The sequence below is a fragment of the Molossus molossus genome, unplaced genomic scaffold, assembly GCF_014108415.1.
Source record: "Molossus molossus isolate mMolMol1 unplaced genomic scaffold, mMolMol1.p scaffold_m16_p_9, whole genome shotgun sequence".
NCBI lineage: Eukaryota > Metazoa > Chordata > Mammalia > Chiroptera > Molossidae > Molossus > Molossus molossus.
Window position 1 is genome coordinate 83,784,309 of NW_023425403.1, and position 72,089 is coordinate 83,856,397.

The following is a 72,089-nucleotide window of genomic DNA, read 5'->3' on the forward strand; positions in this document are numbered from 1 at the left end:
TAAAAATATTCTTAGATGAACAGTGTAAACAATGACCACAACTAAAATATAACAATATCCATCTGTTATCCATCCATAAAGGGCAAGGGAAACATCAAATGCTACATGTTTATGAATCATTTAAAAAAGGCTAATTTTTCGATATCTACGTTCCAAGGTAGGGGATTTTCAAACACATTTTAGAAAGTTGTAGTTTATAGATACAGGGTGAAGCAAAAGTAGATTTACCACTGTTTATATGGAAAATAATACAATAATTAATAAATAATACAGGAATAAACTGTGTTTTGTGTGCTCACAACTGTAAATTCACTTTTACTACATCCTGTATGTATTTTTGTACCTGTGGTACCTTTTCTCAATGTGGTTAATAAAATATGACAAACATAAGCTAAATAAACATGCATGTGAAGAAATTCAGGATAAGAAATATGTATATTAGTTGTATCATATTTCTGTGTGGACATACCCTCAGTAAAATCTTATGGTCAGTGTTAGGTGCTGGGTCTCATTGGAAATACGTGACCAATGGTGAAGTTTAGAGGAGCAGATGGAACAACTTGCTGTAGAATATTTTTAACCAAAATAAAAAGAGAAGACTGAAAATACGCAGATACACATAAATCATCTATTTAATGGCAACGGAAAACTGAGAAAACCACAAAGACTCTATAGAGTTGAAATGTCTATTACAGACGAATATTGGAGAGGTGACAAGATGATCTATAATCGATTTTATGGAATATGTGTGTGGATTGCATGCCTGGCAAAAAGCTAAGAGTCAGACAACATGCTTAGAGATAAAAACAGCAAAGTTGGAGTAACAAGCTTAAAGACTTGAAGAGCCTCACCTGAAGTATTGGCTGATTCTGCCATGAGACTATTATTTTGCCTGCCTCTAGGCAACATACCTTCTTTTTGTCCAAGGTATTTGTCAAAATGCCTAAGGAAAGTTTAAGAAAACAGGTGGCTGCTTATGTATATTCTTACAGTTTTTTTTACCTTTGCCAGAATTCAGTCTATGATTGACTTTCATTATAACATATCATCTGGTATTAGTATATGGGTTGTAGACATAGCACGTAATGACAGTTGCTATCATTTGGTATACCTTCAAATTTCAGTGGGTAAACACGAGAAAACTTTATTTGTAACCAAGGGCAATGGATTTTCTATTATCTTCACTGTTTGGCTTCAAAGGTTGCCATGGATACTAATATCAAAGAAGAAGACCTAGAGTTGGAAGTAGAATAGATCAGTTTGGTCTATATTCCATTGATCAAACATAGCCACATGGCCCCATACTGAATAAAGGGAACTAGAAAATACTGTCCCATTCCAGACAGCACTGTATAGCATGCCAAAATCCTTGGAGGAAAAATGTATCTTTTGCTTTGTTTCTCTCCTCTGATAAATACCCTTGTAGTTCCTTCTTCCAGCATCCACTCATATGCCCTCTTTCTCAAGAGGAAAAATATGCTCAGCCAATCTAGTCTTTGCATTATTGCAAGTACAGAAGGTCAAAATTTGTTTTAACGACCACTAAAGTCTATAAAGCAGTCTTATGGTTTATATTGTAATATAATTTCCTAAAACATTAAGTAGAATGGTTTTCAGTTTAAATCCATGATAGAATTAAAGTATGATACTGAAAGTTCTTTCTAATAAATAATTCTCAATTTATATGTATTCCATAGCATTCTCAACCTTAATATCTCAATATCTCTCTTATGAGAGAATTGTTGGTATGTTGTTAGTAGCTAAAACAATAGGTGAGAAAAGGTGAGGAAATATATATATATATATATATATATACACATTTTTATTATCTGCAAAAGTCTTTATTTCTTCTTTATTTTTAAGCATTAAATTCAAAGGGTATAGAATTGTAGGGTAGTGTTTTTTTTTCCTTCAACACCTACTTATTTTTGTAAATAACTTTATATTTCTCAATTATAATTAACATACAATGTTATATTAATTTCTTGTGTACATCCCAGTAATTAGACTTTATATAACTTACTAAGTAATTATCTCATACTCATCTGACACTATGCATAGTTATTATATTATTGACCAAATTCCCTATGTTCTATGTTATACCCCTGTGACTATTCTGTAACAACCAATCTGTACTTCTTAATCCCTTTACCTTTTTCACCCATCCCCTCGAACCCCTCTTCCATCTGGTAACCTGAAAAATGTTCTCTGTGTCTATGGGTCTATTTCTGTTCTGCTTGTTTATATTTTGTTTTTTTAGATTCAAATGTTGATAGATACATATTTATTGCCATTTTATTGTTCTTTTTTTTTTTATCTATTTTTTTTTCTTTTTCTAAAAGAAGACCCTTTGACATTTCATGTCACACTTGCTTGGTGGTAATGAACTACTTCAGCTTTTTCTTTTCTGAGGAGTTCTTCATATCTCCCTTTAATTCTAAATGATAGCTTTGCTGGGTAAAGTAATCTTGGTTAAAGGTTTTTGCATTTAATTACATTGAATATTGTGTGCCTATCTCTTCTGGCCTGCAAAGTTTCTGTTGAGAAATCAACTGACAGTCTTATGGGAGCTCCCTTGTAGGTAACTAACTGATTTTCTCTTGCTGTTTTTAAGGTTCTCTCTTTGGTTTGACTGATGTGTCTCAGTGGATTTATCCCAAGGACTGAGAGGTCCTGGTTCAATTCCAGGTTATGGGCTTGAACCACAGTAGAGGGCATGCTGGAGGGAGCTAATCAATGTTTCTTTCTCACATAGATGTTTCTATCTCTCTCTCCCTCCCCCTCTCTCTAAAAAAAATCAATAAAAACATTAAAAAAAAATTATCTTTGTCTTTAACCTGTTGCATTTTAATTATAATGTGTTTCAGTGTGGGCCTCTTTGGATTCATATTGTTTGTGACTATTTGTGCTTCCTGGACTTGTATGTCAATTTTCTACATCAGGTTATGGAAGTTTTCTGTCATTATTTTTCAAATAGGTTTTCAATTTGTTTCTCTCTCTTCTCCTTCTGGCACCCCATGTTGTATATCTTGGTATGCCAGAAGTTGTCTCAGAGGCTCCTTACACTATCTTAATAACTTTGGAAATTTTTTTTGTTGTTGTTATACCGATTTGTTTTGTTTTTGCTTCATTATATTATATATTATTGACTAGATTCTCAGCTTCATCTACTCTACTGCAATTATTCTTCATTTCAGTCTGTGTCTTCTTAATTTGTAACTTTTTTTTATGGTTTATTGATCCTTTCCTATGTTGTTGAACTTCTTACTGAGGTTCTCACTGAGTTCCTTATAGTTCTCACTGAGTTCCTTGAAAATCCTTATCACCATAGTTTTGAACTCGGTATCTGATAGTTTGTTTACCTCTATTTCACTCAGTTCTTTTTCTGGAGGTTTATCCTGCTCTTTTATTTGGGAAATATTTCTTTGTCTCTGCATTTTGGCTGCATCCTATATTTGTTTCTATGTATTAAGTAGAGCTGCTACATGTCCTGGACTTGGTAGAGTAGACTTATGTGGTAGGTGGCCCAGTGATATAACCTACTTAGTCACTCAAGCTAGATGCTCCAGGTATACCAGTGTGGTCTGTGTGCACTGTCTTATTGAAGCTGAGCCTTGATTGCTGTTGGCATTATTGGGAGGAACTGAACCCCAGACCAACTGGCTATGAGAACTGGCTGTGACTACAGTGGAGGAGCTGCTGTGCAGGAGTTGACCCTGTGAAACAGGTCTTATTTTGTGGGGCTTTGGTTCTCACAGAATTTGCCTCTTGAGTGTGTCACTTGTGGCATTGGAAGGTTTGTAATATAGCATGGTCTGAAGCTGTCCACCATGTGCAGTGGCTCTTGGCCTCCCAAGAGGTGCAAGATCTGCCAGCATCTGCTCTGCCTGGGGCCACCTGGAAAAAGCTACAGAGCAATCTGCAGATGGCTGCTACTTTTTCTGGGCTTGGAGGTGCCCAGGAGAGGCCAAGCTGTGAACCAAGGCTGGCTGCTACTATGCTGGGCCTGGGGCCATCTAGTGAGAAGTATGAAGTATAGAGTATATAGAGGACAGATGCTGCTTGTTTGAGAGATTTTAGGAAAGTCTGAAGAACGAGGCAAGAGAGGCCATTTGTGTGGAAATACCCTGGAAATGGCCTGTGTGGGCTAGAAAGTTGTAGGGGGGCAGGGTCTCAGGAAATAATCAGGACAGAGTGAACAGTACCACCCGCGTTGATGAAGACTCAGATATGGCACCCACCTGTTGGCTCTGTTGTTGGCGGGGTTAGGGGAAGTTCACAGAAAATGCACAATGGCTTCTGTCAGCAATTTTGTCTGGCAGAAAGCTGTCCCTCCAGCTCTTGCCCTTATCCCAGACAATTTAGTTCGTCCCTATACGTCCCTGATTCCTTTAAAACTGCTACTCAGAGGGAGTGAGCCTGAGTAAGTCTACACGGTACCTTTAAGAGGAACTGCCTGGGCCCTGACCAATTTGGCTCAGCGGTTAGAGCGTCAGCCTGCGATCCAGAGAGGCCCGGGTTCGTCCCCGTTAAGGGCATGTACCTCGGTTGCAGTTTGTCCCCGGTCCTCGTTGGTTGTGCGGGTGACAGCCACTCGATGTGTCCCTTTCACGTCGATGTTTCTTTCTCTCTCTCCCTCTACTCTATCTGAACAAAAAAATGGAAAAATTCCATTGAGTAAGGATTAAAAAAACCAAAACAAAACAAAGAGGAACTGCCTGGGACTCTCGAAGCCCTCCGTTTCACTCAGTCTCAATGCCCACTGGTTTTATAGTCAAAAGTTATGAGAACATCTTTTTCTGGCTCTGGAACCCTGGACCGGGGGGCTTGGTATGGGGTTAGAACCCCGAGCTGGGAGCCTGGTGTGGGGTTGGAACCCCTCATTCCTCAGGGGGAAACTCTGCAGCCAAGATACCCCTCCTGATTTTAGACATGAATGTGGAACCAACCCATTCTGAGTCTCTGCCCCTCCTATCAGTCTCAATGTGGCTACTTCTTTAAATCCCTGGTTGTAAGACTTCCTTTCAGCTAGCTTTCAGGCAGTTCTGAATGATGGTGGTTCTATAGTTTAGTTTTAATTTTGATGTGGTTGTGGCAGGATTCAAGTACTGCATTTACCTACAATGCCACATTGACCAGGAGTCTCTCAACACTTTACATATCTATTCTACTCCCTTCCTGCTGTCATGGTTTCTGAGTAGAATTTGGATATAATTCTTATCATTGTATTTTTTTAACTTCTTTTCAGAAAATGCTTTTTCTTTTAATTTGTTGTAGTTTGAAAACTGATCTGTTTATGTGTATATTTTTCAGGTTATTCACATTTGACCTGCTTAATGTTCTCTAAGCTTCCAGGATTTTTGGTTTAGTGTCTGACATTGATTTTGGGAAATTACTGTCATTTTTACTCTAAATATGTCTTGTATTTCATTCACTTTTTATTCTGCTGATATCCCCATTGCATGTTACACCTTCTGTAGTTTTACTACAGTTTTCAGATATTCTGTTCTTTTTATTCAGTCTTCATTCTGTTCACTCTTCAGTTTTCCATTTTTATTTATATATTCTCAAGCTCAGATTTTTTTTTATTCAGCCATATCCAGTCTACTAACAATACCACTGAAAGCAGTTTTTGTTTCTATTAGTGCGTTTTTTATCTTTAGCATTTCTTTTTGGTTCTTTCTTTCTCTGCTCACCTATTACTGCATGCTGTCTGCTTTTACCAGGAGTACTCTTAGCATGTTAATCATAGTTGTTTCAAATTATGTGGGCTTTTTGCCCATTGGTATGACTTGTAATATTTCCCTGTTAGTGGGATATTATGTACCAGGCAAAAGGAACTGTTATAAATAGTAACGTAGTAACGTGGTAGAAAAATGTGAAGGGAGGGGAAGTATTCTATAGATCTACATTTAGGTTTTAGTGTTTTCATGAACATATATCTCTAAACTGTGACCTTCATAAGTATTTTAATGTTGTTGTTGTTTCCTCCCACACCCTCACGTGCAGTGAGATTGCTAGAATAAGCTGGAGTTGGGTATTTACCTAACCAAGCTAGTTAGATTTTGATAACACCCCAGTAGGTTAGGTTCTGGTTAACTAATTTATTCCTAAGGGCAGACATTGTTAGAAAAACAAAGTGGTTTCACATATTTCAACATTTTCCATTTCAATTTACCATGCTATAAGCTGGAGGGGAGTTTTCTCTATTTACTGTCAGAATCTAATCATGCTTCTATAGGTAAAAGTTGCAATATTATGGAGGCTTTTGCTGACCCGGTTCCCATGGAGTATTTAACTCTCAGAGTTATCCACACAGAGCCTTGGTCAATCATAGTTTGGGTTTTTTATTCCAGCAGTGGTTCCCATAGTTGTTTCCTTACTGAATGTCTGTTCCAGTGAGCTGTGACTCCCATACTTGTGTGTTTCTCTAATGCTGAGGGCAGTGGTTTGCCCTACGTCCTACCCTTTCATACTGGTCTAAGAAGAATTCTTGATTTTTCAGGCTATTCAGCTTTTTACTTCTTGTTAGTCAGAGTGATGATTTCTAAGCTTCTAAATGTGGATCACAAACTAGCAGTTGAGAATCACAGTTTTTTTGTTTCTTTATGTTTTTTTTTTTTATCCTCACCCAAGGACATTTTTGCATTCATCTTTTAGATAGAGCGAGAGGGAGAGAGTTGGGAAGAGAGAGAGAGAGAGAGAGACATCGACTGGCTGACACCCACATGACCCCAACCGGGGATGGGAAGAAATTGTAACTGATGTGCATGCTCTTAGTGGGAACTGAACCTGGGTCTCTCTGGAACTGAACCCAGGTCTCTCGACAACAGGCCGATGCTCTGAGCCAAACCGGCCAGGGCAAGGATCACAGTGTTTAATTTTTGCCACGGGATTGAGTCTTACTGAGCCTTATAGTTCAGACATTTCATACTCATGATTTATTCTTTGGAGATTAGAATTATTTAATACTAGAGTTTTCCATTTATAAGTCTCCAGATTTCTGGATAATTCTCTATTTTGGCTTAAAGAACTGCTGATCTTAAGTGCATCTCCTGTTTCACATATTTTATAAATACTACCAGTAACATTCAACAAAACTTGACTTTAATTTTTCAATCTATTAAAGCTGTAGGCTCAGTAGATATATGGTCTACTTCTCGAGTAATCTCAACTGGCCTCACCAAATATTTTCCCACTAGACAACATGGTGTAAATTTGGAAATGGTAGTACCAATTAGGTGCCGATTTCATATAGTTCATATAAGTATAGCTGATAAAAAAAAAAGTAAGTCCTAAAATTGCAGTGGTTGGCCACAATAGCTTATATCTGGTCATGCACATGTCAATTAGTGGTGGTGATGAGAGTGCTACGCTCAAGAGAGTCATTCATAAATCCAATATGGCAGAAAAATCTTCCATCATCAATGTGTAGTTCTCAACGTCATTCTAGTTTCAATATACATCATGAAGTAGAGAGAGGATAATGCATCACATTTGGGTTCAGGCTTAGAAGCAGCATACTTCATTTCTGTCCATAATTTTTATTCACATGGCTACAGAAGATACAAGAACACAGGACATGTAGAAAAACTCCGCTCTCCGCTACGGAAGGGGAACACATATCTTTGTTCTGCAGCCAGATATTTTTCACACTTCTGCTTATTTCCAGATATTTTTCATACCTCTGCTTATTTCTCACTGCTGGAAGTTACTGATAGCACCCAAAAATACCTTTATGATTTTTTTTTATCAGCAAAAAAATAAATAAATAAAACTAACGGTAAGCTAAGTGGTTGAAGTGAATGCTGTGTGGTCTTATTCTGTGGGCCTAACAAATGATAAGACCAGTAGCCTCAATGATTTCTATGTCATAAAACAAGGGATATAGAACAATAATGAGTCACACAGTATATAAAATACAAACAACACATTTCTTATAAATACAACTCTTTCTAAATGTGAGTTCAGGTCAAAATTTTATCATAAGACTTCATCCAGAATGCTTCAGCAATAAATAGGAGCTTTGTTGTATTTTTATAGTTTTCCTCAGTGTGAGCTTGCTGTACAAAAAGCATTAATATAAAACACTGGAAGAAAAAAATAAAAACAGTAATAGAAACGTTGCCTGCTGATGTGCTGGCTTTGTTCAATGGAAAATATTCAACCACCTAGAGCTGAAATGTGGACTTTTCAGGAGTCCTCATCCATTTTAGCTTTTCAATAGAATGTTACTAGTTGCAGTAAATGTGAGGTGATCGTTCTGAGAAAGAACTGAATTACAGATAGTCTATCTACTCTTAAAAAAATCAGACACACACATAGTTTAAAAGCCAGCTGCACAGAGAGAGGAGTACCATATTCTTTTGGAGGTTGAAGAGTCTAAAGCTGATGTTATTTGAATAAAAATGTTTTCCACTTCGGCATGAAGTATAGCCCCCAAAATGCCATTGTTAAAGGAAATATTTCCCAGCATTTGCTACTGTCCACTCTGCCACAGAAGAATAGATAAATGAGGGCCAAATTGAGTCTTCCAAGAATCCTGGCTATAAATTTATTAAGTTGAAAAAAATCCCAATGTAGTATCAATATCTACGGAACACTATTATTGATACTAAATTCTTACAGTTTTAATCCCCTGGCTTTTCTAATCCATTGAGTCATAAAGATGTAAGATAATTGAAAAAAGGAAGAGTTTTGAAATATCCATGCATTGAACCATAAGCTCCTTCACAGTCCAAATAAAGTCTCCTGTTAACATTGGTGAAACATTTAAAGAAATTGTTTGAAAAATATAGTCTTCTATAACTAAAGGAGCAGATTTTCTCCAACTTGTATTTCATTTTGTTAAATAAATATTAAAGAACATATTTCAAAATTATGTCATCTTCTATGTACTCTCTATCTTTAATTACATAGAAGAGTGAATTGTCTGTTAAGCCATTGGTAGATGGCGACAGAAAACGATATCATTGTTATATAAGATGGTGCATATATATTTTACAACATTAAGTGGGAAAGCGAGACAATAAGTATAACTGTGACAAGCCACAATGTAGAAGAAAAGTGTGAAGCCTGGGGGACAGGTGAGAATGAGTCCCGGATTTTCATTTTGAAAATAATTACTGATTTATCCTGAGACTCTTCATTCTTATGCTGCTTCTCCTGGAAGCCTTTAGGTATAGATCAGTAACATTATCTGTGCCTATGTTAAGTTTTTAGAATTTAGCCTATTAATGATTCTTGTACATTGAGTTTCAGGGCATGAAAAGATCAATATGAACTATCAATGGCCTTACACTGTTCCTGATAGATCCTCCATAAGGTGACGTGGAGAATAAAAATGGTCAGTGGTTGACAATTGGGGCAAATCTCTGGGTAATCAATCATTAGAATGCTGGCCTGAGAAGTTCTTAGACATTATCAAGAAAGAAAGAAACAGGAATAGCAAATATACATATATATTCATTTTGCTTTTGCATTTGTTCACTCAGCAAAAACATTATTAACTTGAGGCCTGACAATGTCTATCACTGTGATGGCACCTGTGATGCATTAGGCAGAATAATCTGCTTAGGCAACTAGAATGACCTCCGTTTCTAGCTGGTCTGTTTCCACTCTCTGAATGTTTATCATATAAAGCTAGAATAGTCTTTTAAAAAGAAGCCAGCTTATATTATTTCTATCTACAGAACATTCCAAAAATTTCCTATCCTATTAAGACTAAAATCCAGATTCCTAGCCATGGCCAGCATATACCTTACATGATCTGACTCCTTTCTACCTCTCCGCCTTCATCTCAGACCACTCTAACTCAGGTCTGTTGACACTGACCTTCTCACAGTTCTTAAGATTTTCTAAATACTTTCTCTGGTCGAGGCCTTTGCAAATATATTTCCCTTTGTCCGGAATTCTCTTCCCACATATCCTCACATTGTTTATTCCATCATTTCCTTCTGATTTTTGTTGTGTTGACATTGGTTGTGGGATCTTTCTCCAGCCATTCTCTAGAATAACAGAACCCATTCTCCTAGTCAGTCTTCATCCCAGTCTGCATCACATTCCCATACAGCACTATTACTAACTGAACTTATATACATATATATATTTTCTTTTACATCAGTTCTACAGAATTTACTCTCCATGAGGGTAGGGACATCATCAGCTTTGTTTGCTGAAAAATCCGTAATTCCTACAACCCCACCTAAAATTTAGAACAAGCTCATTTTTGGTTGTTGGTGAATGGATAAATAAATAAGTGAAAATACAAAATTTAATATTTAGTAGTAATAAATAGAAATTAAATAAATGATCATATAAATATTTATAAACCTTAAATATTAAAATTCTATGCAAGAAAGTTAAAGAAACTATAGTGAGGATTTATATTTGATACGGAAAGATTAATTATAAAGTGTGCTGCAGATATTTAAACAGTGGCTTGAAGAATGAGTGTGAATGAGTCAATAAGAGTAGAGAGAAAAACATGTAATAAAGTCATAAGAAACTATTCATAAGCCCTGACTCTGGGAGAAAGTTTGTAAGAGAATTTTAATTGATAGGTTAATGATTTGAGTGAAGATTTGTGTGTTGACAAAAGTAAAATTAAACAAAAACACATTAAAATCTCAAAATAACAAATAACATAAAAGGAAGCATTAGTATTACATTCTATCAACATATAATCATTTCTACATAGTATTTGGTGATGAGTTAGGTTACAGACTAAAATTATTTGGAGCTTAGTACTCAAAGGAGTTTTAACTTTTTCTGGGGGGGTGCATTCATAGATGATAGGTAAATGATAGATGATAGATAGATAGATAGATATAGTTAGATATATGTAGATATATATTTATCTAATTACTAAAGTAATATATACCCATTGTAAAACATTTGGAAAATATTTTAAAGCCAAAATAATTATTTTTTAATAATTCATGGTTAATTTATAATCACCATTATGTCAAAATTTTGATATGTCTTTTTAAAATATTTGTTATTGATTTCTTTTTAGAGAGAGAAGAAGCAAGAGGGAGAGAGATAAATATGGATGTAAGAGTGAGACATCAATGAGTCACTTCCTGTACATTCCAACCAGGGATCAAACCCACACCTGGATATGCGTCTTGATTGGGAATTGAACCAGCAACATTTTGGTGCACAGGACAATGCCCAACCAACTAAGCCGCACTGGCCAGGACCTGATTTGTATTTTTCCACACATTTTTATGTACTTATCCCATATATCTATTGATATAATTATAAAAGCAATAAATATACAACTACAAATATTACCAAATTACATAAATTATTTACATATTTCAAAACAATTTTTTCTTTCAATTTATTGAAAATATTTATAATATTAATAATATGCTTATATAAAGTAAAAGTTAATGACTATGATTATCTAATTGTATAACATCAAAATTTTAACCAGTTTCTGCTTAAAGATTTGCTTATTTATATTTATTCTATGTTAACCATAAAAAAGTGTGCTCAACAAATATTTTTAAAATAATTTGTAATAAATTTCTGTATATGTATTTCATTATATTTTTAGAATAAATGCTTAACAAAAATGGAACCACTGAGCTCTGGCCAGTGTCGCTCAATCGGTTAGAGTGGTGCACCTAAGGGTTCTGGGTTTGATTCCCCGTTGGCACATGCATGGGAGGCCACCAATGAATGCTTCTTTCTCACATCAATATTTCTCTTTTCTCTCTCTCTCTCTCTCTCTCTCTCTCTCTCTCTCTCTCTCCCTTTTCTATCTAGAATTTTTTAAAAAATCATTTGATGAGGATTAAGAAAAAAAAAAAGAGAACTTTTTGTTGCTTGCCAGATGGGCAGGGACTGGGAGGATGGGTGAAAAAGATGAAGAAATTAAGAAGTACAGATTGGTTATTAAACTGAGGAACTTCAAAGGAAAGGGGGGGAGGGAGGGGGGAATGAGATAAACCAAAGAACTTCTATGCATATATGCATAATCAATGGACACCTACAATAGTTTGGGGAAGGCAGGAGGTGGGTGGGATTGGGGAGGAGGGGGTCAATGGGGAAAAAAGGGAGAAACATCTATAATACATTCAACAATAAAGATTAGTTTTAAAAAATAAATAAATATATAAATGGGTCCTGGCTGGTTTGGCTCAGCAGTTAGAGCATTGGCCTGTGGACCTAAGAGTTGCAGTTTCAATTCCAGGCAAAGGCACATACCTCAGTTGCGGTTTGGTCCCTGGCCCTGGTCAGGGTTGTACGGGAGGCAACAAGTTGATGTGTCCCTCTCACATAGATATTTCTCTCTTCCTCCCTCTCTCTTCCTCTCTCTCCTTTCCTCCCACTCTATCTGAAGAAAAGTAGAAAAAAACACACAAAAAAATCCTAGAGTAAGAATTAAAAAAAGAAAATGGAACCACTAAGTCCAAATATATAATAAGCATAAAAAATATTAACATTGCCTTTCTACTACACAACAAATTTTCATAATAAAGTGGACATATGATACTAGATATTTTACACACTTTTTTTTTCTTCAATTTTTTTCTTTATTGATTTGAGAAAGAGAGAAAGGGAGAGGGAGAGAGAGAGAGAAACATGGATGAGAGAGAACACTGATTGGCTGCCTCCTGCATGCCCGTTCCTGAGGATCGGACCCACAACCTGGGCATGACCAGGAATCGAACCAGTGACCTCTTGGTGCATGAGTCAATGCTCAACCACTGAGCCACACAGGCTGGCTATTTCACACACTTCTTAGAGCACAAACATTGCTTAGCTATAGTAACCATTAAAAACTATCATTGTCAAAAACATTTGCCCCAAAATATATATTGAGTATTATAACTATGTGGAATAGGGCTGTTGAGATCTTAAGAATGTATAGTAACTATCTTGTTAATTATAATACTGGTGGTGATAAGACAAAAAGAAGTTTGAATAAAATGAAAAATATTTTAAAATTCCGAATTTGCTCAGTAGCAAAATATATATAAATGTAAAAAGTACGTTTATTGAAATTCCTGGAAAAAAAACAACTGCTTGTTATATTGTTCACTGGGGACAAAGCGGTTAGGAACTAAAAAGTCTGAATATTTCTATTTCTTTCTTTTTTTTTTTTTTATCCTCACCCGAGGACATTTTTCCATTTTTTGTTCAGATAGAGTGGGAGGGAGAGAGAGGAAGAGAAAGAGAGAGAAAAACATCGACCTAAAAGGGAAACATCGAGTGTCTGCCTCCCTCACAACCCAACCAGGGCCTGGAACGAACTGCAACCGAGGTACGTGCCCTTAGCAGAAACAGAACCCCAGTCTCTCTGGACCCCGGGCCAATGCTCTAACTGCTGAGCCACAGTAGCCAGGGCTGAAAATTTCTATTTCTAAATGTCATCCTACCCATTTGCTTTCTTACATCAGAGTTTTTAATAAAAAGAATTTTTCTAGAAGATTAAGTTTATGTTATAAATGAGCCCTGCACTTATTCCCAAACTGACTTTCTAAATAAGAGAACCAAATTACACTGTTACTAGCAATACTGAGATGAGTAATTTATCTGCTTTTTTTGCTTCTTCAAATAATATTTTGAAAATATTAAATAATGAAAATATCTCAGTGATTTAACGATCTTTGATCGTTAAGGTCCAACTTTTTTTTTCTTTTTATGTTTTGTCTATTGTTCTCTGTGCTTTTACAAATAAATTATCCTATTTGCACATTTTTTTCCATTCAGTTGTTGGTCTTTTGTTTTTTAATTTTTTTTTTACAATTCTCATTTTATTATTTTGTTACAGATATTTCTCCTTTTTTCCCCATTGACAACCTCCTCCCCTCTCCCCCACATCGGTTACTCGTGCATGCATATAAGTTTTGTGGTTTATCTCTTCCCACCCCTACCCACCTCCTCTTCTAAGAGTTATCAATCTGTACCCTACTTCCATGTCTCTGGTTCTACCCTGTTCCTTAGACTGTTATGTTCCTTATATTCCACAAATAAGTGAGATCATGTGATATTTGTCTTTCTCTGCTTGGCTTGTTTCACTTAGGATATTACTCTCCAGGTCTCTCCATGTCGTCTCAAATGATAAGAGATCTTTCTTACAGCTGCAGAGTACTCCATTGTGTGTATGTACCACTGCTTTTTTATCCATTTGTGATGGACATTTGGGCTATTTCCAGATCTTAGCTATTGTAAATAGTGCTGCTAAGAACATGGGGGTACATATACTATTTTTGATTGGTGTTTCGGGCTTGTTAGGGTATATTCCTAGAAGTGGGATCACTGGGTCAAATGGAAGTTCAATTTTTAATTTTTTTGAGGTAACACCATAGTGTTTTCCATAGTGGCTGCATCAGTCTGCATTCCCACCAGCAGTGTACTAGAGTCCCCTAACCCTTCACTTTCAACCTATGTGAGTCTTTTGTTGTCAGGTGAGTCTTTTGTAAACAACATATATATGAGTCATGCTTTCTTATCCAATCAGCTAATCTGTGTCTTTTTGTCAGAGCATTCAATCCTTTTATATTTAAGGTGATTATTGATATGTATTTATTTATTGCCATTTTTGTTTAGTGTGGTTCTATTTTTCTTCCTATTTCTTCTACTAATTATAGCAGTCCTTTTAACATTTCTTGCAGTGCTGGTTTGATGCTAATATATTCCCTTAGCCTTTTTTTTGTCTGAGAAGCTTTTCATTTGACCTTCAATTTTGAATGATAGCCTTGCTGGATAGAGTAGTTTTGAATTCAGATCATTATTTTTTATTACCTTGATTACTTCATGCCATTCCCTTCCAGCCTGTAGTGTTTCTGTTAAGTCAGCTGAGAACCTTATGGAGTTCCTTTGTAAGTAATCTGCTGCTTATCTCTTACTGCCTTTAGGATTCTCTCTTTGTCTTTAATTTTTGGCATTTTAATCACTATGTGTTGGTATGGGCTTGCTTGGGTTCTTCTCTACTTGGGGCTCTCTGTGCTTCTTGAACTTGAATGCCTTCTTCCTTCACCAAATTAGGGAAGTTTTCTGTCACCATTTCTTCAAATATATTCTCTAACCCTTGCTCATTTTTCCCCCCAGGGAGTGCTATGATTTGAATATTATTACATTTCCAGTTGTCCCACAGTTCTCTTAAACTGTCTTCCTGTTTTTTAATTTTTTCCTTTTGGTTTTCTGATTGGTTGATTTTTTTTTCTACCCTGTCTTCTAATTCACTGATCCAGTCCTCAGCTTCCTCTACTCTGCTGGTTAGTCCTTGCAATGTGTTCTTTGTTTCTACTATGTCATTCTTCATTTCCAATTTGTTGGTTTTCAGTGTTTTTATATCTTTATCCATTGTGTTGATGTCCTTACTCATGCTGTTGAGCTTCCTCAAGATCATGGCTCTGAACTCTGCCTCTGATAACTTGCTTAACTGCATTTTATTTATTTCATCTTCAGTAGAGTTCTCTTGTTCTTTCATTTGGTATTTGTTTCTTTGTTTTACCATTTTGGCTATCTCAGTGGGTTTTGGAGGCTGCCACATTTTCCCTATGGGTGTTGGTGTTCTGCTGTTTGTGGCTCCCTCTACTGGGTTTGTTTAAGTGTGGGAGGACCCATGTTAAACACTGCTGTCTAGTCTTACTTTTCTGGGTAGATTGGCAAGCCCAGGAAAGGTTCAGTTGTCCTCTAGCTTTCTGCCTGGAGGCTATTAGTCTCAGTTACTTTAAGAGCCTTGGGTTCTCAGTTGAATGAAAACACCCTCAAGTGTTCAGTGTAAGAACTTTTCCAGAGGGTGGTGCAGATGCTGTTGTTATTGAGCCTCAATTTGCATTTCTATGGCCCATCTGGGTGGGGTTGAATCCCCAAGGGAGGGGCTGCTGCCTTTCCCTGGAGCTCTGGGAAGGAGCAAGATGGTCACAGTCCTGCATGGCTGCAACTCAGCAAAAACTCTGAGCATCCTCCAAATCCCAAGTGTCCTCACACAGTTTCAGTCCAATCTTCCCTTCCTTTGCCAGAGCCCAAGGTGAGTGGCTGCAGCCAATTCAGTGTTCTGTCCTGGCCCCCTGCACTGTGGAGCCGGGTTGGGATTTTAACCCCGTGTGCTGCTCACAGCTACAACTGGTGCTGTCTGTTGACTCCCAGCTGCCCTCTCACGTCTCCGCATACCTACCAGGTCAATTCAATGTCCCTAGTTATATGGTCCTCTCAGGCTGCTTTTCTGTTGCTTTTTCCTGATGATTTGTCTTTACTTTAGTTGTAATTCCAGTTTGATCCTGGGAGATCGACTGTGTAGCTTCCATTCACTCTGCCACCATTTTGAAAAACCTCAGTTGTTGCTCTTTTAAATTAATCACTTTAGCCCGGCCAGTGTAGCTCAGTGGTTGAACATGGACCCACGCACCTACCCATGTTGTGGGCTCAATCCCCAGTAGGAAGCGTGCCCGAGGCAATCAATCAATGTTGATGTTTTTCTCTCATGATGTTTCTCTCTCTCTCTAAAATCAATAAAAATGTCTCTAAAAATAAATAAATAAATCACTTTATTGTCATCTATTATTTAGACAGTAGAAAAAATTAGGTAGCTATTTATATGTTATTGAAAAAAATATGGATGCACCCAGTGTAAATAGTGTGAAGAAAAACACAACTTTATATTATATGTATTCAACTCTAAATTATAATTTGTTGTATTCTTTTAGCAATATTAAGCAAGAATGTTATATGTATAGATATTTATTTTATTTATCACATGCTCAAACATGATTAAAAGTGTATAATGTAGCCATGGCCACTGTGGCTCAGTTGGTTGGAACATTGTTCTGTACAGCAAAAGGTCACAGATTCGAATCCCAGTCAGAGCACGTACCCAGGTTGTGGGTTCATTGCTTGGTCAGGGGCAGATACTGGAAGCAACCCATTAATGTTTGTCTCTCTCTGTCTAAAAAATATCAATAGAAAATATATACTCAGGTGAGGATTAAAAAATGAAAAAGCATATTCTAGCTATTCCAATGACATTGAATGAACAAGTGACCTTTCCCATCAGCTCTGATACTTTAAGCCCTTTAAGATGCTGTCCCTCTTTGCATTTGTATCTTTTTGCAGAAAAACAAAAACAAACAAAAGTAAAGACTATATGTTATTTCAGTGCAGCCATTCCATTTCAATGGCTCTATAACATCAATGGCCACAGCTATTATTTCTCATTAATTTCATGCTTGTATTAGTATGCAGTAACATAAATACAATTCAAAATTCATTAGCAGTTAATTCATGCATACTTTTTCCCATTTTTCAATAGCAAATTCAATTTCCAATTATTAACATCTTGGGTCTCCACAATATCTTTTCAATCTATCATACTTGATAAATTTCCCATTGAAGTAAGTTCCTTATGTATATTTATCAATACTAGAAAAAAATACATAGCTTCTATCAAATTAAAACTGAACTGTAGTATAGAACCTGGTAGTTGTAATGAGTTTAATACACACACACACACACACATACACACACACACACGATAAAACAGAAACAAATTTTGATAGAATATTTATTGAGGATGACAAAACACAATGTGGATAATTAATGGCTCATAATAAAAAAAATCCTAAAAATGCACATATGTTTTAAACTCATAGAAATTTTCATAATTATGTCCTAGAGGGTGATATGATCAGATTATTCTGGATGATTACATCCTTTTCACACTGTATTTGTGTTTTGATAACAATAATTTAAAATAAATACCAAGGAAAAAGTAAAAGAAAAATGAGTTGTAAAAGATTGTGATAGAAGGCCAGCCTACTTTTTCAAGGTGAGGTCTTAGGACAATCTGGGGTTTATCTCTCATAATATATAGTAGCATTTTGGCGAGCTGTTCTGGCCCAGTTCCCACCAATTCCCCAACAGATCCTGGTTGAATTTCTAGGTGTGACAGTGTCACTGAATGTCAACAGGACAAACTGAAGCCAGCAGGGTACTTTAATTAAGGCATAGAAATACCGAAACAAACAAAACAAAACCAAGTTCATAAAGTCACAGTCTAAAACTGTATGTACACACAAAACTAGGTTTCCTAAGGATGTAGCACAATTAAAGATGTCTTTGGGAGCATTGTTCATTTCTACCCTGAGATCCATGATAGACTCACCTAATCTCTGTTTCTATTTGCTCAGCTCGGCACACAGTTCTGACTTCAGAGACAGAAATGGCTTTTTGACTACTGTACAAGCTTTTCTTGTTTGCCTTGGATTTTGTTGACACTGCTGATGATATTACTCTGAAAAGAAATAAATTTTATTGACATTCAACTGCACATAAAGTGCATATAGTTTAAAATATATATTTATATCTATGAAACCACCACCTCCACTAAGAAAATGAATATTTCCATCATTTCAAAAGTTTCCTGTTACTTCCTTTGTAACGCCCCTTTTCACTCCCCAGCATGCTTCCTATGCCATCCTAAGGCAACTACGCATGCTTTCCACAACTGTAGATTCATTGTAATTTTGTATAATTTCATATAAATAAAATTGTACAATATCAACTCTCTTTTTGTTGTTTATTTTCTTCAGCACAATTAACTTTAATTTATGTAGCTGTGGTGTGTATGTAAATCATTTTTTTATTGCAAAGTGGTATTTTATTATATAGATAGGACACAATTTACAGCTTTACCTATTCCAGACATTTTAGTTGTTTCTAGTTTGGGGATAGCAGAAATTAAGTTTTTATAAATGTTTATGAACAACTATTTGTATTGACACAAGGAAAACCGAATCATTACATCATGGAGTAATTGTAAACTTTTTAGGCAATTGCCCAAATGGTTTTTAAGTAGTTGTATCATGGATCCCTCTCAACAGTTTATGAGACCTCTAGTTTCTCCACATCATTGCCAACACATTAGCCATTTTAATAGTTGTGTGTTGGAATTTTATTGTGGATTTAATTAGTATACTCATAATCACTAGTGATATTAAAGTTTTGTTTCATATGTTCATTTGCCATTTGTGTATCTTCTTTGGTGAAGTGTCTATTCAAATCTTTTGCCCATCTTTAATTGAGTTGTTTATTTTCTTATTGAGTTTTGAGAGAATTTGTATATTCTGGATACAAATCTTTATAAACATAAGAGTTGCAAATATCTCTTACCAGTGTGTGGCTTGTTTTATCATTCTCTTAATAATGCCTTTCATAGAACAGAAGTTCTCAGTTTTGTTGAAGCTCAACTTCTCAGTGTGTTGTTTGTCGGGATCATGCTATCGGTGGTGTATTTATATGTAAAGGTGTATCCCAAGATGCAGAGATTGTTTTCCCATATTTTCTTTTAGAAGATTGAAAGCTTACATTTTATACTTAAGGTCTATGATTCATTTTCAGTATTTTTTTTTCTTTTAATACAATGTGCAGTATGGATTAAAGTTTAATTTTTGAATAAGGATATCTAATTGTTTCATAGTCATTTGTAGCAAATAGTATACAAGTCCCTGCACTGCCTTTGTACATTTACCAAAGAAAACATTGTTCTTATACATATTACTGAATCCTTCATTTTGTTTCAATGACCTTTTGTTTGACATCAATGCCACATTGTCTTTATTATTGCCACTTTATAGTAATTCATTAGACCAGGTAATTCATTACCTAATGTGTTGTATTATGGCATAAATTAAAATTCAAAAGATTACCCAAATATCATCAGCTTAAAAACTCTAAATCTCATCATCTAAATCATCTGGGGGTGAGGCCCTGGGTAAGACCCATCCTGTGGCAAAATTATTTTCATCTATAGATCTGTGAATCTAAACAATAAGCTAGTTGCTTCCAAAACACAATGATGAAGGAAGCATAGGATAACAGTTTCAGATTTCCCATTTCAAAAAGGAGAAAAATGAAGAAAGAAAGTGATCACCATGTCTAAGAAATGTTAAGATCCAGCACACTAAATTATATTAGGTCTTAAGTTCTAGAAACAATCCCTTGTGGCTCAGACTCCACCTTCTGCCTTCATGGCTTCTTTGTCTTAAAAAACAGCACATGTTTACAAATGAGCAGTATTATCCATCTATATCCTGTGGAACTTGTGGACTCTGACAACCGTACAGGTTAATGAACTTGAACCGCCTTTGAATTGGATCTGGCTGGCACTGGCTTTTGAGAGTCACTTGTCAAATAGGAATTTGCCAAGCCCGTTGTTACATTATTCATAGTTTAAGATTGATCATATCTAGAGTTATATACTATAGAAATTGGCAAATAGCTCAATCAAGTTCTTTTTTGTTGTTGTTGTTCAATACAGTTGGTTTACCAATGTACCAGCAAATATACAATAATATACCTAAGCAATTTATCTAATTCTAACCACAACAAATCTAATCAGATCACGTTAATGAGATAAACATCATAATAAAGGTTTCATAAGCTGGTGGAAAACTTACTTGGCTCTTATGTGGAGAAAAAACCATGGAAGGGCCGGTGGTCCTTGAAGTCTCTTTCTTTGGTTAGCTGACCTAAAAATACAAAATTGTACACTGCTGTTCAGATTGCAAGCCCAAAAATATTTATCACATGCCATCTAGAAGGTAATTTAATATGTTAAATATAATATGTGTTTACTCCTTAGAGCCTTTTCATGTCATTATTTCAAGTGTTTCTTTGGATAATGAAAACATGCTTTTCAAACTTCATTGCTCACATTTAAACCTAATTAAAATATGCAGTATTATGTCAGAATTATTCATCAGTTAAATCAATAATTTCTTCAGTTACTTACAGAATTTAATAAAGTGTTCTACTAGTCAAAAAATAATAATCTTAGACAAAAAGAAGATAAATAACTTCCTCAAGGAACCAATATTTCTGATGGGATAACAATAAATATATATATAATATTTTGAAAAAAGTATAAAGCATAATATCCAGAAGTAGAAAAAACAAAACAAAACAGCACAAATCAAACCTAAGAACATAGTGTCTACTGAATTATATATTGATTAGTCCAACCAGCCCTCACTATTGTAAAACAACTATTTTGAACTTTCAGTTATTTGACTACTGTAATATAGTGTCTTCCTTCAAAATTCTTAGAAATTTCCAAAGTAACTGATACCAATCTTCTGGGTAGTAGGTCTTGTATATGAACATACTGACTAAAACCCCACAGGGAAGCCCTTTGAGAAATTCTTTTTTTTCTTTTTTCTGTAGAACAAGGTGTTCCAGAAGTTCTTTTATAATTATGATATTAATTTTCTAATTTCTGAAGCTGGTAATTTCTAAAGATTCACATTATGCTAATTTTATTCTATTACATAGCTGTTGCAGATTATTTTAATGAGCATCAGCATTTTTTCTGTTACTTATTTTCAAAATAACCAAGACTCTACAACTGCCATTCATTTTCTAGGGTTTCCTGCAATTAGGAGTTGCTGTGTGACAAGTTCCCAATGTAAGTCCATGTTGAGGCTTGAGAAGATATTTGCTTCTTTATAAATGGGAGAAATGCTACCCTGCCTGGTTTGGCTCAGCAGTAAGAGTGTCGGCCTGCGGACCAGAGTCTCGGGTTCAATTCCAGTCAAGGGCACATACTACTGTTGCGGTTGGGTCCCGGTCCTTGTTCGGGTCCTGTGGGAGGCAGCGATGTTTCTCTTTCTCTCTGTCTCTGTCTCTGTCTCTGTCTCTGTCTCTGTCTCTGTCTCTCTCTCCTTTCCACTCTATCTGAGGATAAATGAAAAAGGTTTTCGAGTGAGGATTTAAATAAAAATAAATAAATAAATAAATAAATAAATAAATAAATAAATATGCTGAATTTTACCTTTTGTCTTGTCCCAAAAGTGGATGTATTTCTAGACCTTTGAATCATATGATGATTATTAGCTAAACATTAAAGGACAAAAGGCCGATGTACTAAGGATAGCAGAGGAAAAAAAGAGACATGACCTAGGTCCTTGATGGTGATAATGAGCCGCTGAACAAGCCTCAGATCATCTTCACCTAGAATCATTCTAAACTAACTCTGGCAGAAGGCTTTATTATTTGAGTTCTTTATTCTTCCAACTATAGGATTTCTAACAGAACACTAATCCTAGATTGCTATGGTTTGAAAAATAGAAGTTGGTAAATGTAAATCTTTTTTTAAAAGCCTCCTGTTCTCAGTTTCCCTTCTCCTTAGCCCTCTTGATTTTCTACCTTCCTTCAACCCATACTTTGGAAAGGGTGGCGCACATACTCTCTACTTTTCCCCTTTCACTCCTACTCACTCCAGTCTGCCTTTCACTTCTCTATAGCCTCTGAAAACTTCCCAAGTCCAATGGAATCTTTTTTCACCTCAAAGTGTGACTATGTATTCCTTTAGAGACAGCTTTCTCTTTTATAAGGCATGGCACTCTATCCCACTGTTTGTTTATTGTCATCATTTTTTATTGTCCCTGTGCAAAAGCTGAAATCTTAATATTAGTGTTCCTCAAAATTAAACCTTGACATTTTACTCTGTGTTCTTTATTTATTTATGTATTTTTATTGATTTTAGAGACAGAGGAAGGGAGAGGGAGAGAGATAGAAACATCAATGAGAGAGAACATTAATTGGCCACCTCCTGCATGCCCCCCACTGGGGATTTGGCCCACAACCTGGGCATGTGCCCTGACTGGGGGGAATCGAACCAGCGACCTCTTGGTGCATGGGTTGATGCTCAACCACTGAGCCACTCTGTGTTCTTTATACTCGTTCCTTAAGTGGTATTATACTTCTCTTGGCTACAAAAATAGCAATACATTAATGAGTCTTAAGTTTATATATTAAGCCCAGACACTTTCTCTGAGTTTCAGCCATATGTATCCAATTGATCATTTGATATTTTTACTTGACTAGGTCACACTCTTTTAAATTTAAGTTTCATAAATTATCTCACAACTATATCCAACAATTCCTTCCAAATTTGTCTCTATCTTAGAATAGGCACTCTCATCCATATCCAGTGATTTGTTTAAGCTTCGAATCTGAGAATTCCTGATTCCTCCCTTTTATTGCAAATTTTATACCAAAACTGTCATTAATTTCTGTTTATGCCACCAGTCAATATTACCCACACACAGGTCTAACATCACTGCTATTATTATTGCAGTATCCTCTTAACTTGTTTTTCTCTTTCAATCATTGTTTGTCTCCAATCTATGTTTTTTTAATCTTTATTGTTGAAAGTATTTCAGATGTCCTCCCTTTTGTCCCCCATTGATCCTTCCTCCCTGCTCCCACATCCCTCCTGCTTTCCCCAAACTATTGTCTGTGTCTATTGGTTGTACATATACGCATATAAGCTCTTTGGATTACCTCTTCCCAACCCCCAATCCCCCTTCCCTCTGAGGTTCGTCGGTCTGTTCCTTACTTCTATGTCCCTGGATCTGTTTTGATCATCAGCTTATTTTGTTTATTATATTCCATAAATGAGATCATGTGGTATTTGTCTTTCTCTGACTGGCTTACTTCTCTCAGCATAATACTCTCCAAGTCCCTCCATGTCATCTCAAATGGTAATAGATTTTTCTTTCTTACAGCTGCATAATATTCCATGGTGTATACATACCACAGATTTTTTTTAAATCCTCACCTGAGGACTTTTTTTTTTACCCATTTTTTTGTTCAGATAGAGTGGGAGAGAAAGAGAGGAAGAGAGAGAGAGAGAGAAACATCGACGTGAAAGGGACACATCTAGTGGCTGCCACCCGCATGGCCCTGGTTGGCCGGGGACAAACTGCAACCGAGGTATGCGCCCTTAGTGGGAACCGAACCCAGGTCTCTCTGGACCACAGGCCAATGCTCTAACTGCTGAGCCAAACTGGCCAGGGCCATACCACAGCTTTTTTATCCACTCATTTACTGAACATTCGGATTGTTTCTAGATCTTAGCTATTGTAAACAGTGCTGCTATGAATATAGTGGTACATATATTCATTCTGATTGGTGTTTCAGGCTTCTTAGGATATATCCCTAGAAGTGGAATCACTGGGTAAAATGGCAATTTTATTTTTAATTTTTTGAGGAAACATCATATTGTTTTCCTTAGTGGCTGCACTAGTCTGCATTCCCACCAGCAGTGTACTAGAGTCCCCTTTCTCTAAACCCTCACCAGCACTTGTTTGAGAATTTGTTGATGGCAGCCATTCTGGCAGGTGTGAGGTGATATCTCACAGTCGTTTTAATTTGCATCTCTCTGATGATTAGTGATGTTGAACATTTTTTCACGTCTCTTGGCCATTTGTATGTCCTATTTGGAGAAGTGTTTGTTCAGGTCTTCTGCCCATTTTTAATTGGATTGTTTATTTTCCTTTTGTTGTGTTGTATGAGTACTCTATATATTTTGAAAATTAACCCCTTATCTGATGTATCATTGGCAATTATGTTCTCCTGGACAGTTTGTTCCCTTTTCATTTTGATGCTGGTTTCTTTTGCCAAGCTGAAACTCCAATCTATCTTTTATTATACAGAATTCAGAAGAAGTTTCAAAATTTATAACATTAAAAATATTAGATCAGTTTCTTTCCAGCTTCAGCTATTTAATATCATCACATTGCAGTTGGGAAAAAATGCAAACATCACTCCAGGGCTTACAAGGCCCTGAACATTTGCATTGCTTTGCTGGAATAAATCTCCCCATCCTCAGCACGAAACGATTTCCTCCATTTTATCCAAAGCTCTTAACTGCTCAGAAAATTAGCTCATGCTGTTTCCTGTCCTAATATTTTTGGGTGTGGCTGGCTTCTACTTATTCTTCAGGTATTAAATCCTTCAGAGAGTTCTTCTCTGTTTGAAGTTGACTTCCCTTACATTCTCTATTTCAGCATTTTATTCTTCTATTTTTTACTTTGGTATGCTTACTATGATCTTATAGCTTTACTATAAATCTACATATATCTAAATATGTGTGTATATATACATATATAAGTATATGTATATATAAATATGTGTGTGTGTATGAACTTTACCTCTAAATTGTTTATCAATATATTTTCAGTGTCACTACAGGGTCTGGTGGAGAACAGCTATTTATTTAACAAATAATCATTGAATACCTACTATGTGGTAGGCATAGTTAGAGGTGCTAGTTCTATGGTAGGAAATAAATTAAGATACCTACTTTCATTAATTATGTGTTCTGATTTTGTGAACTCCTCTCTAAAGTATAGTCAAATAAGGTCTCCCAGTCAACTATTTTCAATAAAAGTGGGGAAAAAAAATATATATATATAGAAGGTCTCTGTGAGAGGTAAACTTTATATTGAGCCCTAAATTATGAAAAGATAATTAGCCAAGCAAAAGTCTGGAGGAAGAATTTTCAAGGCAGACAGTACAAAATACAAAGACTCTGAGTTACACAGGTTTTGAGACAAAAAAGATAGTCAGATGGCTAGAAATGATGGTGCTGTGGAGAGCGGTTTATAGAGAGTGTTGTGGAATTAGGCAGAGGACAATGCTCCTAGAAGTTATTAAAGAGTTATAATCAGAGAGTTGCGCTGATTGGAAGGAAGAAAGGAAGGTGGGATAGGTGCAAGGAGGAAGAAAGGGAGAGAAATATTGGCAGTACCAACGCTATTCCCTGTTGATTGAGAATATGGCTAAAAGATAGTCAGGGGCTCCTGCTGCCGCCTCACATAAAAAGGTTTTGTGGCATTCTGTAAGTTCATTGAACCTGTTACTTCATGTTAACTGACATCTGACCAACTGGAAATTTCTAAATCCTGGCAGTCACTTCTAATATCCTCATTTGATTCTGGAGCTTCAACTTGGTAACTTAATGCTTCAGCTAAATGAATGCTCCATAAATATTTTTTTGACATGGTGATTACCTCCTCATCTCTCACTGGGGAGAGGTCACTATCACACAGGTCTAAAAGGAGGGATGTGGAGGCTCTGCTTGTGAGAGGAGTCATGGTAGGAGGCACCATCATGTCCAGAAGCAAGGCCTGCAGGAATGCCTGTGACCCATGGATACCAGATACTAGGTGGACTCTAAAAGTTCATCCATTTGCCAGAAACCCTATGATCTCCTCCCCTCAATGTCATTTCAGCCCAAGCAAACAGAAGCATCCTTTGATAGAGGTGTCTGACTAACTGTGCTTTCCTGTTCTACAACATGCTGATTACTGCTTGCTCTCTCATTCAACTTGTTATGTCATTCAAGACTAGTAATTTGAGAAACAATTTTTATTTTAGCCACTAACATACCAGTCAGTAATTTGAAAATAGGCAATTTGTTTGCTAATTCTTCAAAATGCACTGTATTTTGCAATCTGGGCTATACACATTCATCTTACATGTTTTGCTAGTGAAAATGGAAGATTTTTCTTAAGTTTCTGTATGAATTTGGGTTTAGGTAAGACTGTTTTTAAAAAGATAACATATCTATAATGTCTCTATGCTAGCACATGTTTTATCTTTAGGTTGTTTTAAATTAAATTTATGTAGATAACTTTGGTTAATAGTATTATATAAATTTCAGGTGTAGAACTTCTTTATAATATAATATCTGTATACTCTAGTGTGTACTCCCCACTCAAAATCTAGTCTTCTTTCATCACCTGTATTTGACCCCTGTTACACTCTTTATTCTCTCCAACCCTTTTCTCCTCTGTTGTCTGTATGAATGAGTTTTTTCTGTTTTAATTTTTATTATTATTTTTTTGAATTTTATTGAATTTATTGCGGTGACACTGGTTGGTAAAATTATATAGATTTCAGGTGTACATTTCTATAACACATCATCTGTATATTGTGTTGTGTGTTTCCCACCCAAAGTCAAGTCTCCTTTCATCACCATTTGTCCCCCTTTTGCCCTCTGCTATGTTCCCCAGCCCCTTTCCTCTGGTAATCACCATTCTGTTGTCTGTGTCTATGAGTTGTTGAGGTTTTTATTTTTTCCGAATCCCTTTACCTTTTTCACCAAGCCTCCCTTCCCCCCTGTTCTCTGTATCTATGAGTCTGTTGTTATGTTGCTTATTAGTTAATTTTTTCATTAGATTCCACATATAAGTGAAATCATATGGTACTTGGCTTTCTCTGACTGGCTTATTTCACTTAGCATAATGCTTTCCAGGTCTATCCAAGTTTGTCTGTTTGTTTGTTTTTTTATTTTATATCTTACACATGAATAAAATCATATGATTCTTGTCCTTTTTTATCTGACTCATTTCAGTTGGCATGAACTCAAGATCCAACTATGTTGTGGCAAATGACAATAGTTTATCTTTTTATAGCTAAGTAGTATTTCATTGTACAGATGTGCCATATCTCCTTTATTCAATCACTCATCAAAGGACATTTAGGTTGTTTTAATATCTTTACTATTGTAAATAATGCTGCAATGAGAATAGGGGGACATATATCAAAATAACAAGTGTTGGAGAGGATATGGAGAAAAAGATAACCCTAATATACTGCTAGTGGGAATGTAAATTGGTACAGTCACTAGGGAAAACAGTATGGAGGTTTCTGAAAATACTAAAAATAGAGCTACCGGAAATCTCTCTCTGGCTCTCTTTATGTTTTCTTATTCCTTTTTGGAATATATTTATAAGCATACATATATTTTATGTGTTTGTGCTCACGATGTAATTATTTTATTACCATAATAGCTAACATTTATTTGGCATTTATTATGTTCCTAGCAAATGTTCAGCACCAGTTACAAGGTTCACCTCACTTAGTCCTAAAACAGCTCTATGAATTTGTTGTTATCAATAAACACACTAACTATGTGACAAAACCAAGACAGAGAGATAGTAAGTAACATTCTCAAAGATTTACCGTAAGAAAGATTATGCCAGGACTAGAATTTGACCCCATTCTGTCTGCTTTCAGGTTCACCCATTAATTTGGGAAAATCTGGCATTTGTGCTTAATATTATTATGAACTCTGTTAAGTAAAATATTCTGACAGTTGTTAAAATAGTAAGGAAGACTTTTTTCAGAACTATTGGGATAGGTGTCAAGACTGACAACTCCAAGTGTAATAATAACAAGTGAGATTTATACCTAAGGAGCAAATGAGGGCTGGGGGTGGAGCAGTGGATAGAAAATTACTAAGAGTGGGGGGAGACAGAAAATGGCGGCGGAGTGAACGGAGCTACACAGACCGTCTCCCAGAACCAAACTGGAATTACAACTATAACACAGACAAATCGACGGGAAAAACCAACAGAAAAGCAGCTTGCGAGGACCATACAACGAGGGACACCGACTCGATCCCGGTAGGCTTGCGAAGGCGCGAGACGGGGCTGGGAGCCCACGGTCGGCAGCTCGGCAACGGCCTTAGCTGGGAGCGGCGCCCTCGGGTCACACTCCCAGGCGGCCCCACAGCGCAGCCGGGACAGAGGCTGAAACAGCCACAGCCACTCACCTTGGGCTCCGGCAGAGGGAGGGCGGACTGGACTGGAGCTGTGTCGGGACACTCGGGGTTTGGAGGGCGCTCGGAGCTTTGGCTGAGTGCAGCCACGCAGGACGGTGTCCACATTGCTCCTTCCCAGGGCTCTGAGAGAGGCAGCAGCCCCTCCCTCGGAGATCCAACCCCAGCCTGTGGGCCATTGAAGTGCTAATTGAGGCTCACTAACAACCAGCATCTGCCCCACCCTCGTGAAAGCGCCTTGGCTGAGCACCAGAGGGAGTTTTTCAATCAACTGGCAACCCAAAACTCATCAAGTAACCTAGACTGCTAGCCTCCAGGCAAAAAGCTAGAGGATAACAGTACGTTTCCTGGGCTGGCAACTTTAACCAGCAAAGTAAGACTTGACAGTGGTGTTCAACGTGGGTCCTCCCTCGCTCATCTAAACACAGGAGAGGAGCCACAAAGAGCAGAACACCAACACCCACAGGGAGAACTTGACAGGCTCCAAAGCCCTCAGTGATAGCCAAAATGGTGAAACACAGAAACAGAAGCCAAATGAAAGAGCAAGAAACCTCCACCGAAGATGAGATCAATGTGGAGCAATTAGGCATGTTAACAGAGCTAGAATTCAGAGCCATGATCTTGAGGAAGCTGAACAGCATGAGTAAGGACATAGAGACACTGAAAATAAGCCAAATGGAAATTAAAAACCAACAAGAAGAGATAAAAAATGACATATCCGAAATGAAAAACACATTGGAAGGTTTAAAAAGCAGAGTAGGGGAAGCTGAGGACCGGATCAGTGAATTAGAAGACAGGGTAGAAAAAATCAACCAATCAGAAAAACAAAAGGAAAAAACTATTAAAAAACAGGAAGACAGCTTAAGAGAACTATGGGACAACTGGAAACGTAATAATATTCGCATCATAGGAGTCCCCGAAGAAGAAGAAAAAGAGCAAGGGATAGAGAATATATTCAAAAAAATAGTGAGAGAAAACTTCCCTAATTTGGTGAAGGAAGAAGGCATTCAAGTACAAGAAGCACAGAGAGTCCCAAGTAAGAAGAACCCAAACAGGCCCACACCAAGACACATAGTAATTAAAATGCCACAAATTAAAGACAAAGAGAGAATCCTAAAAGCAGCAAGAGATAAGCAACAGGTTACCTACAAAGGGAACCCCATCAGGCTCTCAGCTGACTTCTCCCAAGAAACACTACAGGCCAGAAGAGAATGGCATGAAGTAATCAAAGTCATGAAAAACAAGAATCTGAATCCAAGACTACTCTACCCAGCAAGGCTATCATTCAAAATAGAAGATCAAATAAAAAGCTTCCCAGACAAAAAAAGGCTAAGGGAATACATTAGCACCAAACCAGCACTGCAAGAAATGTTAAAAGGACTGCTGTAATTAGCAGTAGAAATGGGAAGAAAAATAGAACCACACTAAACAAAAATGGCAATAAATAAGTACATTTCAATAATCACCTTAAACGTAAATGGATTGAATGCTCCCATAAAGAGACACAGAGTAGCTGATTGGATAAGAAAGCATGACTCATCTATATGTTGTTACAAGAGACCCACCTCTCAACAAAAGACTCACATAGGTTGAAAGTGAAGGGATGGAAAAAAATTTTCCAAGCAAATGGAAAACAAAAAAAAGCTGGGGTAGCAATTCTCATATCTGATAAAATAGATTTCAAAATGAAGCCCATAACTAGAGACAAAGGCGGCCACTACATAATATTGAAAGGATCTATCCAACAGGAAGATATAACCTTGATAAACATATATGCACCCAATATAGGAGCACCAAAATATATTAAAAATCTTCTGGAGGACTTCCAAGGAGAAATCAACAACAATACAATCATAGCAGGGGACTTCAACACCCCGTTGACAGCACTGGATAGATCCTCTAGGCAAAAAATTAGCAAGGAAACAGAGACTCTAAATGAAGCACTAGACCAAATGGATTTAATAGACATCTACAGAGAATTACACCCCAAAACTACAGAATACACATTCTTCTCAAGTGCACATGGGACATTCTCAAAGATAGACCACATGATAGGACACAAACTAAATCTCTACAAGTTCAAGAAGATTGAAATCATATCAAGCATCTTCTCAGATCACAATGGCATGAAACTAGAAATCAATTGCAGCAAGAACATGCAAAGACATTTCAACACATGGAGGCTAAATAACATGTTATTAAACAATGAATGGGTCACCAAGGAGATCAAGGAAGAAATTAAAAACTTCCTGGAAACCAATGAAAATGAACACACAACAACACAAAATCTATGGGATTCAGCGAAAGCAGTTCTGAGAGGGAAGTTCATAGCACTACAGGCCTACCTCAAAAAACAGGAAAAATTTCTAATTGACTGTCTAACCTCACAACTTAAAGAATTAGAAAGCAAACAAAAAGAAAACCCCAGAGCAAGTAGAAGGAAGGAAATAGTAAAGATCAGAGCAGAAATAAATGACATAGAGACCAAAAAAACAATTCAAAGGATCAATGAAACAAAGAGCTGGTTTTTCGAAAAGATAAACAAGATTGATGGACCCTTAGCTAGACTCACCAAGAAAAAAAGAGAGAGAACCCAAATACACAAAATCAGAAATGAAAGAGGAGAAGTAACAACCAACACCACAGAAATACAAAAGATCGTTAACAACTACTATGAACAACTATATGGCAACAAATTCGACAATCTAAGCGAAATGGACAAATTTCTAGAAACACACAGTCTCCCAAAACTAGATCAGGAAGAGATAGAAAACTTGAACAGACCAATAACAACTAAGGAAATTGAAGAGGTAATCAAGACTCTCCCAGCAAACAAAAGCCCAGGCCCAGATGGTTTCACGGGGGAGTTTTATCGAACATTCAAAAAAGAACTAATACCCATTCTCCTCAAACTATTTCAAAAAATTCAAGAAGAAGGAAGACTTCCAAACACGTTCTATGAGGCCAGCATAATTCTAATTCCAAAACCAGAAAAAGACACTACGAAGAAAGAAAACTACAGGCCAATATCCCTGATGAACATAGACGCCAAAATCCTGAACAAAATATTAGCAAATCGGATCCAGAAATACATCAAAAAAATTATTCACCATGACCAAGTGGGATTCATTCCAGGGATGCAAGGCTGGTACAATATTCGCAAATCAATAAACGTGATACACCACATAAACAAAATGAAGAATAAAAACCACATGATCATATCAATAGATGCTGAAAAAGCATTCGACAAAATCCAGCATCCATTTCTGATAAAAACGCTCAGCAATGTAGGAATAGAGGGATCATATCTCGACATAATAAAGGCCATATATGAAAGACCTACAGCCAACATCATACTCAATGGACAGAAACTAAAAACATTTCCATTAAGAACAGGAACAAGACAGGGATGTCCACTTTCACCACTCTTATTTAACATTGTACTGGAAGTCTTAAAAGGGATCCAAATTGGAAAGGAGGAAGTGAAACTGTCATTATTTGCAGATGACATGATATTGTACATAGAAAACCCTAAAGACTCCATCAAAAATCTATTAGACTTAATAAATGAATTTGGCAAAGTAGCAGGATACAAAATTAACGTCAAGAAATCGACGGCATTCTTGTACACCAATGATGAACTCACAGAAAGAGAAACTGAAAAAACAATCCCATTTACCATCGCTCCAAAAAAATTACGATACCTAGGAATAAACTTAACCAAAGAAGTAAAGGACCTATTTGCAGAAAACTACAGGTCATTGAAAAAAGAAATAGAGGAAGATATAAAAAAGTGGAAGCACATACCCTGTTCATGGATTGGAAGAATTAACATAATTAAAATGTCCATACTACCCAAAGCAATCTATAGATTTAATGCAATCCCCATCAAAATACCAACGACATATTTCATAGAACTAGAACAAATACTTCAAAAGTTCATATGGAACCAAAAAAGACCCCGAATAGCCACAGCAATCTTGAAAAAGAAGAACAAAGTAGGTGGGATCACAATACCAGATATCAGGTTATACTACAAAGCGACTGTAACTAAAACAGCCTGGTACTGGCACAAGAACAGGCATATAGACCAGTGGAACAGAACTGAAAACCCAGAAATGGACCCAAGGCAATACGCTCAATTAATATTTGACAAAGGTGGCAAGAGCGTACAGTGGAGTAAAGACAGCCTCTTTAATAAATGGTGTTGGGAAAATTGGACAGCTACAGGCAAAAAAATGAAACTAGACCACCAACTTACACCATACACCAAAATAAACTCAAAATGGATAAAAGACTTAAATGTGACCCGTGAATCCATAAAAATTCTAGAAGAAAATGTAGGCAACAAAATTTCAGACATCGTACGGAGCAGAATTTTCACTGATACATCACCTAAGGCAACAGAAATAAAGGAGAAAATGAACACATGGGACTACATCAAACTAAAAAGCTTCTGCACAGCAAAAGAAACAATCATCAAAATGGAAAGGCAACCCACTGTATGGGAGAACATCATTGCCAATGATGTATCAGATAAGGGGTTAATTTCCAATATATATAGAGTGCTCATACAACTCCACAAAAGGAAGACAAAGAACCCAATTAAAAAATGGGCAGAGGAGCTGAATAGACACCTCTCCAAACAGGACATACAAATGGCTAAGAGACATATGAAGAAATGCTCAACATCACTAATCATCAGAGAGATGCAAATTAAAACAACAATGAGGTATCACCTCACACCTGTCAGAATGGCCGCCATCAACAAATCATCAAACAACAAGTGTTGGCGAGGGTGTGGAGAAAAGGGGACTCTAATACACTGCTGGTGGGAATGCAGACTGGTGCAGCCCCTATGGAAAACAATATGGTGCTACCTCAAAAAATTAAAAATTGAACTTCCATTTGACCCAGTGATTCCACTGCTGGGAATATACCCTAAGAATCCTGAAACACCAATCAGGAAGAATATATGTACCCCCATGTTCATAGCAGCACTATTTACAATAGCTAAAATCTGGAAACAGCCCAAGTGTCCACCCGTAGAGGAATGGATAAAAAAGGTGTGGTACATATACACAATGGAGTACTATGCAGCGGTAAGAAAGAAAGATCTCTTATCCTTTGAGACGACATGGAGGGACCTGGAAAGTATTATCCTAAGTGAAAGAAGCCAAGCAGAAAAAGACAAATACCACATGATCTCACTTATATACGGAATATAATGAACATAACAGTCTGAGGAATACAGTAGACCCAGACACATGGAAATAGGGCACAGACTGACATCCCTCAGAAGAGGGGGTGGGAGGGGTTGGGGGGTGGGAAGAGATAAACCACAGAACTTATATGCATGTATGCATGACCAATGGACATGGACAACTAAGCAGGGGACGGGGGAGTGGGGTGGGGGGTGCCAATGGGGTAAAAAGGTAAAATGTCTGTAACAAAAAAATAAATAAAAATTCATAAAGATTAAAAAAAAAAAAAAAAAAAAGAAATAGGCTGAAAAAAAAAAAAAAAAAAAAGAAAAAAAAAGAAAATTACTAAGAGTGGACATCAAAGGTAGAGCAATGTGTGCCTAGTAACTTAATAGGATTCTTGCTAAGTCCATACCAAAGTGACCAAATATCAATGTAGGGGGATGGGTGTGCAAGAAAGTTGAGCAGATGTCAAGAGTTATCACATATCAAGGGTGGAGCGATTTCATCTAAACTGACTGAGCAGGGATCTTGCTAAAACTGGGCTTTGTAGGCCTGGCAAGGATAGGGGCCAAGGTCAAGGCCTAGTGAAGAAGAGGGCTAAGAGGAACCTGACTAAAGTTTGGTCAAGGAAAGCGTCTCAATTCACCACAAGAATAATAGAGTTTCAAAGATGAAGAGGACCTTAGAAATAACCTGAATCAACCCAACTTTCTTATAGATAAAAATGTTGAATATTTGTGTGCATTTACTTGTCCAAAGTCACTTGGTTGATGGAACACATGAGACCATAATTTAGCCCTATGCTCTTGCTTTTACATTATTATTGTCCCTTTTTAGATTATTTACATATTACCTAATGCATAAGAAATTGGATGCTCTACAAATGCTGAATAGCACAACACATAATAGGTAACATTGACTTAAAATCTCTTAATAAATATGGACATTACTTATTTTAGATTTGTTTTTTTCTCATCCATTTATCAGTTTTAAAATCTATATTTTTATGTTTACTAACAAATAACATATTTGTTGTTTAAATTGGTGTTGTCTGGATAGTTATGCAGGGTCTTTAAATGTCAAATGTGAGTCTATGGAAAAAGATTGGAATTCTAATGTGTGTACTAAAGGTCTTCTATGGAGCTGTAATTGAATAACAGTATGTGAGAACATTGTTTTAGCACCTGTTTTATTGCCTGCACTTGATGTAATTACTGTATTTAAAGACAGCCTTATTGGTTACACCATATGGTTTTAATCATTAGTATAATAATAGATGTACCATTTAAAATGGAGCTCAACAACTGAGTGCCATTGTTTCATTATGCTGGCATAATAGGGTTCTCAGAGAGTTGACATAATCCCAGTTTTGAATCTCTGACACACTTAGGTTCTCTAGAAGACATTTTAGGAGGCAAAAAAGAAAATTTGCTACTGTTGTTTGACTTAGATATTAACAAATACTTTGCTGCTGCCTTTGACATGTCTGACTTTGAAATAATCTCTTAAACAAACTATTATTAATGACAGTGACTTTTAGTAACGCTTGCTAATGTGAAGATGTATATCTTCTTGCTTAATAAATAAAACTTAATTTCCACTGTGAAAGTTTAATTAATGTTTTATTCACATCAATTTCAGTTGTTAAAATAAGAAACATCTTTTGTTCCTGATATAAAAGTTTAGCAGAAAATTAGAAAGTGACACAGGTCCCTTATACACTATGAGACTATATACCTTTAAAAAACCTCGGAAAGATTCTTTGTGTTTACAGTTTGCTACTAGGTGATAACACGTACAAGTTAATCAGTGATTCTATTTTCTCACTTACTGTAAGCTATAAGAGGTGACAAACTAAACAAGGATCCCACTGGAGATAAGATTGAAAGCAAAATAAGATGCCCATGTTCAGTGCTGTTAACCAATGTTTACATATGTTCGCACACACATTTTTAGAAATATCCATGTAACGAAGCCATACAGTCAAACTTTGGTTGTTGAACATTTCGCATCTCGAACAATTTGGTTCTCAACTAATATGTTCATGAAAAAATGTCTCGGTAATCAATCAAAACTTCAGTGATTGACCTGAAAACCCATTCATGCTGATACCTATATGATCAGTTATTTGTCTCTCAGGCAACAAAGGAGAGAATGCGTGAGTATGAATGAGACAGTTCACCACTAAACCTCACATTGTTAACATCTCAGGAAATTGTTCTGTGACTATTTTCATGTTTCTTGCTTTTGTTGCTATTTATTATTATGAATAAGCAAGTCACTATGGGTCCTGAGAAGGTTAGTGATAGTAAAGTGAAAGGAAAGTTGTGAGAACCACGATAGAGCTTAAAAAAGAAGTAACTGCCAAGTATGATACAAGCGTTTGCATGTCTGATCTGACTACTAAGTATGACATGACAAAACTGATGATTAGCACAATTCTCCAACATAAAGAGGCCATCAAGAGTGCTGATATGGCTGAGGTTGTAAAAGTGCTCATGAAACAGTTATCACAGGCAACTGAGAAAAATTAAAACAGGGAGTCATTTGGGGGCCTGAAACAGATTAATTTAATTTAAATTATTTCTAACGGAAAAAAAAATGATTTGGTTTCAAACAAATTAGTTCTTGAACAGCCTTCTGGGACGAATTAAGTTCAAGGTTTCATTGTATTTGTGATCGTATAATTACATCACTATTACAGGGGACAGAATTTGCCGCCCTGAAAACATGTCTCCTTGTATTTCTTTGTTTTGTTTTTTTGTTACAGGTGTTTCTCCTTTGTTCCCCATTGACACCCTCCTCCCCATCCCCCCCACCCCATCCCCAGCTTTGTTGTTCTTGTCCATTGGTTATGTGTACATGCATATAAACTCTGTGGTTTATTTCTTCCCTCCCCCCCCCATCCCCTCTTCTGAGGGTTGTCAGTCTATACCCTACTTCCATGTCTCTGGGACTGCCCTATTCCTCAGACTGTTATGGTCATTATATTCTACAAATCAGTGAGATCATGTGATATTTGTCTTTCTCTGCTAGGCTTGTTTTGCTTTGAGATATTATTTTCAGCTTTTTATTTTTAAGTAACAAGACATAGGAAAATCCTTTGATCTTCCCCTTAACTGCCAAAAATATTTTAGATAGAAGTCATATTCAAGGAAGGAGCTATCACCATAGGACCACTCCAGTATAATGGGAACTCCACGTGGTAGACAGGGAGGAGCCTAGCACGGCCCATTTGTTTAGAGTCCTGTCTGCATTCTATTGTCTCCAGAAGGCCCAGCAATCATTTCCTTTTCCATCTCCAAGTGAAATTGCCTTCCTCCCCTTGGAGTCCCAAACCACTACCTTTTCCTTAACTCTAAATAGCATATGAACCTCAACTGCCCAATTTGTCCTTGGCCTCCACATTCTTATGGAACCCCAGTATACACATACATAATTAAATTTGGTTATTTTTTTTCTCTTAATCTCCCTCATGTCAATCTAATTCTAAGATTAGCCAGAAGAATCTGGAAGTCTAGAGAAAAAAAATTCTTTTTGACAATACTTTTAAATATAAACTTAATTTTAAATGCAAACATTATTTCTCCACACAAAAAGAGATAATCTCTATGCTGAAATTCCAGCTTTCAACAGAAAAGTGAAAAAATATATATACTCAAGAAAAGGAAACAAATGCCCAGGTTCTCCTCTAATATAGCAATTTTCCACCAGTGTGTTGTGGCACACTGGTGTGCCACAAGATTTTGAAAACATGCGATACCTGACTATTTAGTCAGGGGCACTGACCTCCTTTCCCTTAGATTGTCAAATAAAAAAATGACAACAGCCAACACAACTGTGGCTGTCTGGGGTGAATGAATAAAATCATACGCACTTAATTTGTCACATTGGCAAAAAACATGTTTTTGGTCTGTGGTAGAATTGTACTAATTAGTTTATGTGTGTCATGAGATGAAAAGGATTGAAAACCACTGCTCTACATGAAATGTGTTTATGTCACTATAATTTCTAAATTAAATATACTAACATCGTGTTTCTCCTTTTTGACATGATGATTTCTTTGAATTACTATAGAAAATAAAACACTTAGGATTCCACTTTCCCATGTTGCAAGGTACATATTCAGCTTTATCTAATGCAGTAATATTCCCTCTAAAGAACAAAATGATGTTAGTACCATCGCATGCCTGCCATGCTCCAACCTGTGCAGTTTCACATTTTGTTATTTATTTCAAATTTGTGGCAGCCAATGCTGTCACCTTATATTTGCCAATTAATGCAGTTTAACTTACTACCCATGATGCAACAGTGCCTTGCTCTGACTCAGGTGTTTCCTGTACCATTTTTATTTGCTGCTGTTTGATTCTTGGGAGTGCCCTTGTTAATTGTCTTTAGAGTACACTAACAACTAGTGGGATATTGGTCACACATACTGAGAACGGATCTGTGCCACTCAATAATTTCTCTGCTTGGGCTGATACCCGTGGTGGCTCCAACTGCTCTTTTTCCAACTATTTATTTTGTGTGTGTGTGTAAAACTTTTAATAATTTTATTTATTTATTTTTTCCAACTTATCTTTATTTTGAATGAATTACAGAAATCCCACCTTTTTTCTTTATTGACCCCCTCCTCCCCATTCCAGCCCCTCTCCTGCCTTTCCCACACTGTTGTCTGTGTCCATTGGTTATGTATATATGCATATAAATTTTGTGGTTTATCTCTTCCCACCCCCTCCCCATCCTTTTGAGGCTTGTCAGTCTAGCAACCAATTTGTACTTCTTTTTTTTTTTATCCTCACCCAAGGACATTTTTTTCCATTTTTTATTCAGATAGAGTGGGAGGGAGAGAATGAGAGAGACAGAAAGAGAGAAACATTGATGTGAAAGGGATGCATTGAGTGGCTTCCACCTGCACAACCCAACCAGGGCTAGGGACAAACTGCAACTGAGGTATGTGCCCCTAGCAGGAACGAGACCTGGGTCTCTCTGGACCACAGGCCAACACTCTAACCACTGAGCCAAACCGGCCAGGGCCAATTTGTACTTCTTAATCCCTTCATATTTTTCAATCATTCCCTCAATCTCCCTTTTATCTGGCAACCAATAAGAAGTGATCTGTGTCTATGAGTCTGTTTATGTTCTGGTTGTTCATTTTTTGTTTGTAGATTCAACTATTAATAGATATGTATTTATTGTCATTTTGTTGTTCTTATTTTTGATCTTCTTTTTCTTCAAGAAGACCCTTCAACATTTTGTATAATACTGGTTTGGTGGTGATGAACTCCTGTAGCTTTTTCTTGTCTGAGAATCTCTTTATATGGTCATCGATTTTAAATAGCTTTGCAAGATAGGGTAATCTTGGTTGTAGGTTTCTGCTTTATCACTTTTTATATTTCTTGCCACTTCCTTCTGGCCTGTAAAGTTTCTTTTGAGAAATCAGCTAACAGTCTTATGGGAGTTCCCTTGTAGGTAACTAACTACTTTTCTCTTGCTGCTTTTAAGATTCTTTTTGTTTTTAACCTTTTGCATTTTATTTATTATGTGCCTTGGTGTGGGCCTCTTTAGGATCATCTTCCTTGGGACTCTCTGCACTTCCTGGACTTGTATGTCTGTTTCCAAGTTAGGGACATTTTCTGTCACTATTTTTTTCTAATAGGTTTTTAGATTCTTGCTCTCTCTCTTCTCCTTCTGGAATCCCCATGATGTGAATGTTGATATGCTTGAACTTTTCCCAGAGGCTCCTTACACTGTCATCATTTTTTTGGATTCTTTTTTCTTTTTGCTGTTTTGATTGGGTGTTTTTTGCTTCCTTATATTCCAAATCAATGGTTTGCTTCTTGGCTTTACCTACTCTACCTTTGATTCCCTGTAAATTATTCTTTATTTTAGTTAGTGCTTCCTTCATTTCTGACTGTGCATTCTTTATTTCTGACTAGTCCTTTTTTATGCTCTTGAGGCCTTCACTAAGTTCACTGAACATCCTTATAACCAGTGCTTTGAACTCTGCATCTGTTAGATTGCTTATCTCCGATTCATTTAGTTCTTTTTCTGAAGTTTTGTTCTGTTCTTTCATTTGGGACATGTTTCTTTGTCTCCTCATTCTGGTTGCCTCTCTGTGTTCGATTCTATGTATTAGTTAGAGTTGCTTGGTCCCCTAGGATTCCTAGGGTGGCCTATTGTAGTACGTATCCTATAGGGTCAAGTGGCACAAACTCCCTAATCACCCCAGTTGGATCTTCAAGATGCACCCTTCCTGTGTACTATACATCCTTCTATTATAATTGCATCTTGCTTGCTATTGACATGTTAATGGGAGGGATTTAATCAGGATGATCAGTTGCAAGCACTTGCTGTAGCCACTATTCACTGGCCTCTAACTACCTTGCAGGACCAGCTGTGCAGGTGCCTACCACACAGAGCAAGATGTACTTCAGCAGGGCTCTGGTGCCCACTGAGTCCACTCCTTGAATGTGTCATTTGTTGAGGTGGTTGGGTGGGGGTGCTGCACCGTGATCTGAAGCTGTCCACTGGGTGTGCTGGCGCTAGGGCAAGGTCACCTACTGCCTATGTTCTACCCAGGGCCACTAGGCATAAGCTGCAAAGTGATCTGCAGATGTCTGATTCTTGTGCTGAACTACTCCTAGTGCCAGACCTAGGTCCACTTAGTGAGAAGTATGGGGCTCACTGAGGCCAGATGCTGCTTTTATGAGAGAATTTAGGAAAATCTGAAACAGGAGCCAGGACAGGCCATTACCATGGTAAAGACACTGGAAACAGCCTGGGTGGGCCTGAAAGTTGGGTGTGGCAGGGCCTCAGGAATCATCAGGGTAGAGAAAACAGTGTGAGCCAGGTTACTGTAGTCCCAGATATGGCAAACCTCAGACTGTTCTGTGGGGAAGGGCTCACCAAAGGCACAATGGCCTCCACCAGCATGTCTGTCTGGGAGACAGCTGCCCTACAACTCTTGCCCCAGTGTCAAACAACTCAGTTCTTCCCATAATGTCTCTGGTGCCTTTCAAGTTGTCTTCCTTGCCCTGGAGGCTAGAAGAAGTGATGCTGAGTAAGTTGGAGTACCGGCACTTTAAGAGAAACTGCCGGGGGCTTTAGCAGCCTCAGTCTCCCTCAGCCTCAATTCCTGCTAATTTTTACAGCCACAAGTTACAGGGACTTCTCTTCCTGGTTGGGGGACCTGGTGTGAGATGGGGACCCCTCACTCCTCAAGGAAAACCTTTCCAGCCGAGTTGTTTCTCCTTATTTTTATCCACCACATGTGGATGTGACATTAGCCTGCCCATGCTTCCAACCCTCCTACTAGTCTCCATGTGGGTTCTTCCTTAATTTTGTAGTTTTAGGACTTCTATTTAGCTTGATTTCGAGTGGTTCTGAATGATGGTTGTTCTGTAGTTTAGTTGTAATTTTGATGTGGTTGTGGGACGAGGCGAGTACTGCCTTTACCTACGTGCCAGCTTCACTGGAAGTCCCCTCAACTATTTCTTAATTCTTACTGTGAACAGGATAAAGTGACATTGCGCTTTATCACATTTAACTCAGTTATGGAGGTATACAGTGGAAGGCTTGGTCCCTAAGATGTTAATATTCTATAGCTTTACACAGCTTTGGTAGAGAGCTAAAATAAGAGCCATCTGTTATGCAATGTACTTTCTACAGTTTCCTGTATGCCTTACCATAAGGACCTACTCATTTACCCTACACACAATTCTCTTCTTCTACATTCGTTTCTATTGTGCTTATCAAGCCCCACCTCATTCCACTATATGTATCTATATACGACCACTGCATTTTACAATAACACTGGCTTCCTGGATTGCTCTGTATACCCCAGTTGATAGAAATATATATAAGAAATGACATATATATATTCAAGTTGACTTGAATTTTATATAGTATAAAATTTTGAAAAGCATATTATAAAAGTTGACCTGTATTTTATTTTGTGTTCTTTGGGTTTTCCAGATCTGAAAACATATTTCTTTCCAAGGTATGGGCAATTTTCCACCATTATTTCTGTGAACAATCCTTCTGTCTCTTTTTCTCTTCTCCTTCTACAACACCTATAATGTGCTTGATGGTGTGCCATAAGCATTCTGCACATTTATTTATTTATTTATTTATTTATTTATTTATTGTTGTTCCTCTGATTGGATGATTTCTTCTGACCTGTTTTCAAACTCACTAGTCCTTTTTTCACTTGATCTAATCTAGTTTTGAATCCTCTATTAATCTTTTCAGTTCAACAATTGTATTCTTCAGCTGTGTGATTTTTTGGTAATTTTCCTTTTTTTAAAAATTTCTGAAGTTCTCACTTTGTATATGCGTTGCAATCCTGAGTTTAGTAAATAACGTAATGACCATTACTTTGAATTCTTCATTGAATAAACCCCTTATTTCCATTTTACTATGGTCAATTTGTTGAGATTTATCTTGTTCTTTTTTCTTTTTTTGCAATATGTTTTCTTGTTTTTTTATTTATTTTATTTTCCTTGACACTCTCTGTTATTTTCTGTGCATTATAGAAAACATCCACCTCTCCCATTCTTGACAGACTGTCCTCATGTAAGAAGTGAATCTTGCTAATCAGTTGTTGCCCACATTTCTGGGTGCTCTCAAACATTTGTGCTTATCCAAAATGCCATCTTTGTTCTTAGTGGCCCCAGGAAAGGGTATGCCAAGTCCCACCAGTGCCCAGAAGGTAGGAGAAATGCTCACCTATCTGTTCAGGCTCCTGGAGGATTACTAATCACCTCTCCTGTCAGTCTCCAGAAGCAAGCTAATGGAAACCCAACCTCAGGTAACAGCTAAGAAAGTCAGAATTTAGATATGAGTTAGATAAGCAGTGGAACCTCTATCAGGAAGAAACTATTTCTTGTTACCCTCTCCCTTTGCCCAGAGCCAGGGAGAAAAGCTGCTAAGAGTGCTTGCATGCTGATATGAAAACTCTCTGTTCTCTGTGGTCCTAGGGTAATTATGAATGCCAAGCTCTCCCAGCCAAACATAATTCTTCTCTCCAAATTTTATCATCTTCATTGACTCATTTTATCAGACAAGGATATAAGCTACAGATATATAGAGTATTTTTTTTTTTTATATTTTCCCAAATCCCTCACCCTAAAAATCAAATTTATCAACAAATTCTGTCAATTTTCTCTTTAAGATATTTCATAAATTCAAACTTTTGCTTTTTATGGTCTTATACACTCATTATTTCCTGCCTTAACTGTTTTCCCTTTTTACAACCTCCCATTTCTTTCTCAGTTCATTTCTATTGGTTTTCACAAAGTCTTTCAACAGGTCTGACTGCCAACATCATATTGCCACTGGATTGGCCTTCTCAAAATAAAAGTTCAACCATGTCTGTAAATTTCTAAGTTTGTGTTCATTTAGTTTAAGATAAAATATGTATGTAGTTTTTGTTCATCATAATCTCCCTTCTAACCACTTATTATTATCAATCCTACCTTGTCTTTCCCCAAATATTCTAGCCACCTTAAAATAACTAAAGGTACTAAAATACTTTATTTTTTGAAGGTCTTGTTTTTTTCCTTCTACCTTATACTCATGCTAATCACTTTTTCTTTATCATTAATAAAGAAGGGAGAAAACAGGCTTTTTCCTTTCTTATTGAGTAGTCTTCACAGAGCTTCACAAAGCACTTCTGTCTGTATCTTATCGATAAGTATTTAATTACATAGATATCTTTAAAGAACTGTGGAAAACATAAGCATAATCCTTCCTCCCAACACAATGAGTTTCATTTTAGTGAAAAGAAACCTAAACAATGGAAAATTAAAAGCAATTAGCATTATTTCCATAATTTACTCTTTTGGCTACATAAATACTGATAGGAATGCACTGATCTATATAATAGCAGACAATTCTCTTCCCTGAGAGGCAAAAAATAACCAATTACTGTATCTAGATCCAATCTAGACTCTCTGAGGGAAATAAGGATCTATCCATCAGATCTCCATGTCGCTATTTGGGGTAAAACACCCAGTAAAGTTTGTACCTCACACAATGGAGAGTAAAGATAATAGTCATAGCAAAACCTAATTCATGTGGAAAGAAAAATTAAAAACACAGCAGTCACTACAAATTAAGCTACTGAGTAAGAGTGGTAGAGACTCCATGAACTAGAAGCAGAATGAGGGAATTTGTTAGGCCATTTTGTAGCCTCTCCTTCTAGCTACTGAAAGAACTTGCCCCTTATTCTCTGTGCACAGATATAGGTTGGACCTTTGAGAGTACATGTTACATGGGGCTTTATATTTTTACTAGCACACTTCTTAATTATTGAAATTAGGAGATCTTATGTTCTATTAAACATTGAATACTTTTGGTGTGTTTCAGGCCAGGATAGAGTTTCTTTGACATTATAATTCCCTAAAAAATCCATCTAGTTTCTAGTATGTTTGCTGTTTATAAATTTCACAGGTAGTTTTGACAGACAAACCTTATGGAAGATATTGGTTTTACGTTTTCATTATCTTTACTTCTTTACTTATTGATAATATCTTGAATGTACACACAAGGTTTCTGGGGCAGAGTAGATTATTATTTACTTAATACAAATAATGACTATGTTTTTCATCTGTGCCCAAATCTTACCTTGAGGCAATGAAAGACAGCTATCACACTCCAGGTGCGGGTTCTTTTTCTTTTTTTTTTTATCCTCAAAATATGTATTTTAGAGAGAGAGGAAAGGAGAGATTGATAGGAGAGGGACATCATGAGTGAGGGATGACCATGGGCTGCCTCCCCTACGTGCTCTGACTGTGGATCGAACCCACAACCTAGGTATGTGCTCCGAACTGGGAATCAAACACACGACTTTTTGATGTCTGGGACAATGTTCCAGCCAGGGCCATGGACAGGTTTTTTATTGTAGGCAAAGGACCCTCATAACATAAATGTGGGTGTTTGTATAGAGAAGAGTAGCTGTCCTCCCTCACTCTCTGAGGCAGTCTGCTTGAAAACATATGAGAACAGTTGTAAGTACAGTTCTAAGTACATTTCTCCCACAGAAAGATAAGACTAGTGTCTCTAGTTTTGCAATCCATAGTGTCTCATAGTTCCAAGTCTCACCCTCTCTTGAAATAGTTCTTTAAGGAAGTAAATCTCCCTGGAGTCTGCATTAGTCAATCCGTTATAAATTAAATTTTAAGAAAACTAAGCCCTGCGTTCAGTGAACTTTGTTCCTTAAGCTCTCAGTCTGGAGAAGCATAAACACACATTTTCTCTACAGTCTCATAGGGTTTAAACTTGAACAGCATCATTTTGTATTACTTGCCTGTATAGTCTGCTTATCAATCTCGCTTTCAAAAAAGAAAAGTGTAGCTATATTAAGACCTTTAAAACCATAAGTTTATATGAAGAGTCAACACCTTTCTCACTTTCCCCCTCAAAAGATTATGACCTTTATATGGTTGGGTATCACTCATATCTTCCTAAGGCTATGACTTAACTTCCACCAGTGATAACATTTAATTTAATAAACAAAAGACACCACAAATTTTTTCAGACTTCAGAATTCCAATCTACAGAATTTCCAGTCAACTTAGTTTGCATGCTATGAGTAGGTTTCTCTTAACTTATCCATTTCTGTGTAAAGATGTTCTGGCTTCAATCTGATTTTATCCGTCTCATAGGTTTCACTGAAAAAGAAGTGCAAACATACACCGAATTTTATTATTTCTTCAATTATTTCTCTTAGCGATAGATGTATAGCAAGACTTCCAAGGTACAGCCAGTGACCTGTAAAATGTTTTATCACAGATTGGTAAAGCTTCTCAGCCTTTCAACCTGTAAAGTATGTCATCACTTCCCTGAATGCTTTAAATGCCTTAGTCAAATTCAACTGCTAGGTTCTTTTACTTTAAGCACTTTACTTTCAAATAGAAAATAAAGTACCAGTTAAGATTAAGTTTGCATTAGAGTAAAGGAGACTGAAAGAGAATAATACAAACATACTGGGCAAGAAATTATTTTAAGGCTGGTATGGTGATTTCATGAGATTGTCAGATACACAGTTTCCTTCCTCCTTTTCAGTGAGCTACCCATGCCTTTGTCCTCCAGGCCACCTCCAAGCATTGTATCTCTATTCACAACAGCATGAATGAGGAAGAAAAGAGTAAGGATTTACTCTTTCCTTTACATACAGAGTTCAGCTGCATTTCCTTGGGCCTCTTAGTCACCTGTCATGCTTACATCTTAGAAGACTGGGAAATCTGTTACTATAACAGTTTCCATTTTAAACCTGAAAAGAGTTAAGGTTTGTTCACTGAGTAGAAAGAAAACAATTCAGCAGTCTGCCACAATGAAATAAATTCTGTATGACATATGAAATCCCAGAACTATCTTAGATTTATTTACTTTATAGTAATCTCCATGACTGAATGCCATAAGTTAACAAGTTATGGGCAAACATTTGTTTATGTACTTATTACATGGGAAACTAAATGTGTAGCCTCAGTATTAACTATAATGTTTTAGCCCAGCTGGTGTGGCTCAGTGGTTGAGCGTCGACCCATACACCAAGAACTTGCCGGTTCCATCCCCAGTCAGGGCACGTGCCCAGGTTGTGGGCCTGATCCCCACTGGGGGTCGTGCAGGAGGCAGCCAACTGATGTCTTTCTCATCAATGTCTCTCTCTCCCTCTCCCTTCCTCTCTCTCTAAAATCAATCAATAAATAAAAATTTAATTATAATGTTTTAAATGGGTTCTGCCCACAGAAACTGATTTGTTACTCACTTATTTAGTTATTCACTTATAGTCCATTCTAGTTTAAATTAAATATTTTAATTTCAGAATTGTTAGCACAAAGAAAATATTTGAAAGCATTGAGACTAAATGGAACTACTGTGAAAAAAGGTAGATAATCAAGAGAAGAAGTTTGAGGACTGCGGTGTGAGGCACTCCGCCACCGGGAGGTCATGGAAAGGAGAGTTTACACAAGTGGGAAGAGGATGGTTAAGTAAAAGGACAATGGAGAGGGCAGTTCCATCAAACACACTGAAGAATACATTTAACGTAACATTCAATTTAGTAAAATGGTGTTGAGAGGGCAAAAGTTAAGTGCTGAGAATTAATCAGTTCATTTGATGAAGTGGTAGTTATCCAGACCAAACAAAAATGATTTGGTAGGAAAGTGTGAATGAAGCTTACCTGCTTTAGCCACAGGCACAGCTCAAGAGGAAGGGGAAAGAAGCAAATTGTAGACAGTGGATACAGGCAAAATTTTATATAAAAAGAGCAGGGAGAAGAAGATTAGCTGGAAGGCAATGTAGAGTCAAGAGATGGATTTAGGGCTTACTTCTTCTTACGGTGTCTCCTGGAGGGAATAGGGCTTGTAGACTGGGAAAATTGGAGAAAGTTAAAAGACTAATGCTGGTAACACACTCCTGTGGAGACTGGTGGAGATAAGACTGGGTCTCCAGGTGGAGCAATAAGTAGATGGAAATATGTAGCTTATCAGTAAAAGATGATTTCATTTAGACACCTGACATTAACACCTAAGCAATGCCACATATTCCTAAAATTGTGCTGTGTCCACTGTCTTAGTTTTCTGGGGCTGCTGTATCAAATTACCAAAATTGAGTGGCTTACAGCAGAAATTTGTTATCTCACAGATCTAAAGACTAGAAAAGTCTGAAAATCAAGGCATTGATTGGCGGGGCTCTGCTACCTATGAACTTTCTGGGGGAAATTTTTTCCTAGAAGAATACTTCCGTGCTCCTTCCTAGCTCCTGGTGGTCCCTAATAATCCTCAGTGCACCTTGGTTTGTAGCTGCATTACTTTATTCTCTCCTTCCATCTTCGTAGTTTTATTTCTGTGTCTCCGTGTGCCCTTTTATCTGTTATAAGAGCACCTACATTGAATTTAGTGCCCACATTAATTCTTAATCTAATTATATCTGCCAAGATCTTATTTCCAAATAAGGTCACATTCTGAAGTTCTGGGTAGATATGAATTTTAGAGAAACATTCCACCCACTATAGGCACTTATACTAACTATCATCTTTATAGTTGCTTTGATTAAAAAAATTTTTTTTTCTCATACTAGATTTGATAAAAGTACTGAAATCAGCATTGTAGGTATTTCTTTCAAATGATCTAAATTGAGATATCATACCCTCTGCCCAGGCCAAGATGGAATGTATATAAGGAAATAAAATTATTTTCTTGAATTTAATATGTTACCATTTTTATTAATTAGAGCAATTGTGTGAGAAAGGTCATCTTTTTCATCTCTGTGAGTTTAGGAGTAAATCTCTGTGAGTAAGTAGCAACTGCTAACAATAGAAATGGAGCACTGTTTCCTGAAACAGATGAGCCTGAAGCATTCAGCCTTGCTTATTCTTGGTTCAGGATCTTGAAAACTGTTTTCAACAGTGAGGTACACTGAAATTCCCTCTTTAAATGACATGTTTTTCCAGCCAATATCTATCAACTAGGATAAAGTAATTAAGATGCTTTGCAAACTATGTTTCTAAATAGTAGCTGATACACACACACACACATACACACACACACACACAATATACACATACTATATATTGTATAATGTGTAATGCTAATATGGAATATATAATATTTATATGTAAATTAAATCTATTTATTCAAAGATTAGAAAAATCAAACGTCTACTAGTTTATATTATTTTAAATATTATCAAACATCTTGTGTAAATTATCATAAAAAACTATGACAAACCATATATTTAACATTAAATCATCCCACATTTTTTTTGCTAGGGGTGATCACCCTCTTTTCTTTTGGAAATAATAACCTACAGTATAAATATATAATATTAAATATACATTTATTTCTTGCAAACTTCTATATTTTAATATATTTTTCTATACTATTTAACTTTAGTAGGTAGTATGATCTAGAAAACAGTGTTCTATATTTTATATATATATATTCGTTTTAGTTCTCAAATCAGTAAAGAGACATAGACAATACTGAAGAAAACAAAAACAAAACAAACAGTAATAAAATTCTTATTTTAAAAGATTAAGGAAAGGAGTAAATCACCTAACAAATGTTATTTATTATATTTTACTGGGCTCAGAAGTAGTTTATCTATTTTTCTAATTCAAATACAATAATAATGTTCATGGTTTAGATCAGCATGATGCTACTTGTTGAAATAATTTAACATAAATTAATAAAACTAAGATACCCTTCTAAGCTATTAAAAATAATCTGGAATAATTAATTATGGGGAAAAACTGCTAAGCATGTTGACATATTTCATTTTAGTAGCCAAAATCTAGAACTAAATTGAGGCTAATTGTTAATATAAAAATCCATGGAAGTTTTTCTGCTAATGATATTTATAATTAGTTGACATAAATGATTCTTTAAGCAATTCTAAAAGTAAATACATACATTGAATTACTAAAAGAGAACATATTTCACTTAGTAAAATCAAGCATTAGGCTTAAGTGATATAATATGCTTTTCCCCACAAATTGCTTGGCTCTTATTATATAGTTGGTTTAGTCAGAGATGCATAGAATATCATTTGTAACAGGATCCAACAAATAAAATAAATTTTAGCAAAAAAGGACACAGAGTCATTGACACGGTGAAGAGAGAGAGGTGAAAATCCCACGGGCCCAAAGACAAGTACAAGAACTCTGGATACTCTGCACTCTTTTAAAGGGCAACTTTTCTTACTTTTCACTCTCTGTCTCCTGTAAGTCATGGAATTCTCTCTCTACCAGCAATGAATTATCTTGACTAAGACCACTTCTGGCATTGTCTCAAGCACCTGCAGTTCCCATTCTGGCTATAGTATATCCCACAGAGTGGACAGATGGCTCTAACATTTTGACTAATGAGGACAGCAGTGGTCTCTTTTGACACATTGTGAATAGGTGATACTTCAGACCAAAAATAATACTTTTTCTTTTCCCAACCTCAAATGTGAAGAGTTCTTAATCAATTGTTCTTCATAGAGAGTGATATATCAATCTTCTCAGAAACCCTGCTTCTTTTTAGAACAAGTGATGTTATGCTGAGAGAAAAAACAAAAAAAGAATCAACACCCTTTTGAGCACTGTATTTTCAGGACAGAAAGAGTCTGGAAAGACAAGGTACTGGGAAGTAGTTATATGTTAAAAGGCAACATTTATATTCATATGGTATATGAATCAAGGTAAAATATCTTCCAGAAGTTAGAAAGCAAATAAACTAGAAAAATACTTTTTCATAGAGCAAAGTTAAGTACTGAATAACTAAAATGTGTTGCATGATTCTCCACCTTGAAAGTATATATCCACAGCAGTATAACTGACACAAATTAAGTTTGACAGGTAGCTCAAAAAATGTTTAAAAATACACTCTTCTGCTTTCATCGAGTGTGCTAGAGTGTGCATACAATCACAATAAAGTAATCTCTAAACTGCATCCCATTTATTTCTTTAATCCCCCAAATTCACTGTGGGACAAAGAGATTAAGAAATGTCACATCTATGCAAACATGTTATGGGACAAGTCAAGTCATATAGTTAGGTGTGTTTATAAGACAAGGTGAAAACAGCAAAAGAGGTCAAAAATTGTATTACTTCAAAATGAGCTCATATAAAACACCCTAAGAAGTCAGACAAAACACAAACAAAAATCTGTTCTTCAAAATCTGTTTATTTAATTTTATAAAATAAATTATATATAAAATACATATACTTTGGTAAGAAAATAGTTTAACTTCTCTTTTATTTTCTTTCATGTTTAAAGGAATTCTATAACATTTTATAGGATAAATAATTCCTGGTGGCATAGTCAAACCTGTACTCAGATGGTGTAAGCTATCTATACCTCAAAAGCAAGGACATTCTTCAGAGCCTCTGTATTAAATATAATTCAGATAAGCAATTAACCAGGAGTTACAGAATAATTATCATATCTAATGTATGTGAGAATCAGCCTGGATAGTGTATGGGAGATATATCTTTTGAAAGATTATTGTCAAAATTAACCAAAATATATTCAAGAAGTATAGTTTTGAGATTGCATTAGAGAAATTTTTACTATTCACACCTGTATTAAAAAAAAAAAAATCATGTCATGCTTTTATTATCACAGCTAATTAGCTGGATAAGTAAATAAAGAGCCCATTCTTCTGATGAGTACGATTTAGGAATAAATGAACCTTACTTAAGTAAGACTTAATTCAACTTTTCCATTAATTTTGAGATCAAGAAGCAGTAAATAATTGGAACCCTCTGAAGATCAATGAAAAAAAATCAGTAGTACAAAAATACAGAGGTGTAGACACGGTCAGGACTATAGCAATCGCCGATCCACACGCTTCTGTAGAGATAACTTCCTGATATCCACTTCCACACATGCAACATTCTACCTGTCCATCGCCATGCAAGCCCCCACTACTTCTTGAAACAAGATTAAGAGGCTTGAAGGTAGTCAACACAGCAGAGGCAAAATATAAAAGAAAAAATTTTTATCAGCTTCATACATCCAGGCACTTATTTCTTGAGAGACACCTATATTATGAAATATTCACCCCAATGTGCTGGTCCATTATTCTCTAACAGCACTCCCCCCACCCCAAACAAAAATGCTTCTTTTAAATGTACAGGAATTATGAGTGTTCAGTTTTGTCCATTTCCCACACCAACAATTGTTGCCCAATATTTGATACTCATTCATGTAGTTTATTAATATATTGTTGTATAAATACTGTTACTATGAACATTTTTGTACATGCACTTTTATGTTAATATCAAGAATTTCTTACACTAATAGGCCATGATTTAGCAAGTTTAATAGATAAAGCAAATTTATTTTTGCAAATCAGCTGTGCAAAACCAATAGACTTTATGATTCCTCAATGATCCATATAGCTATCAATACTTAGTATCATCAAACGTTTTATTATTTTGCCAATCAAATAAATAAAAAATTAGAAATTTTAAGTTATTAAGTGACTCTGCATATTGTTTCCCCAAAAGATGAACTTGATTATTTGTAAGAATTTTCACATAGGTAGAGTAACTACATAAAGTTTTGAATGTCATGGTACTTATTTTCTGCTTTTCATTTATCTATGTGTATATGTATGTGTACAAATATTTGTATAGTACACAGGTATATGTACACATGAAATACTTCATATTTGAACTCAGAAAGAACATTTCTGCTTATTTATATACCCTAAGGAGTCCAGTTCTTACATATCCTCAAAAACAGAAACTCAGTAAAACTCTATTAGGTCTTGGCTGGGTTGCTCAATTGGTCAGAGTGTTGCCCTGGTACACCAAGATTGTGGTTTGATTCCTAATCAGGACACATACAAGAATCAATTGATGAATCTATAAATAAGTAGAAAAACAAATTGAACTCTCTTTCTCACTCTCTCTCTTTCTGTCTTCTTCTCTCTAAAATCAATACATTTTAAAAAATAAATATCAATTAATTAAGAAATCAACTGGAAAGTCCTGACACAAATATTACTTTTAATTTAATTAAAAATTTAAAGAAAATATATTTAAATTTGTCCAATACTTGAATATAACTTTTCCCACAAGAAATTCAAGCATGCAAACAAGAACATGACCATATCTATTGGTAGGTTAATTAAACAAAATAATAGGTTTATTTGTTTATTTATCTATTTACTTATTTATTTTTATAAGTAGGTGTCACAATTTGCAGAGCATATTTGAATAGATTTTTAACTAGCAAAGTCAACATCTGAGTTTTCTTAGTTTCAATTTTTATTAACTGCATTCTTTACCTTCTGTTTGGGCCATACTTTTCTGTTTATTTGCAGGTCTCATATATATTTTTTTTTTTTATTGTTGAAAATTGGACCCTTTAAACTATATAAAATGAAAATTCTGGAAATTATGTTTAAACCTATCTTACACTTATCTATCTTTCCTATTTGTTTTGTTATTTGTTTAATTGGCTTTCCTTGACTAATTCTGTAAAGTGTACTTGAGGCTGGCCACTGAAGTCCCTGCTCAGGCAACATAACTGTCCAGTAGTAATTGGACAGTGCTTCTCTTAAATTCCTGGAACCAGTATGTCCCCCAGTGTTGGTTGAGGGGTTCTATGTGTGTGTTGGGTTATGCCTTCCATATTCAGCTGTAACTTTCTGCTTGTATACGTTCTTAAGATCAGTCAGAAGTGAGCGAGTTAGGCATTCTCAAGTATCTCCTAAGAATGTGCACAGCCTATACACGTGCAAGGCCCTATGCAGGGTTTGGAAAAAGTTGGTTTACAGTTGTGAGTACACAGAACACAATGTTTATCCTTGTATGATTATTTTTTAAATTATTGTATAACTTTTTATGCAAACAATTGAAAACCTACTTTGGCTCCACTCTGTATACCCTTGGATTTTGTTGAAGCTTTTCAAAGCCTTCTATGACTATCTTATTCCCATGGTATCCTTGTCATGATTTTGACTGACTTATGCTTATTCCAACTGGTAATGCTGCCTCAGACACTGCAATGTTATACAAAGTCCACTGATCATATATATATATATATATATATATATATATATATATATATACTTTTTTTTTTTATCCTCACCCTAGGACATTTTTTTTTGTTTTTTGTTCAGATAGAGTGGGAGGGAGAGACAGGAAGAGAGAGAGAGACATCAACGTGAAAGGGACACACCTAGTGGTTGCCATCTGCACAACCCAACCAGGGCCCGGGACAAACTGCAACCGAGGTACGTGCCCTTAGCGGTAACCAAACCCGGGTCCCTCTGGACCACAGGTCGACACTCTAACCGCTGAGCCAAACAGGCCAGGGCCCACTGATCATTTTTTAACAAATGCCCTGGGGATAGGGTTTTCCTCACTTAGTGACCTCTGAGTCAGGTCAAAGAAATAAAAGCTTTGTGAATGGGGCTCTTCTAGGGAGCAGTCAGACAGAACAAATAATGACCAGTTTCAGGAACTGGGTTTTTGGGGAAACCAAAAACATCCTGACCCTTGCAGTGTCTGCTAGGCTGCTGGTTTTCACAGCTACAATACTTCTTAGGCCTTCAAGGCTGCCAATGAGCCTGGGAAGCTTGGAGGATGTAAATAGGGGAAACAAAAATGCCACCACGCTTAATGTCTTATCCATATTTACCTGCTTTTCTCAAATACATTGTTCAAGAGTTACTGCAAACTTGTGGTTATATGATCAAGTTCTGAAAAGTTAATTTTGACAATTTTTGCCAATGTTGTCATTCCTTTTATGGAGGGTATGGCATGAACAGACAGATCTTTATATCATTGTTCTGGAAGTGATTTTTACTTTATTTTAACTTTAATTTTAAATTCAACCATAAGGGTATGTTTGCTATCGCACCAACATGGGAACAATGTCAGTGAGACAGACTGGGGAAACTGGAAGAATACACATGGAGACAAAAATTAAAGGTGTTTGAGAAAGTCATCATGTTGTGCAAACAGCATGAACATTTGAGTTGAAACCATTTTTGGCTCAAATTCCCGGTAACTCCAAGATCAGAAATTTTCTCTCTGACCCTCAATGAATCCAGGTTTTCTCATGTATAAAAGTGTTAATCACATCTTCCAAGAGATTGTTGTAAACGTTACATTATTCATATTGGAATTTTAATAAGTTTAACTTCTGTATTTAAAATTTTACATATAAGTAATTTGATTAATACTAAAAGATGAATAAATAACTTGTCATTAGAATCGTAAAATAATGCTGATTTCCACATATAGATTACAGTTACCTGGAAGTGGAGATTTTGACTCTTATCAGCAAGAGATAGCCTGAATAGGAGAAGCCAAAGCTCAAAGGCCTTAATTTATCTGAAAACCTGTTCTTTTTTCAGCCAAATATTTTCATGTAAAATATATATTTAATTATGTTAATTCAAAATATATAATTAACCTATTATTAGTTAAAGTGCTAAGCACCTTAAGAAATTTGTAAAGATTTAAAAGCTCAGAGATGGAAAACTGACTTATCCTGGAACTTTCAATCTGAGCTTTTCTGAGTCTGCTTATGGATTCTTTGATATCGATGGGGCTAGTCTAGAAGCTGGACTTCAAAGACAAACTGATGTCATTAGGAAAAAAAAAAATTTTTTTTTTCTTCTTCTCCCCATCCTCTGATCAGGTAAACTTTTAATCTCAATTCTGAATAGGAAAAAAAAGAAGTGTTTGAACTTTTTCTTTCTCTTTAAAAAATTGAAGAAAGACTTCAAAGAGCTTGTCACAAAAGGCATCAGACCTCTGAGTTGAAGGTGGGATTTCCAGAGTCCTCAGCTCAGCCCTCAGGGATAAATACAAGGTGGGGTAAAAGTAGGTTTACAGCTGTGAGTATGTGAAACCCAGAGTTTATTCTTGTATTATTATTTATTGATTATTGTATTATTTTCCATACAAACATATGTAAACCTACTTTTGCCCTGGCCTGTATAGATCTCTCTCCAAATGGATACAGGACTCCCATTGAGCCAATCATTTATTAAAAGTAAAAATAGACTCGCGAAGACAGAACACAGAGAGTGGAATGCATCACCCAGTGCCTCTACACAAACTATCAACACTGATTTGAATTGTGTTCTTTCTATGACACGTAACCTCGTGCTACGTTTGCCCTGTTTCCCTCCATCTACAGGGAATAACAGACAAACAAAAAAACACTGTCTACATTGCAATGTGAGAAATATCATGAAATTTATTTAATCTATTTTTGTTTTGAATTTCCAACCCCAGGAAGAAATAGGAAAATAAATTACATATAAAACTACCCAGCAAACTATAGGGATTTGTGTATCTGGGTATTTTTGAAAAATGTAAAGAAGTAGTCAGATCTGATTCATGTAAAATTTTTTATTTGGGAATCTCTCACTGTTAATACTGGTATTCAAGCTCTGGCCGGTTTAGCTCAGCGGTTGGAGCGTCAGCCTGCGGACCAGAGAGTCCCTGTTCGGTTCCCACTAGGAGCACGTACCAAAAAAAAAAAAATTCTGGTATTTAAGAGTTGGCCTATTAGACTGAAGATAGTCTATTAGATTCAGAATACTACCCTTCTCCAAGTTTAACTTTAGATTTTATTTATTTCTTCCTTTTTAATGAGAAATTGGACCTCACCACAAACCAGCTCCCTAAGCGTATAGATGCCGCACCGATTCCAACCATCTGTTGCCCAATTCATAACAGTAGTCATTACTCCAAATGTACCTAAATGTTTCAAATATTTACTTTAAAAATTTTCAAATTTAAAAATGTGTCAAAGAAAGCAAATATGCATTCTTGCATCTCTGCCTGTATCCTCTTTACCAAAACTTGTCCAATGCAGCCAATAACAATCTATTGCGCATCAAATATGTAAATTTCCACAACCAGTTTCATCTCTCATGCATTCATCTTCTGTGGAAGTCAATAAAGGGCTTCCTCACACTAATAAATAATCCTAGTAAGTGAGTGATAGGAATACTCATTGTCTATCTGCACCAGAGACACCCTGGAATCACTAAGTAGTGTCCCATCTCTCTCCTCTCCCAGTCCAGGTTTGACACATACCTGTGGAATTTCATTTGCATCCTCAAAACCATCAGCAACATTAACAGAATTTTTGTGCAAACAACAGTGAAAGTTTGGAGCTTTATCACAGGTGTGTAGTTAGTAATTTAAAAACTTAATAACTTAATAGTAAGAGAGTAAAGAGATAGCATGTATGTGAATTAAAATAAAAAATATAACTATAAAAAACATGGCAAGACCCCAGTAGTCTGAATTTAAAGAATATATTTAGGCAAAGTGATCCATGAGTTAGGTATTAAAAGAAGGGGAATGTCAAAGTAATTAATACTAATAAGTGTATTTTAAACTGTGCACTATGCTAGGTAAACTCATTTTTTTCAACTCTGATCACAGCTTGGGTTGCATTATAAACATCTAGCAAAGCTTGATTGAAAATTCTCCCCTTCTACAAAATTGATTTTCCTTATTAACTTAGAATATGTAGATTTTAAAAGTAAAAGTAGGCTATATACTGACAACCCTCAGAAAAGGGGTTGGGGGGAGAGGGAAGAGATAAACCACAGAACTTATATGCATGTACACATAACCAATGGACATGGACAACAAAGTTGGAGATGAGGTAAAGGGGATGAGGAGGAGGGTATCAATGGGGAACAAAGGAGAAACAAAAAAAATTTAAAAAAAAAAAGTAAAAGTAGGCAAAATAAAAGATGCCTCTTTTATTTTTTTTAATTTTCAGCATAATTTTTCCACGTGACTTTTACATGTCTTCACATTTTACAAACTGCATTTGTTCTTATAAAATTTTTCTTTAGAAGGTTTCCAGAATTTAAAAACATAGTATTATAAACACATCAGAATCCAATCAACCATAAAATTATTAATATTTTCTTTTGTAATAAGGGTTCTAAGTTAAGATAGGCTACAACATAAAAACTCATGAGGATAGAGAAATAGAAGGGAACAATGGAAACAGGTTGAACTGGAGCGAGGGTGACTGTGTGAGAGTGTAAGTATAAGAGAAAGTGTGAGTGGACATGAGTGTGGATGAGCAAACTCGAACAGTGCATAAACATGGGGCAGAGGGATCTGGTGCTGTGGACCAGGAAATACCCAGCTACCTCAGTAAACAGCTTGGTCAGGGCTCTTCTCCCTGAGTGCCAAAGGCCCTACCATTTTGGAAGATCCCTGGTTTCTCTGGGAGGAGGCAGCAGGGAGTGGCTAGGGCCAAGCAACCTGAGTCCACTATCGGAACAGTGGACCCCACGGTGTCAACACAGACCAGCTCACAGTAGCGGTGCTGTCAAGGTACCTGCTTGCTGACGCAGCAACCAGCCGGGAGCTGAGCACAATCCCCCACTGTAGCAGCAACACCGGCTTGAAAGCAGAGCAGCACCCTCAATAACAGCAGTCTGATCAGAGCTGAGAATCACTCCTAGCAGCAGTATCACCGGGTTGGGAATCTAGTACCTTCCCCCACAACAGCTGAGGCTTGAGAGCGGACCTCCATCCCCAGGCAATAGCAGCATAGATTGGCAGCTGAGACCCATCCCCAGCAGCATCAGCAGAGGCTGATCAGCAACATTGCCCCAAATCAAGCAGCAGCAAGGCTCCAGCAGCCAAGACCCGCCCCTGACAACCACAGCAGCGGACTTGGAGTAGAGCTCCTCTCCCAGTAGCAGCAAAGTTTCAGAGCTGAGCATCCTGAGCCCCCAACAGCAGCAGAAGATTGGGAGCTGAAAGCAGCCCCTGGCAACAGCAGTAGCAGTAGCACAAACTGGGAGCTGACACTCACCTCCAGCAGCATCAGCAGTGACTGATAAGGAGCTGAGCCCAGCCCCACCAGGCATCAACATACCCTAGCAGTGCACCAGCTGGACCCATGCACCCCAGCAACACCTAAGATGACAAACCAATATAAACTGCCAGTTGTCAGTCCTACAGAACCCACAGCAGCCAAGAGGCGCCACACACCAAAATAGTCTGGGAGGCACAGTAGCCTTATTTGATACACACTGACCTGCTTATACATCCCAACATCCTTCACCAGGCCTGGAACTACCACACTGCTAAAAAAGTGAGACAAAGAGAATACACTCAAATGAAAGAAAAGGAGGAATCATCAGAAAAAGGACTACATGAAATAAAAGAAAGCAATAATTTTAAGGGTGCTGAAGAGCAAATCAGTGAGTTAGAAGACAAGGTAGAAAAGAAAACACCCACTAGAGCAGCAAATAAAAAAAAAAAAATTAAAAAGCAGGAGAGTTTAAGGGAGATTTGGGACAATACAAAACATAACAACATTCACATCATAGGGATACCAGAAGGAGAAGACTCAGAGAAAGGAATAGAGAAACTGTTTGAAGAAGTAATGATAGAAAACTTTCCTAATTTGGTGAAAAAAAAGTCACACAAGTCCAGAAAACACAGAGAATCCTAAGCAAGATGAACCCACAGATAGATACATCATAATAAAAAATAGCAAACATTAAAGACAAAGAAAGAATCTTAAAGGAAGCAAGAGAGAGACAGAAAGTTATTTACAAGTGAGCTCCCATTAGATTGACAGATGATTTCTCAATGAAACACTGCAGGCCAGAAAGGAGTACCATGAAGTATACAAAGTAATGAAAGGCAAGGGTTTATATCCAAGACTACTCCATGAACCAAGTCTATCATTCAAAACTGAAGGTGAAATAAAGAGCTTCACAGACAAAATAAAGCTAAATAAATTTACCATCGTCAAACCAGCACTGCAAGAAATGCTAAAGGGACTGTTGTGAGAGAGAGAGAGAGAACACAGGCATAAAATAAAAGGTGGCAACTAATAAGTATCTATCAATAATAACTTTAAATGTAAATGGCTTAAATGCTCCAATCAAAAGACATAGGGTGGCTGACTGGATACAAAAACATGACCCATATACATGCTATCTACAAGAGACCCACCTCACAACAAAAGACTCACACAGGATGAAAGTGAAGAAGTGGGAAAAAATTTCCAGGCAAATAAAAATAAAATAAAATAAAAGCTGGTGTAGCAATACTTATATCTGATAAGATCGACTTCAAAATATGGACCATAATAAGAGACAAAGAAGGTCAAAACATAATAGTAAAAGGATCAATCCAACACAAGGATAAAACACTGATAAAAATACCAAAATATATTTTAAAATCTTCTGGAGGACTTCAAGGGAGAGAGCAATAGCAAAATATTTATAGTGTGTGAGTTTAACACCCCACTGACAATACTGGATAGATATTCTAGACAATAAATTAACAAGGAACTAGAGTCCTTAAATGATGAACTACATCAGTTGGACTTAATTGATATTTATAGAATATTTCACCACAAAGCTTCAGAATATACTCTTCTCAAGTGCACATGGGACATTCTCAAAGATAGACCACATGTTAGGACACAAAGTATGTCTCTACAAATTCAAGATGATTGGAATCATATCAAGCACCTTCTCAGATCACAGTGGCATGAAACTAGAAATCAATTACAATAAAAACAATCAAAACATTCAAACGCATGGAGGCTAAATAGCATGTCATTAAACAATAAATAGGTTACCAATGAGATAAAGAAATAAATAAAAAAACTTTCTGAAAACTAAAGAAAATGAACACACAACAACACAAAATCTATGGGACACAGCAAAAGCAGTCCTGGGAGGAAAGTCTATAGCAATAGTGGCCTACCTCAAGAAAGAAAAAAAAAAATTCTAATAAACTATCTAATCCAATAACTTAAAGATGTAGAAAAAGAACAAAAAGAAAAAACCCAGAGTTAGTAGAAAGTAGAAAATAATAAAAACCAGAGCAGAGCCCAGCAGGTGTGCCTCAGTGGTTGAACATTGACCCATACACCAAGAAGTCTCTAGTTCGATTCCCGGTTGAGCACATGCTCAGATTGTGGGCCAAATTCTCAGTGGGGAGCATTCAGGTGGTAACCAATCGATGTTCTCTCTCATCGATATTTCTGTCTCTTTCTCCCTCTCCTTTCTCCTTTCCTCTCTCTCTAAAAATCAATAAAGAAAAAATAAATAAAATCAGAGCAGAAATAAATGACAGAGACTAAAAAAAAAAAAATGCAAAAGATCAATAAAACTAAGAGCTGGTTCTTTGAAAAGATAAATAAAATTGATCAACCTTTAGCTAGACTCAGCAAGAAACAAAGAGAGACAACCCAAATTAATAAAATCAGCAAAAAAAGAGGTAAAGTAACAAATGACACCACAGAAATACAAAGTATTGTAAAAAAAAAAATGCTATGAACAATTATATGCCCACAAATTTGACAACCTAGGAATAATGGAAAAATTTTTAGAATCATATACTATTTCAAAACTCAATTGTAAAGTGTCAGAAAGCCTAAACAGACCAAGAAAAATTAAGGATATAGAAGAAGTAATCACTAGTGTCTCAGCAAACAAAAGCCCTGGTCTGGACCTCTACACATGGGAGTTTTACCAAACATTCAAAGAATTATCACCTATTCTCCTCAAACTATCCCAAAACTTTCAAGAGGAAGGAAGATATCCAAGCTCTTTTTATGAGGCCAGCATAATACTAATCCAAAAACCAGATTAAGACACTACAAAGAAAAAAAATTACAGGCCAATTTTTCTGATGAACATAGATGCCAAAATCCTCAACAAAATCTTAGTAAATCAAATCAAGCAATATATTTAAAAAATTATACACCACAGCCAAGTGGGATTTATCCCAGGGATGCAAGGCTGGTACAATTGTAAATTAATAAATGTACATAAATAAATGAAAGATAAAAATCATGTGATCATATCAATAGACACTGAAGAAGCATTTGACAAAATCCAGCATCCATTTTTGATAAAAACTCTCAACAAAGTAGGAATGGAAGGATCATATCTCAACATGATAAAGGCCATATATAAAAAACCTACAGCCAACATCATACTCAATGGGCAAAAACTAAAAGCATTTCCCTTAAGAACAGGAATAAGACAGGGATGTCTATTTTTACCTTTCGTATTTAACATAGCACTGGAAGTCTTAGTCACAACAATCAGACAAGAAGAAAAACTAAAAGGGATCCAAATCAGAATGGAGGAAGTAAACTGTCATTATTTTCAGATGACATGATATTGTACATCGAAAACTCTAAACACTCCATCAAAAACACTACTAGATTTAATAGATGAATTTGGCAGAGTAGCAGAATACAAAGTCAACTCCAGAAACTATTGGCATTTTTATAATTAACACACAGAAAGAGAAACTAAAAAAAAAAAAAAAATCATTTACCATTGCAACAACAAAAAAATAAAAATATGCAGGAATAAACATAACCAAAGAAGTAGAGGACCTGTTAACAGAAAACTACAGAACATTGAAAAAAAAAATAGAGAAAGATATATCAAAGTGGAAGCATGTAGGTTGTTCATTCATGGATTGGAAGAATATTAACATCATTAAAATGTCCATACTACCCAAAGCAATCTATAGATTCAATGCAGCCCCCCACTAAAATATCAATGACATATTTCACAGAACTGGAACAAACACTCCAAAAGTTTATATGGAACCAAAAAAGACCCAAATAGCCAAAGCAATCTGAAAAAGAAAAAAGTAAGAGGGATCACAATACCTGATAACAGGTTATACTGCACAGCCATTGTGATCAAAACAGCCTGGTACTGGCACAAGAACAGGCATATAGACCAGTGGAACAGAAAAGAGAACCCAGAAATGGACCCAAGGCAATATGCTCAATTAATATTTGACAAAGGTGGCAAGAGCATACAGTGGAGTAAAGGTAGCCTCTTTAATAAATGGTGTTGGGAAAATTGGACAGCTACATGCAAAAAATTGAAGCTAGACCACCAACATATACCATACATAAGAATAAACTCAAAATGAATAAAAGACTTAAATGTGACTTATGAATCCATAAAAAGCCTAGAAAATGTAGGAAACAAAATTTCAGACATCATTCACAGCAGAATTTTCACTGATACAGTGCCTAAGGCAAGAGAAACAAAGGAAAAAAGTTAACACATGGGACTACATCAAACGTAAAAGCTTCTGCACAGGAAAAGAAATAAGCATCAAAATGGAAAGGGAACCCACTATATGGGAGAGCATAACTGCTAATGATACGTCAGATAAGAGGTTAATTTCCAAAATATGTAGAGTACTCACACAACTCAACAAAAGGAAGATAAAAAAAAATTTTAAAAATGTGCAGAGGACCTAATAGATACCTCTCCAAACATGACATACAAATGGCCAAAAGACACGTGACAAAATGCTCAACGTCACTAATCATCAGAGAAACACAAATTAAAACAACAATGAGATATCACCTCACACCTGTCATTTGTTGATGGCTGCCATCAACAAATCATCAAACAAGTGTTTTCGAGGGTGTGGAGAAAAGGGGATTTTAGTACACTGCTGGTGGGAATGCAGCCTGGTGCAGCCACTATGGAAAACAATATGGTGTTTACTTAAAAAATTAAAAATTGAATTGTCATTTGACCTAGGCATTCCATTCCTAGGAATATATCCTAAGAAGCCTGAAACACCAATCAGAAAGAATATATGCACCCCTATGTTTATAGAAGCACTATTTACAATTGCTAAGATCTGGAAACAGCCCAAGTGTCCATCAAAAGATGAGTGGATAAGAAAGCTGTGGTAGATATATACAATGGAGTACTATGCAGTGTAAGAAAGACAGACCTCTTATCCTTTGAGATGACATGGAGGCACCTGGAGAGTATCATATGCTAAGCAAAATAAGCCAGTCAGAAAAAGACAAGTAGCATATAGTCTCACTTATTTGTGGAATATAATGAACAAAAAAATCTGATGAAGAAAACACACCCAGAGACATAGGAGTAGGGTTCAGACTGATAAACCTCAGAGGAGGCAGATGAGGGGGAAGGACCGGATAAACCAAAGAACTTATGCATGTAAGCATAACCAGTGGACATAGACAGCAATGCTGTGATGGGGGGAAGAAATGGGAGGGGGGTGTCAATGGGGGCAGAAAGGAGAAACATCTGTAACAAATATAAATTAATTAAAAAAAAACTTATGAGTTTATGCTGTATAAGAACGTATTATAAACACACTTGAGCTAATTTTATATCCTTCAGTCATTGTTCTAAACAATGTTTTACAGTTCACAGGTGGTTTGAATGCAGGTGGCCAAATCTCTCCATTCAACTTCGAGTTGTAGGAGATAAAAAATGTTACATCAGATTAATATTGATCCAAGTCAGTTTCCTCATTTTTATCTATTTGGGCACATTTACAGTTACCATTTATCATAAGATCTGGCTTATGGAGGTTGCTATAGAAAAATTCAGCACTTATGACTTCCCAGATTGTCCTAATTAAAGTGGTATATTTCTCCCATTTCTCTCAATGTCAACACATAATTCATTTCTTCATAAATTTTATGGTTACTTGAACTAATCTTATTTTCTTTATTTCATTACATGATGGCCAGAACCTCTTCTGATTTTCCACTCATTCTCCCGTATATAGAATGGACCTGGCTTATAGTAATTTTTAAATAAATATACTCATATTTAATTAATAATAAAAGAATGTATGAATGAATGAATGAGTAACTGAATTAACCTACCAAATATCATTAAAACAAGCATCGATTACAGTGAATTAAGAAGTAAGAGCTTGTTCACTGTGCAATATAATATCACACACAAAGTGTTAATTTGTGGCTTAATAACATTTGCTAAATCACAACAGTCTGATAAGTCACTGGTCCTTTCCTCTTCTGTGCCACTGTCTCTGGACCCATGTTAAATTTATTACATTTTTTTCCAGCCATATCTTTTATTATCTATTTCATTTTGCATTACCTCTTTTAATATCACCATTGCTCATGAATTTTCCTCTGCTCTTTTCCCCTCATGGTTACAGAATATAAAACAATAATCATGTAAGTTCATCTATTTTAAAAGTACATATGTTATTTTTTTATGTTTATTTTTGGTTTAGCAGTGTATGGCATAATCAATGCTAGCATATTTAGAAATATATTTTGTACTATCTTATTATGACCCAAAGCTGCACATAGGAAAAAGAGAAAAGCGTAGATTCAAAAAGGGAGTTAGAGAAAAATGTGTTACGAAGATTGAATCCTCCTGTTCCTATATCTCATTCACATGTTTTTTTTCTTACATTAAGACTTTCTCTTTCTGTCTCTATATTTTCTTCTATATTAATTTACCTCCTCTGTATTTATATATTAATTTCCCCCTCTGGCCTGTTAATAGAATGCTCAACCGTGCTACACACTTGTATCTTATTAGCCCGAAAAAAAAATCAATTCACTCCTCTAAGGACCTATTTTGCTCCTAGGAAGTAACATAGTCTCCTGGAAGATGTGTGATTAAAAACAAACAAACAGAACCAAAACTTTGTTTTTTTATTAAACCATATTTTTCTCCAATAGTGCAAATGATATAATTAAAAACCATAACTTTTGAGCCATGAAAATAACAGTAATCTATATTTCCCATTAAACTTTGTTTAACCTTGGATTCAAGGAGCCATAGCTTTGAAACAGTGGTAGATCATAAGGCCTGCTATTCCCACATAGCTGTAGAGATTTGAACATCATCTCCTCTCGGCATGCTCCTCCACCTACATGTGTACAAAGAAGCTAATAAAAACAAGACCAAATTCCCAGATATCTTTCAATTAAAATGAAAGTATCCCTCATTTATAATCCACTCAGAAAGGAACAGTGGTGTGGTACACTAAGACAAATGTAGAGTTTTGATCTTATCTTTGAAGAATATCTGGGATAGGTACTGGAATTGGAAGATGCAGAGTTTAAGTAAATAGCAACCCTTCTGTGACATATGAAACAATAAACCCCAACATTGCTTTGGTTTTGAAATATTAAACCTCTGTGATACTAGATCCAAAATAGAGCTATTCTTGAAAGTACAGGGGGATTTTGCAGAGCGTGGGGTAGGGAGACCATATTGAAATTGATGAAAATCGACCAGACCACTTGACAATTTAATTCTAATAGCTTGGCCTGTTAGGCCCAGAACAAGAAAAAAAAGAAAAAGAAAAAAAAAAGTTAAAATTGCAGAAACAATTATAAAGGATTGGTGAATAAGCTAATGTAAGAGTGATAGAATATGTAGGATTACATTTTAAGCATATAATTGTGGATAGGTAGACAGAACTAAAACTAAATCCCAATGCTGTGTCCTAAGGTTTTTATTTGGAGAGTCATGTAATGTAATATAACTATAGCATCTATCAATGTTTGAAAAATAATGATCAGTAAGTAGTAAATTATTTTTTTAACAAAGTTTCTATAAGTTCTTTTATTATATTATTTTGTCTAGGCTTTTTTTCCAGATGCTCATGCTACATCAATAAACAAACAAAAATAATAATAAAGAAAACAAAATTTTTGTGTTAGAACTTATACTCTAATAAGATCAGACATAAAAATTATTTTAAAAAATAGGTGTCTGTGTATGTGTGCGTTCATGCACTATATTAGGTGACCAGTGATATGTCAAGAACATCTTGCAAATTTTAATTATAATGAGGAATGTATCACTGGGAATTTGACATTTGGGCAAAGATCTTAAAGAAGTGAGTGAATGAATCATGTGTATATCTAGGAAAAATGTTTCAGGACCTAAAATGAGAGCATCCTTTAGCACCAAAGCACCAGAGTTTGGGGCTGAATGAGTGAAGGAAACGGTAAGCACAAACAAAGATATCAATATTGATATGATTAGTCCACCATAGTGTTTTTCATAGTGGCTGCACCAATCTGCATTCCCACCAGCAGTGTACTAGAATTCCCTTTTCTCCACACCCTCACCAACACTTGTTGTTTGATGATTTGTTGATGGTGGCCATTCTGACAGGTGTGAGGTGATACCTCATTGTTGTTTTAATTTGCATCTCTCTGATGATCAGTGATGTTGAGCATTTCTTGATATGTCTCTTAGCCATTTGTGTGTCCTGTTTGGGGAAGTGTATATTTAGTACCTCTGCCCATTTACAATTGGGTTTTTTGTCTTCCTTTTGTTGAGCTCTGTGAGCATTCTATATATTTTAAAAATTAACCCTTATCTGATGTATCATTGGCAATTATGCTCTCCCATACAGTGGGTTGCCTTTACATTTTGGTGGTTGTTTCTTTTGCTGTGCAGCAGCTTTTGAGTTTGATGTAGTCCCATGTGTTTGTTTTTCTGCTTTGTTTCTGTTGCCTTAGGTGATGTATCAGTGAAAATTCTGCTGCATATGATGTCTGCAATTTTGTTGCCTCCATTTTCTTCTAGGATTTTTATGGATTCATGAGTCACATTTATGTCTTTTATCCATTTTGAGTTTATTCTCGTGTATGGTATAAGTTGATGGTCTAGTTTAATTTTTTTTTTTTTTTTGCATGTAGTTGTCCAATTTTTCCAATACCATTTATTAAAGAGGCTATCTTTACTCCTCAAAAAATTAAAATTGAACTGCCATTTGACCCAGTGATCCCACTTTAGTAATATACCCTAAGAAGTCTGAAACACCAATCAGAAAGAATATATGTACTCCTGTGTTCACAGCATCACTATTTACAAGAGCTAAGATCTGGAAACAGCCCAAGTGTCCATCAGTATATGAATGGATAAAAAAGCTGTGGTACATATACACAATGAAGCACTATGCAGCTGTAAGAAAGAAAGATCTCTTGTCCTTTGAGATGACATGGAGGGACCTGGAAAATATTATCCTAAATGAAACAAGCCAAACAGAGAAAGTCAAGTATCATATGATCTCACTTATTTGTAAGAACAGTCTAAACAACAGGGTAGTCCCAGAGACAGGGATGTAAGGTACAGACCAACAATCCCCAGAAGAGGGGTTGGGGGAAGATAAACCACAGAACTTATATGCATATATGCATAACCCATGAACATGGACAACAAAGCTGGGGACAGGGCAGAAAGGGAGGGGAGAAGGGTGTCAATGAGAAAAAAAGGAGAAACATCTGTAACAAAAATAAATTAATTAATTAAAAAACAATAAAATAAAAAGAAAATAAGATAAGATTGGTCCACATAGACATTTGTAGGACAATATAAAGATTTCGCATTGATAAACTTTGAATCCATTGTAAAGATGTAGTCAGAATAGTGTTATAATAGCATATATTCAAAAGAATAATTTGGATTTGGTTTCTGTTTTTTGAATAGTTTCTGGAGGTAAGGGTAAAGAGATGAAAAGACAAATTGAAATAATGTAAGTGAACTATGATGAACTATGATGAACTATGGAGCAGGGTAGTTGTAATGGACATGGTAAAATGCAGTCGATTCTGAATTCAGTTTAAAAGCAAAGATGACAGGATTATTGATGTGGGCATGAGAGAGATAGAGAAGTAAAGACTGATATTCAGGTGTTTGAACTGAGCAATGGGAAGAATAGAAACTACTGTGGTTAGAGCAGATTTGGGGAAGTAATGCTTGGCGTTTAGTATTGGATATTTTTACTTTGAAATATCCAGGTGGGGGTATTAAGTTCATAATTGGATATAAGAACTCATAGTTTGAGGAAGTCAGGATGGAATATGTATATATATTAAGCATATGTAATTACAAGCGCCTGAATGAGATCTTCAAGTTAGCGTACAGATGGAAAAGGAAAGAAATATCATTGTGCAGCAATGGGGAATCCAACATTGAGAAGTCAAGAGTATGAACATGTTTCACAAAAGAGCCTGTGAGGAGTACACCAACAATCTAGGAGTAATATCGGATGAGAGTAGTTTTCCAGAAATGCAGTGTTGAGTTGAGAAGTTCATTGCATCAAATGCTGCAGAGAAGACAACATGCTTGAAGGTCACTGGGCTCTGCAGCCAACTCTGCCAGCAAATGAGAGCCAATTACGTCTTCACACTCTGTGCTCATTGCCAATGTTGGAAGCTTGAAACTGGCCGTGGTTGGAGTATTTATACCAAGAGCATTAGAAGACTTCTAGAACTAGAGCTGATTTTTTTTCTCCCACAAAAAGGCATTCTTCAATATTATCAGCACAGAACTGTCTAAGACATGATGACTAGGTTTAGAAATGTGCAGGTTAGCCCTGCCGGTGTGGCTCAGTGGTTGAGCATCACCATTGATTCCTGGTCAGAGCACATGCCCAGGTCATGGGCCAAATCCCCAGTCAGGGACACACAGGAGGCGGCCAATCAATGTTCTCTCTCATCGATGTTTCTATCTCTCTTCCCCTCTCCCTTCTTCTCTCTCTAAAATAAAAATAAATAAATAAATAAATAAATAAATAAATAAAAATTAGCCCTGGCTGGTTTTGCTCAGCGGTTACAGCGTTGGCCCGTGGACCAGAGTCCCCGGTTCAGTTCCCGCTAAGGGCACGTACCTCGGTTGCAGTTTGTCCCCGGTCCCGTTTGGGGTAGTGTGGATGGTAACCACCTGATGTGTCTCTCTCACATCGATGTTTCTCTCTCTCTCTTCCTCCTTCTCTCCTTCCCGCTCTATCTGAAGATAAATGCAAAAATGTCCTTGGGTGAAGATAAAGAACAAATGAAATTTGTTCTCTCTTTAAAAAAATATAAATAAAAAAAAGAAGAAATGTATAGGTTACAGGAGATCTTGACATGTGCATTTTCAGTAGAGTAGTGAGGGGGAAGCCTCAGTAAAATGGGTTCAACCAAAGACAAGGAAAAGGAATTGCAGCCAGTTTGTACGCAAAACTCTTTCAAGGAAAATTTATGTACAAAGCAATAGTTGCAGCAAGATGTAGGTCAAGAGAAAGTTTTTGTTGGTTTTGTTTTTATAAAGGAAATGTATAGCATTATTATTGGCTAAGGAGAATACTTAAAAGTAGGGGAGAGAAAGGACAACAAAGAGAAGGAAAAGTTGATGTAATTATAACCCTGTGAGAGGGCTGGGAATATAATGCTCAAGTGAGGGAGTCATTTCTTAAACAATGCAGACTTTTCAACCCTGAAGAAAAGCAGGAACGTAGAATACATGGTTCGTACTTGCGATGAGAAAAGCCATTTGTTATTGCTTCTTTTCCCAGCAGAAAATCCTCAGCTGGAAGTGAGAATGGGACAAAAAGCAGTTGGAGTCAGAAGGAGAGGAGGAAATGAAAAATCAACAGGCCTAGGGAAACGTAGGTGGTCTCCCTGGCAGCACCAAGGTCTCGCTTGATGCTAATAGTCAAGAAGTTAAAAAGAAGCCAGTAATAGGATTGTGATTTTCTTCTGCAACAGTTGGCTTAAGGAGTAGGCAGAGAATTGGCTTTAACAATGGATGAGTACAAAAGAGAGGATGGCTGAGACAAGGGCATTAATACTGCAAAACACCACAATTTTCAACTATGGCATCAAAGCTGTTTACGGCAGAAAATGATGCACAAAGGAGGTGAGGAGTGCATGAAGGAGGGAAGGGGTGCATGAAGGAAGGGAAGGGTGCATGAAGAATTTGAGGGGTGCATGAAGGAGGTGAGGAGTTAATTAAAGAGAGGAGGAGTGCATGAAGGAGGGAAGGGGTGCATGAAGGAAGGGAAGGGTGCATGAAGGAGGGGAGGGGTGCATGAAGGAGGGGAGGGGTACATACAGGAGGGGAGGTAGCATGAAAGAGGGGAGAGGTGCATGAAGGAAGGGAGGAGTGAATGAAGGAGGAGAGGGGTGCAAGAAGGAGGGAAGGGGGGCATGAAGGAAGGGAGGGGTGCATGAAGGAGGGGAGGGGTACATGCAGGAGAGGAGGAGTGCATGAAGGAGAGGAGGGGTGCATGAAGGAGGGGAGGGGTGCATGAAGGAGGGGAGGAGTGCATGAAGGAGAGGAGGAGTGCATGAAGGAGGGGAGGGGTGCATGAAGGAGGGGAGGAGTGCATGAAGGAGAGGAGGGGTGCATGAAGGAGGGGAGGGGTGCATGAAGGAGAGGAGGAGTGCATGAAGGAGAGGAGGAGTGCATGAAGGAGGGGAGGAGTGCATGAAGGAGAGGCGGAGTGCATGAAGGAGGGGAGGAGTGCATGAAGGAGGGGAGGGGTGCATGAAGGAGAGGAGGAGTGCATGAAGGAGGGGAGGGGTGCATGCAGAAGAGGAGGAGTGCATGAAGGAGGGGAGGAGTGCATGAAGGAGAGGCAGAGTGCATGAAGGAGGGGAGGAGTGCCTGAAGGAGAGGAGGAGTGCATGAAGGAGGGGAGGAGTGCATGAAGAAGGGGAGGGGAGCATGAAGGAGGGGAGGGGTGCATGAAAGAGGGGAGAAGTGCTGAAAATGGAAAGGTTGTGATGGGCTCAAAAATTATAGATTTGGACCCTTTAGGGGGTAAGCTCAGGTAGATAGAAGTATAAAAAGTCAGCCATAAAATTGAATTTATGAAATTGTTAGAAAAAAGGAGTTCTAGTTACTGAAAAATCACATTATTTTAAAAGCATCTAAGTGTGTTTTTCTTAAACACAAAGGACTATGGTAGAGTGTTCAGTAAAATTATAATAAGTAATCATCTAAAATCTACAGAGATGGAGGGAAAGCAAGTTGAATTAGAAAATGACTGCAAGAGGAGAGGTAACTAAAACCACACTGAGGTACCATCTCATAACCACCTAAATAGCTATACTTATAAGAAAGACAATAACACGTGTTGATGTGAAGGAATGGAATTCTCATGTGGTGCCTATGGGAATGGACAATGATACAGTCACTTTGAAAACAGTTTGTCAGTTTCTTAATATATTAAATATAAATGCACCATATTATAAAACAACTATTTGGCTAGGTTTCTACCCAAGAGAAAAGACAATAGATATTCACAAAAAGATGTAAAAGCAAATGTAGATAGTAGAATTGCTCATTATAGGCAATATATAAAAACAATATAAATGTGCATCAACTGGTGAATGGAATACTATTCATCAGTTAAAAGGATGAAATACTGAAATGCTACATGTTTTTCATAAACCTGTAGAACTTTTGCTAATTGTAAGAACGCTGACAGAAAAGATCACATATTCTACTTTTCATTTTGAAGAAATGTCTATAAAAAGCAAAAATTCTATTATTCCATTTTGATGAGATGTCTATAAAAGACAAATCTGTAGAGACAGATAATAGATTAGTAGTTAACTGAGGCTGAGATCGATGAGCAATCAACAAAGATTACGGATTTTATTGGAGTGATAAAAATATTCTAGAACTGGCTGATGGTAATGATTGGTCAACACAGACAATTTACTAAATGATTTCTAAAAATCACTGAAGTGTACAATTTGATTTTTTACAATTTTATAATATGAAGTTATAATTTAATTAATTTGTTTTTAAAAGATAGGTAAAGAGGTTTTTTTAAAAGGACATGTAGCAGTTGGTTTTATATGGTGACATGAGATTCAAGGTTCCCATTCTTGTGTGCATGTGGGATGGGAAGAGAGAGAAGAGGAGATTCGTATGGAAGCAGCAATGAGAAAGGGGCGTCTTTACCCCACTTCTAGCTTCATGCTGTAGGAGAAAAAAAATCGGTTTCCACTTCAGGGAACCCTTGTCCTAAAGGTAGAGATAGGAGTCAGAGAAAGACAGTAAAGAACAGATTCCAAGAAGGGGTTCAAAAGATAATGACATTTGCTATTAACTAGGAGCATTTCTTTTCTTTTTTTTTTTTTAATTTAAATTAATTAATTTATTTTTGTTACAGATGTTTCTCCTTTTTCCCCCACTGATGCCTCCCTCTCTCTCCCTCCCAACCTTGACCCCAGCTTTGTTGTCCATGTCCATTGTTCATGCACACATGCATATAAGTTCTGTGGTTTACCTTTCCCCCCACCCCCTCTTCTGGGGATAGTCAGTCTGTACCCCAATTCCATGTCTCAGGGGCTACCCCATACCTCAGACGGTTATGTTCATTAAGTTTCACAAATAAGTAAGATCATATGATACTGTCTTTCTCCATTTGGCTTGTT